Here is a 72,089-nt window from a genome sequence, read left to right on the forward strand (position 1 = left end):
TGCATTTAGATATAAAGAATGTACATAATGATTCAAATTGTAAATAAATAACATAAGTAATAAATAGATAGTGAAATATACAAAAATAACAATACAAATAGACTACTATTTACAAAACAACAGCCTTGCCAAGAAAGTCCCTGCATTTTGATATAAATAGTGTACATAATGATTTGAAATATAATGGCCCTTCTGAGACTGCGGTCTCAGCAATTCCTTCGAAGTTGTGAGTCACGATCTGCTATGGCTAAAAAGCAAAGCAAAGAAAGTATGGAGTTGGAGGAGCTGTACTCGACACCTTGTCCTGCTACATGGCCGACCCGACCGCAAGCAGGTTGCCTCCCTAACGGTGAAATGCCAGCTTGAAATCTGACCAAATTGAAGGGATCCCGTTTGAAACACTATTATATGTTTTTCAGACTTTCTCTGAAGGTACTGTAACCATAGAAAATTAAGAAAACTGTGTACACTGTTCCTTACTTCCTATGGCTGAAACCTGAAACCATTGACTAAGGAAATAAAACTTTATTTCCCTTGTCTGTGCTGAAACGAAACACACCTGTTCACTGTTCTATAATCAGCTGTGAAGAAAAAGTAGTTGTCGAAACAGAATAGCAGAAAGCAGAGAAGCAGAAGAAGAGCGTAGCTATCAGTTAGCGCAGGCAGAACAGGAACAGAATAGAAAGAAAAGAAACAGAATCATAGTTCGCAGATGTGGTGAAGTTCGCCGAATGTCAGGAAAACATTTCCCTTCGCTATTCATTTTGTTCGGTTGTCTTGTGAAATTCGATATGCATATTTAATTTGTGGCCAAATTATTTTTACTTACCAGTATGACCGATAATTCGGTGGTCGAACAGATCAAGCACTACCAAAAAGATATCATAAAATGTCCTGAAAATTCTAAAAGGGTAAGTTCCTATGTGATCAGAAATTTCTTCGCCCAGCATTTAAACATATTTCACAGAAAGCTGATTTAACTTATCTCTGTTCTCCCATCCTGTTAATTTCAGCAAATGTTAAAAATAATTATTAGTATATATCTTAGCAATCGAATTGCTTGTTAGTTCTATTTCACTTATTATTATAGTAAAAATATTCAATTTAAATCCTTTTCAATGAAGCATGTCAATGTGGCAACTTTCAAGGATAAGTAGGCCTAAGTTAGCTTAATACTAGTAGCCTACTACTTTCAAATAATTGCTTTTAAGTTAGGGTAGCCTATATAATTTGAATTTTATTTCTCGATGCTCAGCCATGCTATTTGAGCTATGAAACATCATTCATGTAGATGATTGATGTTTAACCTTATTTTACAAGTTCTTAATATTTGATTAAGAATATTATGTTTGGCTTAACTTAGTTGGTTATTAAATCTTTCTCAAGAGAATGTCAAACCCAAAATGTTTTAACCAACAATAGATTAGGGCAAGTCATTCAGATAACTTTTTTTTAAACTTTTACTAAACTTAGGTTATCCTAACTTGTAAATTTGTATAGGCTATATATTAATTGTAAATAGTTTGACTCTGTCTATCCAGCAAGAGCTGGTCATGGACGTCGAGGGAGGTAAGTTAACTCAGGTAATTTAGGCTATTCCTTGTCTCAAATTTTCTCTTCATGGTGAATAACTAATTTTCTTTGTCATAACTTAAGTCAATCGATTTTACTTCTCCTGGGTACACTTCCATATCTGTTGGCACAAACAACCAAATGAGTAATATTGATAATTCGGTTGTTTAATTCGATATATTGATCAATATTTTCATTCGGTTTTTGTGTCAACGGTATTTCTGAACTTTCTAGACTTTTCTTTTAAACGTTTTTAAATTATTCCTACAATCTTAATAAACAATAAAATACCTTTAAAACATTTTTTAAGGTGCAAAATTCACTGCGAAAATATACGGAACTACTTTCTCAATGCGCGGAGCATATCGCACGTCAAGAAACAAGGAGCAGAGTGATACGGACCGGTGACTACTTATTTATTTTATTTTATTTTTACCTTCCAACGGTCAAGAACCAATTTACAATATGTTGTATAGATGACTTAATTTAACTCAAACATATACATACAAAAATAATTTTTGACAATGACATGCAGTACAGTAATTTAAGTAAATACAATTTGAGCAGTATCAAAATAGACTTACACAAAGCAGAACTTTAAATAACAACCAATGAACAAGAACAACAAACAAGAACAGTAAGTGAAAATATAAATGAACGACAAACAATAAATATATGAGTTTCAACAATAACAATAAATATACTATGAGTTTTAACAATAACAATAATATATGAATTTCAACAATAACAGTAGGCCTAAATATAATTTCAACAATAACAAAGAAAACAAGATTTTTAAAAAGAGAGAAACATTCATTGGTTTGAAACAAATATAATAACAGTAATTTTGGGTGGTAACTATGATGAGCGGTGGAAGTCAGCCAGTACCCTCTTCCGGATTGTTTTTTGGCTGTCTGTGAAGATGTCAAAAGTGGCACAGAAGACATTCCCATTTCGAAGCATCCTTACAAGGGGTCCATGGTACAGGTATCCACGTGCATAGTGCCTCCTTCCGAATAGGTCCTGGGATCTTGTACCAGATGGAACACGAATGTCCACTTCAGACAGCAAGGCAGGACAATCAATCAACCCGGTTACGAGATTGGAGAGGAAGACCATATCAGATGCACAGCGCCTCGCCCGAAGATCCTGGAGATTTAGGTTTTCCTGCATTAGAGCCACAGGCACATCCCGATACTGTAGACTTACTCTTGCACCTATTTGTGTTGCCAGCTGATTAGAAATAAGAATTAAATAAGCGATATATCGAACCGCATCGAAATTGATATTTAATACCTCACAGGTTATATTTTGAATTACATTGACGGTAAGTTACAGTAAGTTATTAGCCTACACATTAATAAAACACAGATTGAACACTGATCTAGTTTAGGCATGTGGGGAAGGTAGGTCGGGGTTTATGAGTATTCGTGGCTCCATTAAGTGTTTTGAAGTAAGGTTAGATTAGGAAGGTAATGTGTAGGTTATAGGTAATCGAGTTGTTTATTTGTGTTGCACCATATTGTTTTTTATCTTTTAGAATCGTTTCCCCGTTTAAGCAACTACCTATTCAAAGGACTTAATGGAGCCACAAACTCTCATAAACCACGACCTGCCTTCCCCACATGCCTTTTCTGCTGTAAAACCAATTTATGTAACCATACAGCACGTTTGTTAGGTTAGGTTGCTTTAGAATAGTTTCATTTTATCAGTCAGTTGGTAACACAAACCATTCTAGGAGCCCAAGAGTAAGTAGTCACCAGTCTGTATCACTCCGATCCTCGTTCCTCGGCAAGCGATGTGCTCCGCGACTTGAGAAAATAGTTCCGTATATTTTTGTAATTTGCAGTGGTTTCCGCGCCTTATAAAAATGCTTTAAAGGTTTATCAATATCGTAGGAATAATTTTAAAAGTTTTAAAGAAAATTCCAGAAAGTTCAGATTTACCGTGGCAACAGATATGGAAGTGTACCCCTGTCCCCTTCTCCTTGCTTAAATGAATTGTTACAAAGTTGCAGTAGCCTTATAATTTCTTCCTGATGATTAACGTCAAGGATTGAATTAAAATCTAAGATTTGTGTGATGAAAGCCTGAGTAAAATTTTCGGATGGCTGTTTCTGAAAGCAAATAACGTAGGCTAACTTATTGGCCAAGGCCTTAACTTATTAATGATGTAATGCAATTTTATCCACTTTATGATAAGTTAGTCTTTAAGATGCAGTGTCTTATAGCCTATAGCCGATAACTTAACTTATTAGGCTACCTACATCAGCTTACCAACTTAAATATGTTAGTCAGGTTCAAGTGTAAGAAATTTGCCTGGATAAATAAAGATTTTTTCATTTCATGGGTACAGTTTCGTAACTGGGCTACGCCAATATGTAATGTCGATATTGTAGCACAACGGATTGAGTTATCAAATAATTAAATAACTTACGTCATCAATCCATAAATTTCTGTGGAGTACGCGTTTCAACCATCAGGTCATCCTCAGCTCCACTGTCATATTGTAGACATATTGTAGCCGTAAACCTGAGCCCGTCCAGCCGTGCGCACGGTGTTATATAATAGTATTTCGTTACCTAAATCTTTCGTACGTGTCGTGTATGTGTTGTTAATGTAAAATGTGTTTGGACTATTTATTTAAATCGACGCTGTTGCTACAAAGCAACATAGAAACAGATTCAACCTAGTGACAGTGGAGCTGAGGATGACCTGTTGGTTGAAACGCGTACTCCACAGAAATTTATGGATTGATGACGTAAGTTATTTAATTACGCCAATATGGATTGAAAATATCGATTAGTAAACCTTCATTTGATTTTTTATTCATCAGCAAGTTTGTTCAGTTAGGTTAGTTATTAACAGTTTCATTTTATAATTATATAAACTTAGTTTAAAAAATCTAATGAAGTTTTACTAGGTAATCAAATCAATATTTTCAATCGATATTAGCTTAGCCTAGTTAAGATACTGTAGACTACCCATTGTTATATCAAGGCTAACTTAAATAGGTATGCATTTTCAATTTTTAATTCAAATACGGTATTACAATTAAATTGCATATATAACTTAGGTAAGTTAGGCACTTATAGGTTTTCAAAACAACTGGCTACAGAATATACAAATGAGTACCGGTAGGCATAAATCTGTTTTAAACACTGATATCTCAATAGCTAACTTACTTCGCCTTGCTAAAAGGAAAAAGTTTTTGCAGTAAGTAGGCCTATGTTGGTATAGGCCCTAATATGCAGTATTTTTGTTATAGTCTGGTTAAGTTATATAATTGTAATACCGTTACTTTTCAGTCTGGTCTAAGTTTTGCACATGGGGATAAAAATAAAAATAAATAAAAGCGAGCTATTAGCGCTTAGAGATGTAAGTTTTTAGCATGTAAAATAAACCTTAAGAGTCCATTTCATGATTATGATTTCTCTTTACGTAGACTTCCTTACCGTAAGGAATTAAACAGGTCAGGGTAATTACTTTCTTTGTCTCAGTGACTTACTGCTGGCCGGAACTCTAATAATTTCTTCTTGAGAATATATTAAGTTACTAGCTGTAACCCGCGGGCTTTGCCCCGTTTAACTTCTTCATTTTCAAGATTATCTCGTTCGCATGGCTCAATCACGTTCTGGTTGAAGTTTGTTCGCTACGCTCACTCACCTTTAGGTTGGAGCTTGTTCGCTACGCTCACTCACCTTTAGGTTGGAGCTCGTTCGCTGCGCTCACTTGCCTTCAGGTTAGCTCGTTCGCTACGCTAACTCGCCTCCAGGTTGAAGTTCGTTCGCTACGCTCACTCACCTTTTGGTTGCAAATTAGCTGTTGTCATAAATGTAAAAGAAATAATAGTGCTGCACCCTGTTGGTAATCCTTGTAACTTTAATGCTATTGAACATCATAGAACAGAACCAAATTGTTTAATTGAAACAGCTGTTAAGATTCAATAATTCCATTTCTCATAAGGTTAACATGGGAAATTCCAGAGCCACTGGGGCGGAGCCCGAAAGGATTTTTGAAATAAGAATATGCCTATATGTTAATCGGGAATGTGAGCTATCATCATGCCAAATTTCAGCCTAATCCGACCAGTATTTTTTGCGTTCACTTGTCACAAACATACATCCATACATCCATACATCCATACATCCAAACTTTCTCATTTATAATATTAGTAGGACAACAGTTTGTATGATACACAGCAAATTTTGTTTTGAGTTTTTGAATATTAGTAATTTTATCTGATTTTATAGATTTATTTCATTCATAGAGTTTTTCCATTATTTTTAGATGATCCGTTGCATTGAGCGACTGATGGTACTACCTGTGACCATCTCTCACCTACAAGAGACAGGTGTCGGTCGTTCTGTCAATGAGTTACGCAAGTGTGGAGGAGAGGTCGGAGCTGCTGCTAATGCTCTGGTCTGTAAATGGAAAAGCATGGTGCAAGCAGAAGAAGATAGTGATGCAGAGTCAGAAGTTGAAGAAGATGTGCCCAAAGAAACTGTGCGAGTTTCCTCACCTGATGTAAGAAACAGCCCTTCAGTAAAAAATGATTCGGTTGATAAACACAAGAAACCCCAAATCAGTGAAGAGAACAAGAAGCAAAAAACAGACCATAGTAGTAAAAAAAGACAATCTTCTCATTCAGAAAGCAGAAGTTCTGAAAAAACACTTGCTGAAAAACATGATCATAAGTCACACCGAAATAAACTGTCAAGGTCAGAACATGGATCAGAATCTGACTCTAAACATAGTTCAAGTCATAGATCTAAATCTGACCATGGTTCAAGATCCAATAATAGCCGTAGATCAGAGTCCCAATACAACGGAGATTCTAAGACTGAAAGGCGAACTTCCAAGTCAATAAATAGTGATAATAAATCTAGTAAGTCCACTTCAATAGAAAGTAAAAATGATGATATTAAACAAAATAATTACAAAGAAAAAAGAAGAAAAGAAGATAGTGGAAGTCGGAGCGAAAAGGAAAACAGGAGAAAAGACGAGAGGTCTCATTCAAGTAGTAGCTCGAAGAAGTACGATGCAAGGAGGATTGAGTCTGAATCCAGTGATGATGACAGTGTTTATAAGCCTAGAAATAAAAAAAGGAAAAAGTCGGATTCTGAAGAAGACAGGAAATCAGAAACTGAAAGCAGGGGAAGGTCAGAGTCAGAAGAAGATATTAAGCCTAGTGACAAATTTAGTGGTCGTAGTAAACATAGAGAATTTATAAAACGTGAGAGTTCAGAAAAAAGTGACGCAGAAAATGATTCTGAAGAAGAAGAAAAGAGTCCTAGTAGCGTACATTCATTTCCTCAAAATATATCAGACAATGATGAGGATATGTCTAACAGAAGCAGCCCTAACAACAAAGGCTTAAGTGACAACGAGGTTGAAAGTGAAGGTAGGAAAAGCTCCTCAAGATGTGAGGACAATGAAGAAAGTAATTCTGACAAAGATAGTGATTCCGATGAAAAGTTATATTCCCCCGAGAGAGAAATTTATGTTCCAACCAAAATTAAAAGGGAAAAAGAAAGTCCACCAAGGCATTCTAAGTCTTTAAGTCCACAAAGGCATTCTAAATCTTCTAGTGATAAATATAAATCAAGTCATTCAAAATCTAGCCATAGCTTATCTCACAAATCCAGTAGCCACAGTTCATCACATAAATCGGATAGTCGGTCTACAAATGGAAAAATATCTAGTAATAAAAAAGAGGGAAATGAGCATGTTAAAATCAAGAAGGAAAAAGAAGAAAGTGATAATTTAAAGAAGCGTAAAGAAGAAAAGTCTAGTGAAAGCAAAACTCATAGGTCAAGTAATTCACATTCAGATCCGAATGAAGGAAGCAGTTCTAACAAAGCTGAGAAAAAGGCCAAGATTAAAGTAGAAAAACAAGATGATGGCAGTATTGACTGTGTGTCTGGTAAGTAAACTTCATAGGTCTTACAATTTCAATTTTTCAACATATAATTCTGGTAATTACTGGCTCTAATTTTCATTAGTCAGGGATGCACAGGTGCGTAGTTTACTGAATATAAGTTATGAGTGAGTGTGGAATGGAGTGAGATGGTAGGCCTATGTGTAACAATTGTAAGTAGGCGTAACTACATTTTTTATTACTGGGTATTATCGTGCAATCACTTAGTCTAAATAGTTTACAGAAATATTACGAATCCAAATTGGTAGACGGTGTCTGTGTCACTTTACAAATTCCAGGGCATAGTCTAAACCAATGAAATTCTCTTTTAAAATTAGGCAATTTACCTACTGAAAAGATTAAAATACAATCTTTTGAAGATATAATTTGATGTGTTTGTACTTTATCTTTGAACTTTTCCAGGTGCAAGTTTTGCTGATGCACTAATGGGATTGTCTGAACTGAAGAAAAAACAGTCACTAAAGAGAAAGTCCACACCATCCTCACCGGAAAAGCGATCTCGGCCTACTGAGAAATCAAGTGATGGGAAGTCGAAAATCTCTATCAAGTCTGAAACTCGCACTTCTACTTCATCGTTATCATCCTCAAGTAGCAAGACGAGCTTCAAAGAGGTATGATTCTTAACTTATACAGACATTTAGCAAAACTTAGTAACAATATTACTTAAGGATAAATTTAGTAAGCTTTAGGCCTACTAATACATTTTGCAAAATTGCCAAACCAGTGTTAACCGTTGGATTGTTATATTCAATCAAACCACCGTTTTTATTTGAAAAAATGTATGCCGTATTAAAACTCTCATTGGAGGCCATTATAGAGTAAAACATGACCGTTGTAGGTTAAATTATGATGTACATACTTGCAAGACCACCAAACTATTTTGTGTCTGGTCACTGACATTTTCGGCTAATTGTATTAAGTGTGCTAACTATTGTTTCATAGATTTCCTAACAACGTCCAGACAGCTTACATTTGTTTGTTCAAGCCTTATAGGATCAACCATCTGGGTGCAAAGATTCTGAGTCTTTTCACTTTTATTGTAGCAATTTAGGAGATCCTACACTCATTTTTCCAAGAAGCTGTTTCTGTTTACTTTGAATCCAAATACAAACCGTATAGCACACTTCTGAAGTCTTCCGCTGCAAGATTCAATTTGGGTCAAGTTACATTAGGATGTCAAGTCATTATTTGGGTCAGATTTTGTTAGGTTTGTTAATTTCATTTGATTATTTTTTTAAATGCATATCAATTAACCATTTTAACCTAACATAATATTACCATTTGCAGAAGCAGTAAGGGGCAGCTGACAGATTTTTACTTGAACAGTAGTTGTCTCAAAAAACTACTGATTACTTACATTTATTAATTACTTATTTAATAATCTAAAGCCTAAGTAGGTCTATTTACCTTGCTGTGTTGGCCTACTTGAACTGCAACTGTGACTAGCAGCAACAGGAAACGCAAGAGTACAAAACCCTTTAACAAGAAAACACTAACACACATCCAAGGCGTTTCTGCACGCAGACAGTCATATTTTAAATGTTCAGTCAGACCTCGGGCACGTAATACAAAATTGTATATATGAAGTGGAGGTAAATACAATACAATTAACCAACCCCAATTGACCATTTTAGCCTGATCTGCTGTCAAAGAATATAAAGTTGGAACCTCTTGATGTGGATCTCAAATCCACCTTGCCGGAGATATCTCCGCACTACAAGCCCCTCCCCCACTACTCCCCTCCCGACAGTCCGGCTGGGAAACGCAACAAACAGCTCACTCAAGAGGAGGCCCTCAGTACGATCATGTCCAACAAAAACCAGAGGTAAGATAATAGGATTTGTAGTTTTGTTAGTGTACAACACATATTAATTTTGCAAATTTTTTGCTGCTTTTAATTGTAAATTTTTAGTTGATTTAGCCTACATAATAATAGTGTTGTTTGTACCATTAATAATATTGTTTTTGGTGTAATAGTAAATCATTTGTTGCATAGAAATTACAATAAATGAATGATTATGTAATAATACTACATATAATAATAATAATTAGGAATCAACTTAAATATTGGTGATGGTTGGAAATCTTCATGGACGTTGCCATGATCGCTTGAGATATCACAAACTTTGCCGGAATTTCAGGAAATCATCACGGATTATGCTGTGATTGCATGAGATGTTCGCAACATTTCTGCTAGTACAGTTTTACCAGTTTTGAGAGTCAGTCTTTCGTAAATTTAGAAGAAATCGGTATAACAAATTATTGTAAATAACCACTGAGAAGTAAGGAACAGAAGAGAGATTCAATGGTACATTTGAGTGGTGTCTAGCACTAGAGTGCTGGTGACTAGGGCAAAGTTCTGAACCCCCCCCTCACCACCCTCACCCTCATGTACTACAACGCTCATTGTGGAGGAAGACCCCAAGCCTTGCGCGATATGAATTTCCCCACAGTGCTCGCCATTCGGGTTCTTCCTTGCTCGTCACAAGTACATTTCCGCCCCAACATATTAGAGCTGAAAGCACTGTTGTCCCATAAGCATGAATCCACTGTTCCTTACTGCTCTGTGAAATAAGGGTGCAGACATAAGTTCATAATATGTTCTTGTTGTGTATTTACATTTTAATGTATTCATGATTGAGACTAGTTTTTACTCATTAAGTTTATACTTAAATTAATTAAGTTCTCAAAAGCTACTGTTGATGCAAGGACACTCTAAGGCAAGGATAAAACCTACCTTTGGCATAGGTTGAATATTAAAATTGAATAAAAAATTACCATGCCAAGACTTTTATGAAAATATTTTTTACTATTGTAGAAAGAAATTAAATAATCACCAAATGAACAAAAATATGGTATTTAGGGTGATAGTGACTATAATACTATAACAATGAATATTAATACTTTACATACACTTATTTTTATTTTGTATTGTAGAGATAGACCTACTAATTTGTTTAGTTAATTTTTTTAAATTTCAGAACTAAGGGGCCCCCCTCTGATAGGAAGTTTATATTAAGCCCCGGGGCAGCATCTAAAGCCGGCTCTAAGTAAACATTAAAATAAGTCAAATAAATATCAAAATTGTAATTATTAAATGTATGTTTTAATTACAGGACAAAAGTGTTTTCTGGCAGTAAATCAGGATATTTGAAGGTCCCTTCGCTGTTTGACTTGTGTATACAAGTTTTAAGAGACAATATTGAAGGTAAGATAATTATTTTATAATTTGTCGACGTCATGTTAAAAAAGATATTAGACTACACTGTGAACTTATTATTAACGAATATTGTTATTTTATTGAGAAGTATTATGAGCTAGGCTACTGTATTGGTTTTTGTGATGGTTGTATTAACAGTTATCAAATTATGAGTTCAAAACTTCCAAAATCAAACTTCAATTTTAAAATATTTAACTAGTGTTATTATTTTATTTAAGGCTATAAGGGCAATAAATAATTAAATAGCTCTGAAATGAGCAAAACTATGGACTAACAATTAATTTTAACCTTTGCAAAAACAAGTAAATCTTGTAAAAGTTACACAACAGGCCAATATTAAAACACCCACATAGTATAAGAACCAGTCCATCTAAGCCCTGTTTCAAAGTCCTTTAACATTGAAATTTTTGAATAATTAAAGATTGGAAGGAGAAAATGGAAATGTGAGCAAAAGGTTTAATCATTGACTACCGGTACAGTATCTTATTAGTCAATGGTTTAATGTAAAGTGTAATTTAGAGGCAACAAATCTGGCCTTGAAGAAGTAAAAACTCAATTGGATAGGTTGAAAGCGTTATGGTAAACACATTTAAAGGATTAGTTTTGTCACATCACGTAATGCTACAAAGTGGTTCAGGGAGCGCCTGTAGCACAGTAGACACTCACTAATTTGGCACGTTAAGGACTTTTGTAGTGCTTAAACGCCTGAAACGCTGGATTGCTCAGTCTAAGAATAGACGTTGCTAAAAAAGCAGAAATGCTGCTAAAATCAAGAATCAAATATATTACTCTACTATTTTCCCATGAATTGTGATTGCTCAGTTTGCAACACCTTGTGTCTCAATATTGTTTAAGATGTGTGAACTCTGCCAAATATGTCCAGAAGGCTTACTTAGAAAAAACCTTACACTGATTCTGGCTTTTTGACTGTTGCTGGAACTGAGAAGGTTTTCTTATAGATTTTCACAAATGACAGTTTTAATTTTGCGTTTGCAGCACTGGAGTACACTGGAGGTGTTCCTTACGACCTGTTGAAGCCTGTCCTAGACAGAGCCACAGCCTCCCAGCTGTTCCAGTTAGAGCACTACAACCCCTACCTGGTGGAGGATACGGACGGCTTGTGGAAGTTCCATTGCAACAAGGACTTCCGCGGCAAGGAACCCGACGAGTTTGAGACTTGGCGAGAGTTGTATGTGGTGAGTTTACTTTCAAATTTTTTCCTTTTAATTTTGCTGCCAAGTTTTTTGTTTCACCTTAGCTTATAGACTGGTGTTCACTTCGGGAATTTTGTTTTATCGTTTGTGTACAACGCCAGTAGCTTTTTAGATTATTTTATATGTAACTGTTCACATTTTGTTTTTTTTACTTCCTGATTTTCAGGATGAAACAAAATGTTTCCCGGTGTATAAAGAGGGTTTATTTTTAGAATCTTGAGTAAAAATTCTTGCAGGTAACAATAATGACAAACAATTCAATCCCAATATTAAAGACGTTATTGTCACTCGCGACTTGGCAAAATCTATGACAAATCCATAACTTTTATTCGCCAAAGTAAAACGGGAAAATAAGACTAATAATGTAAGGGTATACTGCAGTACTTACGCCTGTCGATACTTATTTAGATTTTTTTTTTTTTTTTTATCTCGCTCGTTGCGAGTCGCATCCACGCCTTAAGCTTGCCGCTGGTCCGCTGTTTGGTCTCGGGAGAGGGTGTTTAGCGAACGTACGCTTGCCGTCAACTGTCCTAATTATCCTCTACTTCTACTGTCCACCGGTCTCAGCGCCCCCACCATCGCTATGTCAGCGCCCCGAGGTCGCAGCGGCCAAGTCACGAACTAGGACACTTGGACAAGTGGACAACTGGACATGTTTACTTCCGATTATTGTTGTCGAGCGCGCTTGAGCACTTCGCGGCCTTAAAATAATTAAAACGAACCCCCTAATAAAATTTGACCATTACATCAGAACAAATCCCATAACGAGAAAATCTCAAATCAAGTGTTATTCCGTCCCTTGGATGATGCTTGAAAATATATTGTTCCCGAAAATATCACAAAATTTCAGGACTATGTGATCCCTAATTACTACGGTATCTAATTCGTTTAGAAAAACCAACTGGTTAGAATTTTGCCTCACTTCTCAGATCTACTCGTTGATATCTCAATTTAACAATGGTTTAAAGTAGCCTATTTAAATTACTTTTTACAAAAATTTAAATTGTATTTTAATAACTTTTTTATTTGCAAATTTAAATGTTATCTCAAAGACTTATCTGCTTTTCTACAAAAATTAGAATAGTTAGGATAGTCAGAATTGCGCACATGACTAACAAATAAACAAAGTGTGAACATCTCCCCATATTATATTATTTATCTCCTGCAATCGTCTTAAAAAAAAATATTTAACAACATGTCTATATAGTAAGTTACAGTCAGCCATGTTTGAGCTGTTGTGTGTTGTTTCAGCGACTGCTTGACGAGAGGGAGAGGAAGCTAGAGGCTCTGAAGGCAAACATAACACAGTCAATGGCCAAGAGCACTCCTGTGAGGCAGACCAAGCTGGCCTACGTCGACAGTGTGGTCAAACCTCCCAGGAACATTGCTAAGAAACAGGTTTGTCTTAGTTGCATACCTATCTGACAGAAACCCAAATCACAAGAGGTACTGCTCTTGTGGTCCGTGGTTTTACACCTTTCACCGATAGTTTTACTATGTGATAATGCTGTGACTCGGTACTTCAAAGCACAACTTAGAATGAAGGTTGTTAGTCTCTTATCTATCTAGAAATTTATATGTATTTCGGGCAGAAAGATCTTTCTTTGTATTAGAAAATTGCCTTCTCTTAAAACCATGCAAAATGATGATGATGATGGTTGTTTATTCACCAAATTCTCACTACTCCTAATTTATTTATTGTTGGTAAAATATAGAATTTTGGTGTATGAGGTACGTGAGGGAGCAGTACAGTAAAACCTCGATTATCTGGGGTAGTTGGGGGAAGGGAGAATACAGATAACCGAGAACCACAGTTAATGGTATGTTATACAAAAAACGACCTTAAAAATGCCGTAGTAACATATAAATTAGACATTAATGTCATACTTTGGATTTTTACGTAAACAAAACTCAATATTATGCAATCATGATATTTTGAAGTCATTAACCATGGTTCAGTTTTATAAACGGTCAGTTGAAGAATCACAGCTTCCTTAAACTTAAACAAATTTGCTAATCACTGTAAAGTATTTCAATAATTTAACATGTAAAGAACAGTTTATAAGGCTGCTAGTGATAGGCTTTAAATGCTGTTTTAGAACTATAATTCAACCACAGCTGTTAAATATAAGCGCACTCTACTGTACTGATTATATGTACAAATTCAGCTATTATAAAATGAGGATGTATTTCAGATGAAGTTCGGCACAGGCAAGGCAGTCAAGCATGAACTCGTATCCAAGGCGATGGTGGGGGCAGCTAGTAGCAACCCCGCACCCGCTGCAGTTCCTGTCCCCGCTCCCCCCGCCTCTGCCAGATCTAGTCACTCCAACGCCTTCCCCATCCCAAATTTCTGTGAGTACCCCATGTAGTTTAGTGGTTATAGTACTCACCTTTATATCTGAAGGTTGCTGGTTAGAATTCAAGCAAGATAGATTTTTTTTAACCTGATGCCTTGTCATTTAGTCCAGGACCTGACTAGGTTTCTGTGTGCATGTCGTGTATAGAGAATTTTGCTTTTGCATTTCAATATAGGTGTATTAGGAAGCGTTTTCCACTCGGGTGTCAAGTTCGCACCTGGTACGTTTTCGAGCTATGACGTCATCAAGATGGCGGCTCGGCAATTTTTAAATGCGTATATTTCGCAAACCGTTTAATGGATCGGGATGATTCTTTTTTGTTTGAAAGATATTTTTACAAGCTATCTTTTTTGTATTTACACATTTGTTGTAAACTTAATATTTACCGCAGAATATTGATAAACTTCATTTTTATTGTTATTATATTTATTGTTTTGCTTATAACTTCTTAACCGCTGATAAAATCAAATACCACCCGTTGCAAAAGTTGCAGATAATTCTATACCCTTTCCAATGATACCAAACAATATGTGATTAGACCTAAAAATAAAGCAAAGAGATTGAATAAACCGTAAAATACACTGAAAGTGGTGTACGGTCCGGGAAAGATTTAGTCCTGGACATGACTAGGGTTCTGTGTGCATATCGTGTATAGAGAATTTTGCTTTTGCATTTCAATATAGGTGTATTAGGAAGTGTTTTCCACTCGGGTGTCAAGTCCGCGCCTGTTACGTTTTCCAGCTATGACGTCATCAAAATGGCGGCTAGGGCAATTTTTAAATGCGTATATTTCGCATACCATTTAACGGATCGGGATGATTCTTTTTTTGTTTGAAAGATAATTTTACAGGAAATGTTTTTTGTATTTACACTTTTGTTGTCAACTTAATATTTATCTCACTATATTAAAAAAACGTGGTTTTTAATATCATAGTTTTTGAATTTTTCCTCATAACTTGTTAAACGCTTGTAGAATGAAATAACTACCCATTACAAAAGTTGTAGATAATTTTATGCCCTTTCCAACGATACCAAACAATTAATGTTTGAAACTAAAATTAAAGCCAAGAGATTAAATAAACCGTTAACTAACACTTAACATGGTAGAAAGTCCGGAAAATATTGCGGCTGGAACAATTTTTCAAATGCGTATATTTCGCATACTGGTTAACGAACCGGGATGATTCTTTTTTTGTTTGAAAGATATTTTTTAAGCCTATCTTTTTTGTATTTACACCTTTGTTGTTAACCTACTATTTGTCAAAAAGTTATAAGCAAAAGTAAAATAAAAACAACAATTAAATGTACATTTATTAATATTGTCGGATAAATAGTAGGTTAACAACAAAAGTGTAAATACAAAAAAGATAGGCTTAAAAAATATCTTTCAAACAAAAAAAGAATCATCCCGATCCGTTAAATGGTATGCGAAATATACGCATTTAAAAATTGCCCTAGCCGCCATTTTGATGACGTCATAGCTGGAAAACGTAACAGGCGCGAACTTGACACCCGAGTGGAAAACACTTCCTAATGCACCTATATTGAAATGCAAAAGCAAAATTCTCTATACACGACATGCACACAGAACCCTAGTCAGGTCCAGGACTAATTGGACTATCGATGATGTTAACTAACAAAAAGTCAACGTTAGTTAATGAGGACTTGAACCGTTCGCTTGCAAAAACAAAAAGACCAACAGTGTGTAAACACAAAAACAGTTATGAATTAAGGATGTTTAGAGCTATTAAAGACTTTTAGGTTAAATAATTGTTTTTAAATTACTCACTAAGCAAGAATACCTTAAGGAAGAGGGAATGGATACACAACACAATATAGAACCTCAGGATCTCAGGAGAAACTTCCAGACAGTTGACAGTACACATAAAGTTAACAACACAATTAGCATTTCAACCCTACAATGTGAAGGAAGTACGGTATGGTACAGTAGGTCTTTCTCCCTCCAGTTGGCATACAATGCCAGACCGGCTACGTTTCAAGCAGTGCTGCTATCTGTCAGTGTTTTAGCGAATTACGTCGACTCTCGTCGTAATGCAGCACATCACCGCACGTTATTTGCTATTCGCCAGACCGAAATTTGAAAGCCGATCGCCTGGCACTTGGGTTTGTTCAACATTGCGCCGCACCAGGGCTACGCCTGCCATTGAGGGGCTGCAGCGATCGTGTTAAATAATTTTAATATTATTTTAGGTATTGATAGTGTGGAAGATCTTCTACTAAACAGACAACTTAATGGAAATTGTGAAGATGATGTAATTAAAGTACATAATATTTGGCCCAAAACAATAATATTTTGTCAAATTATTGGAGACTGAACTTTACTATTTACAAGATACTATATCTGGATTGAATGTTGACATCTAATGTAAGTGCTGGAAATTTTCCACACATAGCCTATTTCTGTATTTATTTTTCAAAACTCCCAAGTTGAGGATACACTCTTACACAAAACCGTTATCCTAAACCTAATTATATTTTTACGATACTAGCCTACTGAATTGATACAATTTTCAATTGGACATAAATTTTAATTCTGCACCTCTCCATGCACGTTTTAAATGTGAAGCTATGATTCTTATTAATTATTCATACTAAGTGTACTTAGAAGTTGAAAGATAACATACGCCATGAGATACGCTTATGAATTTTATGGTTAAGAATTGTCTTCCAATTTAAGCAAAGTAAGGGTCTGTGGCAGTTTGTCGACCTACTACTATATTATAAATGTAGCTTACTTAATGTCGAGCTTTTTAATAAAAGTGAACCCCTACATTTTTTTATTTGTAAATTCAGAAAGCCATTGGAACTCAAAAACTGTCATAAGTGTTTCAGGAAGTTATTTGTTTAGAATTTAACCAAGCCTAACTCTTAATTAAACCACAAAAACCCAAGTTTAAAAAAACAAAGTGATTTAAAGCATGTTTCATATGTTTATAAGTTGTTAATAGTGTATTGTGTATTTACCAAAATCCTTGATTATAATTCATAATTACAGAACTAAAGTGATCATCTCCAACAATCTCTGTGACGTCATAATCAGCGGTAACATAATTATTTTTACATCAGAAAGATTCATAAAAAAATGGATTAAGTTAATCTGGTGCCAATTTGCACAATATAAAAAAATTAAGGAAAACCATGTAGGCATTTTCCAAAATCGCACTATTAGAAAATTATTCCAAAAAATTCCAAAATCATTCAAATCCAAGATTGGGAATAATGATTTTTACATTCAGTCCTGAAAATACCTAGTTTAAATCTGAAAATCACACCTATGACGTTACATTGTCAATATAATAAACTGTTAATATACTAACTCCATGTGTGGAAAGTTAATAAAAATAAAATATAGTAGTATGGCAAACATATTTTTACGTAGGGTACTGCCTTGCTCCTTGCTAACTAGTCATTATTACCATAGACGTATGTTTTGCGGTATCGTATTGCTCTGGTGATTAGACGTCCATTTTTTGCGTTCTATCGACTGACTGAAACTCTTTTCTTATGTGAGTTAGGAAACAAACTCACCAAACTTCATTTATCAACATACTGAGTTTGAAGTCTTACGTTTTACTGTATCACTTCTCACTAAATGTTAGTGAACGGTGGTTGGTCTTAACCAACCGTTTCACTATTGTCTTGGTACAAAATAGAACATTATACACAAGAGAAATTAAGAATCTGAAGGTAAACTCGTTTTGATCATTGAGAGAAATTAGTGAAAGTTGTTAAGGTGTTAAGTAAGTTTTCTCGTTCCTAGCTCATTTTACTTAACCTGATTAATTATAAAATTTCTTTTTTGCAGTGAAAAAGAAAAAAGCTCCCTTAATGCAGAAAACGCTCCAGCTAATGAAGGGTAACCGGTTCAAGAGGTGATAGATTATACAAGTAATTAAAAAAGGCTGAGTATCCGCAGTTTCTGTATAGATCGGACGTAGTAGTTGACTGTGTGAGATGACTATTTTTGTAGTCTGATGTAAATATTTTTTATTTATACAACCACTAAAACGGTAGTACCTAGTAATAGTTGGAGCTGGCGGGTTGTTATGAGTATTTTACAATTTAAAATTTTAAAAATTAGCTTTGCTGATTTCCAGTTCCAGGAAATGTTGTGTAAAGATCACATCCGTTTTTAATGCGCTGTAAGTAGTTTGACAAAACATTGTGATTAAATGTGATTCATCACAACTACCGTGTCACCTTGTCAGGTGTTTTACTTTGCTTTAAGTCTTTTTTCATGTACCTTATTTATTCTTATTAGTTCACATTTTACATTTTTAGATTGTTAGGACCGAATTTAATAGGTTAAATTTTATGATTAAAATCACAGTCCTGACCAGATTGTTTTAAAAACCATTTTTACATGGTGGTACATTAGGAATGTCGTAGAAGCAATTGTAGAAGTATTGTATGTTGTAGATAATATGATTTCTTCACATCACAATTGAAGTTTGAACATTTTCAAAAGCAGTGCCTTTATTGGGTAGGTGACAGTAGCTTAATGGATTTTTTGTGACGTTTAAAATCAACACAGGTATAGGAGTGTGCAAATATATGTAAACAACTTAGAGATGAAACCTGTTTGAAGTGTAAAATTGTGGTATTGGTTATAAAGAGCAACTACGTTTTAAAATATTAATAGAAAGTAAAGTGGTTGATTCAGATTTTTTGGAGAACACGATAGAGTAGCTAGCCTACAAGAGAAAGTTAGAATCCAGGGGCTAATAGATACATGAGAAAAAGTCATTAGGTCCTATAGGACTGTTTCTGAGAGTAGGTTGAAAGTCTATGTTGAAATTTAACTTCTCTTCAATCTATTCTCTGAAGAAGTCCTATATACACACGAGATATCATTGTAATTTTGTATGACTTTTTATTGTCTAGCTTTTTATTAGCTTCTGGACTCTGACTTTCTCATGTAGGTTCTTGCTGAACTCCGATCCTTGTTATTCTTGGTTTGTTGGTTACTCATCACTAAATTAAAATTATACACAATTACTAAAAAAATTAGGTATATTTGGAGCTTTCATCAAAACTCATCTTCAGCCTCTGGTAACATCATATCAGGTAAATAAATAAACTATAATTTGTTATGTTTGTTTATAACTTAATACATGTTTGAATTCTTTTAAGATGAGTTTTGATGAAAGCTCGAAATATACCTATTTTTTGTTGTAGTTGTGTATAATTTTAATTTAGTGATGAGTAACCAACAAACCATGAATAACATTGATAATTCCATCACAAAAAAACATACCAGAATTCGTTTAGCTCTTATCCTCTTCTCCGTAACGTGAACTTTCTTTGAAATAAAAAAAAAACATATATTTACAATGAGGAAATATTTGTACACACCATTTTTAGATTTATTTATAGTTATTGCCTGTTTTCAATGATTTCTAAAAACGTTATTATATTTATTTCAATATTTATGACTTCATTTTAAACAAGTTAGAGGAGATATTTTTAGCGGAAGTGTGAGCCACATTGAGAATAGACTGATTTGTACCATTTAGTAACCATACTGCACCTTAGATTTGCTTAAGCTTTATAAAAAAGTTTGGTTGCCTGTTTATATATATATATTTTATATGTTCATTGTTGTAATTAGTATCATGAATTGCCCAAACTGCAACAGTTGTGTATAGTTCTGGCTGGAAACCAAAATATACCAAATGTTATGTAGGCTAACCAACTTGTTGGTAATATTGTTTGACTGTACACTATTCTTTTGTAGATTCTTATAGTTTCTTGTCATGAAATACAGTAGGGCCTCAATCTCGAATTACTTGATATCTTGATTTTTTTTCATAATCTTGAAACTTCGGTAAATCACAATGTTAAAAATACCTTTATTAGTCAAAAGTTTAAATATTTAACCTTATAAGTCAAATTTTGACTTATTTGATTATTTGAGTAATCTGTAATACTTAATCCTAATCTCTTAATTTACTCAATCTCAATTACTCAAAGTTTTATCCTATACTGTGCAAGTCAACTGTTTTTTTTATTTTATTTTTGTTGAGCTGTGAAAATCCATCTTCTTTGTTTATTAAGCTAGTTCTGTTGTGTTTGCCTATTATTTATTGAGATTATTAAGTGCATGTCTGACGTCATGTCGTCAATGTACAATGTTGACACACGACACAAAAGAATAGTGATGTAGTAATTGTATGACAAGGTAATGAAAAAAGTTGAAATTGTTTGGGAATGTCGAATTCCACCTGACATCTCACACCGATGATATTGTAAAACCGGGTAAAGTATGAGCTTGAAAATGGATTGTTTGCAGACGTAAGTCCAAAAAATCAATCTCAATGTTCAACATAAATTTACAATTACTATAGAATAAATTAAGTACGGTGTATGTACTAATAATTGTGGTTTTTTTTCATCATACATTTTTTAAATAAACAAAGGAGTTATTCTTTGTTATTATATCGTAGTTTTTCATGTTCTGTTCAAAATCTATATTTCGTAATTGTTAACTTGAATTGTACCATGCAAAAGGTTTGACTTAAGTTCTTCCAAAATTACAATGCATATTAAATACTTTACTTAGTATTCGCAATAAATTGTTTATCTTGCTGCTACAGTTACTCTTCAGTATGTAGAAATAGCTTGAGCTAATAAAGGCATAGTGTGTCAAATTCGCGTTATGAAAATCGAGACTAACATCTTAGTTAACACTTCAGTTTCTCGAATGTTTGGTATTACACCTTGTTAACTCAAACCTCCTTGCTTACTCAAAAAACTTGATAACTCTAAATTTTATCTTTACCCCTTCAACTTCGAGATATAGAGGTCCTACTTTTTACTTTGTATGATACTTTTCTAACACTTTTTTGATTTGATTGTTTCAATTAAAGAAGTGTTTGAAATTAAGGAATACAATACTGTGAAATGCAATTTTTTTCTCTAATTGATATAAAAATTCTATGATACTAATGCTCAATTGTAGCCAAGTGGTTTAAATAACTTTTATTAGCTCTGGTTTGGTTTAAAATTATACTTTCTCAATTTCTTATCTATATAATTACTACAGAAGAAGCTTTAAAGCTAACAATAAAGCTGTGTTAAACAAATATTGCCAACTGTTGGATGATTTTGATTTAATCTAACTCTGGATAGTTGACAGAACTGTAAATTTAAACTAGCGAAAAAGATTGTGTGCAAATTTTAGTGACTGGTTCTAACTATGATTGAGTTATTCTGTAAGCTCCTTTGTGATCTTGTGTGCTTGTTTAATTTATCACCATGTCAAGTTAGTAAATGCTATTTATTTATGAATCCTCAATAAGTTTGAAACATAACTGAGTTATGTTTATTTTTTAAAGTATTATTTCGAGTAAAGCGCTTGTCATTAAGTAGCTTCCAATTTTACACAGAATGTTTTTAAAGAAAGCTTTAAGATAAACTTTATGTCTCAAGGGCTTAAAAAGTACAGTAAGAATGTTATACAACCTATTTAAAATTTAGTTTTTAGATTCTGTGATATTCACTCAGGAATGAGAGCCTTCAAAAAGTCAATGCTGACATTCACTTCCATGTTTTGATTTAAATTAAATAAAATGTGTCGCCTGTAAATCAGTTTACCTTTTAATGACTAATTTTATTACATCAGTGAAAAAATTCTACCATTAAAAAATGGCCTACTTTACTTAAAATAGTAGGAAAGACAATTGTTAATAATGGACCTCTATAATTTGTCATAGTTATAACAATGAGATTCCTAATATCATATTAGATTGATGTATTTAATTTATACCATTATTTTAAAATGTATTGTTTTTGAATGTCTATTTTATAATAAAATAGCAATTTTACTTGAGGTTTTGGTATTTTCCGTGTCCTCTTACAAGATAACTGCACTCAAGTCTTATCATTCGTTTATCTTTGTTATTTGTTAAATTTAACCAATTAATTCATCAGTATTTTTTTATCTGATGATAATCTATTCAAAAATAGTTAATTCATCATACCAGTTATCTTAAACAAAGTTTAGTATCATCGACATGATGGAAATACCTTGACATCAGTTACATTCATTCAGTAGATTGTTTTGTAAGCACAAAACTTGGGAAAAGGTCGACAATAACAAGTGACCTTGAATTCTGCTGATTACAGTTGGACTCAGCGAAACTGTGAGACCATTAGAATGAACTTGCTCACCATACAGTTTTTTTTAATGTAGACAGATAATTTGCTGACTTTGTGAATAGCTTCTTACAGTAAAATGTGTTAAATTCAATATTAAAAGGGCTAAATTAATTCTCCACAGGGTGTTCAAAAAAGATAATTTACTTATTGATTCCTCTGGTCAAAATAAAGAGAAAACCAAGAATACATTTCTTTCCAAAACCGCTTCCTAAACCAGATATCCGCCATTACATTATTACATTATATTACATTACCATAAAAGAGCAATGATTGACTTACAAAATATTGTAACACCAATCTCAAAATTTGTATCTCTTATATTTATAAAATTTATCCTTTTACTCAAACTCTCTGAGAGAAGCCAAGTAACCCACCACAGATAGTAATAGTATGCACATGGATAACAGTTTTTGAGGGTATTTTCCCAAGTTAAAGTCACTTGTTGTTTAAGCCAAGTAAGGGTTTGGCCTGCAGTTAAAAGGTTTTATACTTCAATTTATAAAAGAATCAACTTGCTTAGACTACACTAGGAGCTACTACGGATTTAAAAACACTTTTGCAAAGTATACATTGCAATAATAAAAATATTTTAAATAGTGAATTGGGCAATGTATAATATCTAGTTTTTTACTAATTTCAGGATATTTTTCACAAATGTTGGGCCTAGTGTGGAAGGATTTTTTCTCCATTGTTGGGAATTAAATTACAATGAATTTGAACTTTTATTGCTAACATTGACTTTTTTGAATCATAGAATTATAATTGTTTTCAATAATGAAGGTTAACTTGTATATTGTTGTTTTTGTATAGTCCTATAAGGTCAAGATACGTTAAAATTTATATATTTCGATTTCTCACTCTTAATTGCGAGAATGTTTAAAATTTGAATATACTGTAGACTCCATCACATTTAGCTCAGTTTATTTTGGATGACCACCTATATACGATGTCTATTTATGATGACCACTCGTACATTCCCTCAAACTACTCTTTTGTTTTAAAGTACACAAACAAACAAACAAGGTTAACCTGTTTGTGAAGCGCCTCAGTACAGATGATGTTTCCATAACTCTATATCCGGCAGATATAGGACCGTGATACTGTCGGATTAGTGAAAATGCCGGATTACTTGAATGTTATTAATAAAAACACTTAAAATGAACTTAACACACGTCTCCGGAGATCAAAAGATCGGAAACCGCTCTTGCCACGATCAGGCATGACGGCGATGACGCCTCCGTGACCGCGGGAGGCGATGATAAGGTCCAAACGGTCGCGGGAGATGTTCATGATTTTGCCACGATCGCGCAAGACGATGATGGCGTTTCCGTGACCGCGGGAGGCAATGATATTACACCAATGGTTTGTAGGTAACTGTATTTTAAAATAGAAATGATGTTGTTAAAAAACATTGTAAAAATATTATTTATATTACACTATGGGAATCAGTTTTTCACAACAATTATTTCTCTTATTGTAAACTACTCAAACAGTTCAATATATCTATGTTTCATGTAGTTTTTATCTTTTTTCAAAGCCTCTTGAAGATCTTCTTTAGTTTTGAATATCACATCTGCTTGTCCATTTGGTTTTCCTCTAGAGGTAAAGTGGAAGTCAATCCCAATTATTTCAATGGGGCTAAAAAACTGAAAAAGATAAAAAAATTTAATTCCGACATGCGTACGATTGGTAAATAAATTTATGTGATTGTGAAATTTTCAATGTTACTAGTCTACATAAGTATGTATCTCCTGTAGTCCAGAGAAATTTATTGAGAATGGATCTAGAATTTAGTAGAAATCTAATGCCTTGCATATGTCCCTTTTATACAATGTTTTTCACCATTTTCATCATAAAAAAACATTTTACAGAGTGTAAGAGACATTGGCAATAATTCTGTAAAATATACATAATTTTTGCCAACCTTAAACAACGTAGACAACGATTTTATCCAGCCAAAGTTAACAATAAATTAACATTACCTATTTCAGGGGTCTCCAACCTTTTTTACTCAAAGGCTACATTGACAATTTTCAATTTTTGGATGAAAGGTGGGCCGGACCATCAACTTTTTAATGTAGATAGGTAGCTCACCTCCAAATAACGCACAAAGAGGTATTTTTATATTTAAGAGTTCAGCGATGAAGTTTGAATATTTCTTGGTAATGTTTTGAGTTGATATAAAACCTGTTGACTAACTAAAATTCTGAACGTTTTTGTGTGAATTATACTGTGACCAAACAAAATAATTTACCTACCTCACATAATTATTTATGGGTATATAAAATGTGTTTTGTCATATTAATTTATACTTTGTCATTACATTAGGCTTATGATTATTCAAATTCATAAGCAAGTTAATATAAATTAATTTACAGTATATTTACAATGATATTAGTATTTGTTCTATTATAGATATTTTTAAAAAATGGCTATCAATAGCAACAAAATTGAAATACTACAAAGCATTTATATTTCCACAAATAACATATGCAAGTAAAACTATATTTAAAACAACTAACACTGTAGCAATAGATAAAATACTAAAAATAGAAAGAAGAATCATCAGAACATGTATAAACCAAAAATATCAAAAAGATGGAGTTTGGAGACTGGCCTCAAATAAAACTGTATATAAGGAAATAGAGCCAGTGACAAGTATAATTAAAAAGAAAAGAATTTCATTCATTGGACATCTTTTAAGGACACCGGAAAATAGAATAAGCAAGAAAATAATTGACAAGTTGTGGAATAGCAAGAGTGACTTTAGGTGGATTACAGAGATTAAGGAGGACATGAGAAGGTTGAAAATATCATTAGAAGATTTGGAAAATAAGTCAGAGGCGCTTGCAGTACTCAAAGACAAAAATATCATCCTGCCAATAGGAGCAAACAATCAGAGACAAGGAAGAGTGGTTTCGGAAGAAGAAAGAAAACAACGGTCGGAAAGAATGAAGAAGTATTGGGCGGACACAAAGAATATACAGAATTTAAAAAGAACCTAACCATTATATTGACTTAAAAGTTCCAATGCTGGCCATAAAATAATAATAATAATAATAATAGATATTTTTAAGTAGGACTGATGAAAACACAGGATGACACAAAACCAAATATTTTTTATGTACTACTGAGCTAACTTGATTGAATATTTAATTGTTACAACGATAAGAATAATTGACAATGAATTGTATGGCTAAAATTAACAGAAATTTTTAGGGAGAATTTAGAATTTTGTAGTTGCCACTTTAAGGTCAGCCAAATCAGGGTTAATGTTTGTTGTCCTGATCCTTCAAGGATTGTTTTCAATTGAAAACAAGGGTCAATTAGGTTCAACGAGGTTCAATTAGTTTGGAAGATCTGTATTAAGATGGTGTGTCACTTGGCTCCGGCCAATCACATGCTTACAGCTGATTTTCTCTTATTGAAAAAAAATTGGAAAGTGTGAGATAGGTGTCACATATTTAAACTGGGCAACTGAGTAGCCAGCCAACCTGGGCACAAAGAATTGTACTTGAATTCGGTATGGACCAAGGACTACAATGATCACCAATAGCCAATTATCAAGTCTCAATTCCTTGATGCCGTTCCATTGGTTTTCTTTTAACATCATGAGTATAGGCATAAATCATGATCAATGGAGAGATCATCACAATATTACTGATACCGCAAGAGATTTTCAACGTGCAGTCGGGATCGCGGTATCCCCGAGACTGCACGAGACGCGAAAGACGATCAAGTATTCACCGAGACGGCAACTCATGGGTATTTTCGCGACCGTGAGTGAGGACCACGGTTTTGCCTAGCTGCCACGATCCCTAAAGACGATCATGCTATCACCGAGACCGCAACATTTAATTAAGGGTAATGCCGCCACCGTGAGTGACGTGACGACCAAGATATTGCCGAGTTGCCGCGATCAGTAATGATGATCATGAGATCACAGAGACTGAAACAGTTACGTAGTGGTGTTGCCGCAACTTTGACGATCGTCAACCTATACCAAATATATATAACAAAACTATTTCCCAGTAGACCTTCGCGGGGCCGTAGGTTGGAGATCCCTGACCTATGTCATAAAAACAAAATTTAAAATATACACCTGTTTAACAGTTCTAAGGCTAGGTTTACTCAATTATTTACAACTTTTGAAGCACTTTATAAAATTTGGTATGAACATGTAAATCTACGTTATTTTGAACAAGTTCTGAAACCAGCATGATTGAATAACCGGGGTTCGGGAAGGGTTTTATGGGTAAAAATCTGTTTTCCCATTTTTGACTCCAAAACATGAAATGTTGTAATTTCTTTCAAAACCATTTTGTAGAGCCTAAACAAAACTTAGCACACTGAAGCGTTGTTGTATGCTTACCGGTTATAGAGAGAAAAAAAAGTGTAAATAAAAAATGCTCATGTTTACTCATTAAATTGATTGTTTGTTTAAAGTAGAGGTTAAATCTGACAACTTAAAGAAAATATTGAGTAAAAATCTATAAAGGCAAATGGAAATTCGCTTAGTCTGCAGGTTTGCTGCGGCAGGTGTGTTTAGTTTTATATCTGTTTGACTACTACAGTATACTTGTTCTGTGGGTGTTTTTATTCTGTTTTTCCAGCTTTGGATGTGTTTGTATACTATCCTTGTAAAGTTTTTAATACATTCTCAGCTGAGGATGGAATCAGATCCTAAACCGTTATGAAAAACTTTGTTTTTATTTTCACTATTTGTGATGGAAAATGTGTGCAATATTCCCTTAAATAATTTAAATTCACCTTCACCAATAATGAGCTTCAAACAAACCATAGTCACAGTTGATTGGTCTTACCTCCGTAATGTCATCTCGAGTAGCATTGTAAGGAAGTCCTCGCATGTGCAAAGCATTTGATTTACGTTCTCTACCTTCGCCCTGGTGGTACCTTGGTTCTGGGTCCCGTTGTCTTCCATGGTTTTGGTCGTATTGTGGGTATCTGGCACCATTCCATTGTTGTCTAATGTATCTGTCTATGAAAAACAGGCTTTTATGACATAGATCATTGGGATGTTAGTAAAATATTTTGATAGATAAATGGTCAGCTGGTCATCAGCTGATTGCAGGATATCTACCTACACAGTATGGCATTATTATTCTCATTTAATAAACTTCGTGCACAATATTTAGGCGGTTTTAGGGAAAGAAATCTATCCCCTTCACTTAACCCTTACCTTTAATAATAGCTCAACAGCTAGCAACATACATTAAATACAAAAAAGTGGTGGGGGAACTTCCCCTTCAATTCGCCTAGAGAACGAAGTATATATATAATTACTGACAGGAATTAGAACAACACTCAACAGAACTCTTGAGTTTTGTAGTTTTATTAGCTTGATGTCACTCAAAATAATGGAAGAACTTGATGTTTCATGAAAATGTATCTAGTCTATATAGTTAATTCCATATATCGTTCCCCACAAAATATCTCGAGCTAGGAAAAAGGTAGCATGGCTGTTGAGGATTCATTTTAAAGCTTAAGATCCAAGGACGATGGGAAAAATATCAGAAGTGTCAAAAACTAAACTGCTCTGCCCCATAGGCCATCAAAGATCCGGTCATTTTCTAATGGAAGTACTGCTACAGTGTTTCTATAAGCTGTTTTAAGCATACCAGATGATGTATACATTGTGTATTTGTTGTTATGTTTGGTGTTATATGTGGACCGCAACTAAATGTGTAAAAAAGTGTGTATTTCATTTAAAGTTGTATGCATAGCAATAAAGTAGCAATTGCTGCTATGGTCCCCTAGTTTAATTTAAACAGGGTTCTACTTCTTGCCTAGAGTGTTCATACTTGCACAGGCAGAAGTTGCAAACAATCATGTTAATTCCACATATTCCTCTTTGCCCGTCTCTTTCTCTCAATGAAATGGAGATAGTTGTACACCGCGTGCTCTTAGAATAATTAATTGTCATGCATTTTTCTTCTCTTAAAAAAGAGCAAAAATCTGAAACTGTAGTGTACAAAATACAAAAAATTGAGATTAATACCTGGATAACCAGAAAATCGCAGTGGTCTCAGTATTTGATAACCCCTGTTGTTCATAACCGGCCCTCTGTATTGGGTCTGTGGAGGGGGAGGGGGAGGGAGGTACTCCTCTTGATCTGTCTGGGGCGACTGAGCGAGCCTCAACTCTCCCAAACTACTTCTAAACACCTCTATATACCTAATGAAAAACTTAGTTTATGACTCTGACATTTTACAAAGCTTTGGAGTGGATTCTATGTTACATTATAAATACATACACCTAGTCAAACTAAGATGCAAAGAACTTTCACACAAGATGACAACTAGATGAAAACTAACAAAAAATTAATAAAATACAGTCTGATTTTACTTTGATGTGCCTCTTCATGTGTAACTCTTTGACCAGACTGGGACGGGTGGCGTCGTCCTGTAATCCAGCTACTAGGAGGTCACGAATTGTGGATATTTATAGGCATGCACTGTGGATGTGATACTCTCTGGTGTGGATTAACGTCCGCACGAGTGAGTACTACAACTATCCGCAGTACTATCCTGATTAGACCAATTCGTATATACCAAGGCGAAAATGTGGTTCGGATTCCACTATAAACTGTAGGTCCCTTAGTTGCCATTGGCTGTATGGGCTATTAATTAACAGCTGTGTCTAAGGAGTATGTCGGCCTTAGTCACTAACAAGACTACAAGATCACGCCACTCATCCTACACTCATCTCCATTCATACTTGGCTTAAAATACCTACTTAGTATGGTCGCCATTTCATCGAAAAGTATTAAAAGTATTAAAGTATTAAAAGTATTAAAAGTATTAAAGTATTAAAAGTATTAAAGTATTAAAAGTATTAAAGTATTAAAAGTATTAAAGTATTAAAAGTATTAAAGTATTAAAGTATTAAAAGTATTAAAGTATTAAAAGAAAAGTATTAAAGTATTAAAAGTATTAAAGTATTAAAAGTATTAAAAGTATTAAAGTATTAAAAGTATTAAAGTATTAAAAGTATTAAAAGTATTAAAGTATTAAAAGAAAAGTATTAAAAGTATTAAAAGTATTAAAGTATTAAAAGTATTAAAGTATTAAAAGTATTAAAAGTATTAAAAGTATTAAAGTATTAAAAGTATTAAAGTATTAAAAGTATTAAAAGTATTAAAGTATTAAAAGTATTAAAAGTATTAAAGTATTAAAGTATTAAAGTATTAAAAGTATTAAAGTATTAAAGTATTAAAAGTATTAAAAGTATTAAAAGTATTAAAGTATTAAAGTATTAAAGTATTAAAGTATTAAAAGTATTAAAAGTATTAAAGTATTAAAAGTATTAAAGTATTAAAGTATTAAAAGTATTAAAAGTATTGAAAGTATTGAAAGTATTAAAAGTATTAAAGTATTAAAAGTATTAAAAGTATTAAAGTATTAAAAGTATTAAAAGTATTAAAGTATTAAAAGAAAAGTATTAAAGTATCATACCATTTTAAAAATGTCTATGGACACTCAGTCAGTTGTTTATTTAAATATCGTCCTTTGTAATAGAAAATTGTTCACGGTTAATCCACATGGATGGAATGGTATCCAAAAGTCAATGATAATATAGGCTTTGAAATAATAGGTTATTTTCTTAAAAGGATAATACGAGGGTTGTCCGTAAATTAAGGTCTCCATCTAACTCCAGTCGTAACCAAGCAAGCTGGTTCAGATCTCAAACCAACGTCGGGCTCCGGACTACTATTCTAGCTCGTTCCTATTTCAATAACCTACCAGAACAACTTAGAAATGAACAATTCACCGTTTCAAGAATCAATTAACTGCAAGAAAGAGAATTGGCTGCAAGAAAGGCCATTTACTCAGAAAAAAAATTCCTTGATAACCAGCTTTAACAACATATTAAATCCACAAACTTTATTTTTATTCTGACGCATGTACTTCTCTCAGCGAACATGTCAATAAAGATTATTGTCTATTGTCTATTGCCTATCCTTCCTTATAAAACGATTAGTCTATTCATAATATTGAAAGTTGTTGGAAATGAAAATAAACTCCCCCACTAATATGAATTGTGTTAGGTTTCTTTAGGAACTAGGAAGGGGATCGATCCCTGTTGATTACTGATACCAGTTGACAGATGTGTGTGCAGAAAAGTGGTTTAGGGTAGCAAATGTGCATTAGTGGCTTAGGCAGTGCGCAAAAGCATGTAAATATTTGCACAACGGGGCCCGAAGCTGATGTTCATCAGTTTCCATTGTGACAATGATTGATTAGGAAACTTTGCTGGTAGATCGGCGTGTTTCAGACTTCCAAAGGTGAGCATAGTCCTGATAGTCTCATAGAGACTGTATTATTTATTTTTTGTTGTTTTTGCCTCCTGGATCACAATATAAATTAATACTAGAGGTAATACCTTAATCAGTTAATGTGATCATGTCACCGATGAGCGGCGACCGGTTTCAACCCAGCAATGGGGTCATCCTCAGGCAAAGGAAGGTCATAGAATTGCTCTTAAGAGGTTGTCATAAAGTTCATGAATACAAACACTAAATACTAAAAATCCCAACACATTTTGAAAAAAAGGCTCTTTGAAAGTAATTTATTGTATAGAACAGCAGTCGGCTTTGAAAGAAAGTAACAACACGGAAAGGACCTGATAAGAACTGGAAGAGGGGGAGTGGGATGGCAGATGGACAAGACGGCAATGACTACAGTCTGGACTTATAACTCAATTTACACGTACCGTCCGCAGAGCAGTCAATTTCTGGCAAAACATTTTCATGTAAAAATGTGTTTAATTGTTACTGTTCTTCGCATCGTATTTATAGACTTTTTAACAACCTCTTCAGATAATTCTATGTCCTTTCTTAGCCTGAGGATGACCCCATTGCTGGGTTAAAACCAGTCGCCGCTCATCGGATTAAGGTATTTTAACCTCTAGCTCGACTGTATTAGTTTGATAATCTCTCTCATTGAGTCACTAGATACGTTTGTGAAATTCGCCTAACTTTGGGCAGATTAAACTGATTAAAAAAACAGTCAACCTCCACCATGGAAAGCATTGTGCTAAATTTAAAATCTTTCAAACTCCTTTAACCCCTTTTGCACATTTTTTAAATGCGAACATTTCACTTCATACGTCCGTCAACTGCTTTGGACTTCAATTAAATATTGTGTTGACAGGTGAGAACACAGAAATTTAATAACAGAACTAATTTTGTATTTGGTGGGAGCGTGAATTTTCTTCCACAACCATATTCAATAACATGACCAGAGTAATCGTCCATTAGAGGTGGGAACCATCTGAAAAGTAGTGAACGAAGTAAGAAACATGATGTTGGTTTCATATTTGAACTAGCCTGCCTCTTTGCGAAAGATGGATGGAGACCTTAATTTACGGACAACTCTCACATTTAAACACTAAATAGACAACAAACTGAGCTGAATATACCTTGAATTCTATTTTCATTCAGAGAATATTGACTTTTTCTGTATTTTTAAAGCTTTGAAAAAATTGCTCAGTTCCACCTTGTGAGTAATTAATGCTATTCCTTACTTATTTGCTTGGCAATTTGTTGCTAGTTAAGCATACTTTACTTATTAATCCAACATTTACTGTATTTCCAATTATAATGCAAATTTAAGTATAGTTACACCACTTTTTTATTGTTATGTTTATCACAGCTCAAACAAACCTGTATATCATAGATTTATCAGGAGCATCAATAGCACCGATAACCCATGCAGAATTTCACAAGGAAATACTACATCCTAACCAGGAATTTCCATGATGAATTTTACTCAGGATCCAGAAGTTATTCTTTAGATTTGAAGGTGATTCCTCTTGATTTGTCTACTGTCTGTGATTCTCATGGACCAAAATATAGCTTCAATTAATTTATTACCTGAGATCTACATTTGTTATAATGGCGACTGATGGTTTTACCTGTGATACAGTCGTCCCATGTGCCTTTTGAGTGCTCGTTCCGCTTCTTCTTGATCTCTAAACTGCACGTACGCCTCCCCTGTAGTTCTTCCTTGATCATCGTGTACCAAAAATACTCCATCAGGTAATATGTCTAAACCTGAAAGACACATTCTTTCATACTGTTTCCTATTGAAATATTTTAAAACTTTTAATTCATTGGGTATTATGATTGATTTTGTATACTGGAGTAGGGAGGGGCTAGACCAGCTGTAGCAAATTTTTCATACGAGTTGAACATAGTTGTATCGTTGTATGTGTTGCCCAAGTTGCAACTCTATCCTATTGTTACTAGGTGTGCTAATGCAGTTATCTGCTTGCAATATTGAGCGGAGCTAGCATATTAATCCAATACTTTTCTTTGCTTCATCTATTTTTATAAATTCATTTTCTACTTGCAATATCCAATATCAGTGGAATATTTGGATCACATAAATAGAATGCCTATTTGCAGTACCCAAGGTCAATGGTACACTGGTTCACTTAAATAGAATGTCTAATTGAGTATTCAAAGTCAATGGCATATTTGGTTCATGTACATGGAATGGCTTTTTGGAGTGTCATAAGTCAATGGGGCATTAGCCTAGTTCCGGGAACCCTAATTAGTTATTCATTTTGTAGTAAATTATGCTCAACGATTTTAATCCAATTGTTCTTCCCTTTTGTTCTAGAGGTAAATGTAATAAATGTGTTAAATGTATTAAAATGTACTAAATGTTAAATGTTTTAAATGTAAATGTATAAATGTATTAAACCATTTCAAAGTAAAGTTTTAAAAGTATCTGGAACACACTAGTTTAGATGAGTCGTTGACCAACATATGTTACACTCTTTTGTTTACCTCTTATTTATCTTGCAAATAATATCGTGGTGAACAATAAACCCATAAGACCCACTTTCAATTTGTAAAAATGTAAATCAACGTAGAGAAAAGCCCTTTGTCTAATTTGTAAGGTATGAATCTTAAATGAGATTTATACCTTCCGATTGTTGGTTACTATGACTGTGCTAAATTTCATGCAGATCCCTTCAGCCGTTCAGGAGGAGTATGTGGAAAACAAAAGCAGGAGTGTAGAATAAGAGCTTTGCTCGCTCTGCTCAAAAATGAAATTTCTCTGTGAGCTTTCTTTTCAGTTAAAAAGTTCCTTCCCTCACAATCTGGTTACAAAAGAAATAAGTAATTGGCATCAGCATACTCTGACAAGGACTTTAATCAACTACGAGATTTTCATTCTAAAATTGGCTTCTACTTTGATATGGGAATGGCATGCCTACATATCTCCATAATCAGGGTATATTACCTTACAGTGTTACAATGGTTAGTTTTTTTAAAATACATTAACTGAAGCAAGTAACCTGCCTGCATAATGCAGGTTAGTTGATAATGGAAAAAACCAACCTTCAAAAAAGTTGATAACATCCTGTTCACTGGTCTTGTATGGAAGGCCTCTGACTCTGACACAAGCATCAGATATTGCTCGTTGAATGCTTTGTTTGCTTCTTCTAATCGTTCTCTGCATCTCACTTACAGTTGCTTGGAACACTAGATAAGTAAATCAGTCAAAGTAACTTTCCTGGTTATCTATAACATCTTTATACAGGGTGAGACAGACAGCCGTACACAATTATTACGTCCGCACTAGTGAGTACTACGACTGTCTGCCGTACTATCTATCTATATATTAATAGGCAAGCATGTTTCTTTAAAACCTTTTTTCTCAGCTCGTGTGCATCGTAGGGAAAATCTACGCATACTGTTAGAAAGCTATTTTCCTGTAGGTGTGCAGAATCCCTTTATAAATTAAAATAGGCTCAAAAATAAGCACAAAAAATGAATTTAAAATTTTGAAAAATTTAACATGGATATTATGAGTTGCCATGCTGGTGACGAAATAACAACGAAATATAAACAGAAAATCAAAACAAATGGAAGAAACTCCAATCACATGTTCTATTCAAAGTGTGGAATGAAAATAAAGAAGTCTGTACATTAAATATTTTTGGTCGAGTTTCGACCACTGGACGACCTCTAGTCCTGATAATTAGACCAATTCGTTAATACCATAAGGCAAAAATGTGGTTCGGATTCCACTATAAACTGTAGGTCCCTTAGTTGCCATTAGCTGTATGGGCCATTATTTAACAGCTGTGTCTAAGGAATATGTCGGCCTTAGTCCCTAACAAGACTACAAGATCGCGCCACTCATCCTACACTTATCTCCATTCATACTTGGCTTAAAATACCTAATTTGTATGGTCGCCATTTCAATGAAAAGTATTCAAAGTATTAAAGTATTAAATTATAGCAGTCAAACTAATTGAAGTAGATCTTTTGTAACTAATTAGTAATTAAATCCCCCATGTTTTACATTGTAGAATTTGTAAAAATAATTTTGAAATCTCCCAAATGTACCAAAAGGGTAGTTTTTGGAAAATTTAATCCGGACAAGTGATACCTCATTTTAAAGGTAATTGTTCACTGATTATTTTGATTTAAGAAAATAACTTTAAATCTTTATGCTTACAGGGTGTTTAAAATGTCTAAAACTCAGGGTCTTACAGTTAATTTTTTTGCAACCGCCTACATTAATGCAAGGGAACACAATTTGTATCCCAGATTAATGAAAAGAAGCCCTTTCCAAAATTACCTTCAAGTGTACCGGTACAATGTACCACTGCGCCAAAGTTTACTAATTTTAAAAATAGAAGGAATTTTGGAAAATGTAATAGCGTATGGGGTACAAAGGTCTTAAAACAAAAATTTTCTACATTTAAAGTTTAGTTCTATCTCATACGGTTTTAAAACTGTGATTCCTGAATAATATATTCTAATCAAAAATGTGTACAAAACTTTTAAGCAAAAATAATGCTGAAAAAATTATTCTTTACAAAAAATAAAAACAATAGTTTACCTTCTATGTACCTCTCCCCTAAGTATTGACCATCCTTTTTGTAAGCCAATTCCACATCATCCTGGGATTCCAAGTCTACATAAGCTACCCCACTTGGCCGTCCTTCTTTTGTTATTACCAAATGGACTCCCATAGTTCCGTTCTTGATATTGCAATCGTCTAAAAACATATAACAACTATTAATTACTTAAGTTAACACCTGCTGATGCATTTATTCAAACAAAATTAAAAAAATAATTTTATGTGTTTGGTAAGTTACAATTCAACAGGAGAAAATATATTTGTTGACTTGTCAACATAAATACTGAAACATCAGTATGTGTGTAAGGAAACATGATTTTCTAATCATTGATATGAAACCTTTCCTAATGATACTGCCAGCTTGATATAGCTTAAAAGTTTCATGATCAAGGACAAGGACATTAATTATGTCCCTTATTCTCTTAGGATCCAGTTTTAGACCTCATTCCTATATGATGTGGTCAGGAAAAATAGTCTTGCTAAGAGGTTATCATAATAAACTAAACTAGAATAAACATTATAGTAGTGCTCCTGCTACCCAGAAACTTTTAATTAAACTATTAATTAACAGTTGTGTCTAAGGAAAGTGTCGTGCCTTAGTCACTAACAAGACTAAAAGATCGCCCCCACTCATCCTACACTCATCTCCATTCTTACTTGGCTTAAAATACCTATATATTGGTATGGTTGCCATTTCAAAGTTAAGTATGTACTTTGTTTGTGTTTGTAAGGAACATCTTTTTGGGGGAAGGCGTTGGAAAATACAGCGTTTGTTTGGCTAAGCAAAAACTATTTTCAGAACAATTAAAATCATATTTTTTGCTTGGTGATTGGCTGGATTTGAACCGAGGGCTCCAGAGGACAGAAGTCCCGCACCCTAATCACTACCCAAGTAATTATCTAAAAACTACTAATACAATGGTCAGTAATTTAATGCATGTTGTTTATTGTTATACATTTTATTTATTTAAGATAATTGTTTCAAGTTGTTTTAAAGCAAGCTAGTCTTATATATAGAAAGGTAGAGAATAAGTCAAAACAACAATATAATAGCAGATCTTGACAAGAAACAAGGAAAACCAGAGTGTAATATGGAGAAGGACTGACCAAGGGACAAAGTTCATTGTTATCTAGAACAAGTTTATCTCTATGAGCTGCAGACAAGCCAATTTTTCCTGGCTTTTGCAGCAAGCTTTGTTTATAAAATGTTGTAAGATTTTTTTGATTTTTCAAATAAACAAATTAATTAATTAATAATAATTATTACAAAGCATTTACAACAAGCCACTTAAGTTATCTAAGCATTAAATTGTACGTAATGTTTACAAACCAAAGAAATTAACGACATCGTCCACAGTTGCAGTCCAGGGAAGTCCTCTGAGTTTCACTACACAGCTGATACTGTTGTTGCTGCTGCAAAATTATTCACATTTTATTTACAATGGGGCCCATTTCATAATAAAGTACAAACTAATATTATTAGTAAATCAGCTGATCGCCCAATGCAAATCTAATGGAAATTACAAGTTACAAGTTGTAACTTGTAACTTGTAGTTTATTATGAAATGGGCCCCTGATTGACAGAATGCCAATGTAATACTAATAGTTTGTGTTATGAAATCAAACATAATCTCACCTTAGAAATGAACTGTTCGAAAAGTGGATGAGAAATTATATTTTAATTACCTTGAATTCGAAAAGTTAGATTGTTTTACATCTATCGTATAGGTACAATTCATTACATACGGTGTTGGATAAGTTGTGTCTTTACAATGTACTATCAGATAAAGTTCTGGCTTGAGCGACCAAAGCAACTGCAATCACTGTAATATATATTATACAGAAAAGGTTGTCTGGTTTAAAAAAGATTCCGAGAAATATTACTGTATTTTACTAAGTTTCATCGGGTGTTGAAACATAAACTGATTGGATTGCAGTAAAAAATTACAGAATGATTTTCAAAACTTACTGATTTTCGAATCCTTGACATCGACTGAGGAAATTCAACTGAATAAGATAAACATAAATGAAACTGGTCAAGATCACTTTAACAGGTAAATCCATTTATTTAAAATATCCAACCATTGTTTCACTACGCCCATTCAATGTTTGATCTGATAAGATTTTCTTCAAGATATGAAAACCTAATTTAACATTGTATGTGTAACACATTGTGTGTGGTGACTGTAGAATTATTACATCATCGAGATTCTGTCACCTATCTTAACACTGCCACAGAACAATCATTTCTTAGTAGCTTATATTACTAATGATCAGGATTACTGGTACTTTTGTACAGCAGCTTTAATTCTCTTGGGCCAACATTTGAAACTGTTTTTAATAAATTAACCTCTGGTATTTTTGCAGGCTCAAACAAATTCACGTTTTTTTGTTATTTGTCTGTAACATTTCAATTTAAGTGTTATTAAACCCTTTTTAAGGGAAAGCTGTCCAAAACCCATTTTGTAATATTGATGTTCTGAAAATTATCTACTGCTCCCTTACTAATATAGGTATATTTCATTGTTTTAACATACACACAAAATTTAGCACACTAATTAAAGAGCAATTAACCTAACAAAATATACAATATTTTGAAAGAAGATAATAATTAAAAAACCAGATATATGCCAATAAAAATTTAAACAAAACTGAACATTTAAAATGCCCATGTTACTCTTATGGAGGAAAAGAAAACTGTTGCAGCTTGTTTGTTTATCAAAACAAATCAAATCATGTTTATTAGCACATAAAAGTACAGACGTTATAGATAAATGGACAGGTGCTTCGTCATTCTTCTTATAGCCTAATATTATATAAAGTCCTTTCTTAAAATGTATTTAGTAATAATAAAAAAAATAGTTGTTTCACATTTGTGGAACTCTTTGTACCGGTATAGACTAGCCAAAAGGCTTAATAAAGAAGATAATGTCAAGGTTAAAACTAAATAACAGGATTTATAGAATTTAATTATAAATAAAACATAAAAAATGTATAAAACATTTAATGTAGTCAATAACAAAGTCTTCATTAAAATTTCACAACAAAAACAATCTACTGAATATAATATGTAATATTTAATAATCAACAAGATTAACATGGAGAAGGAACTTTTAGTGTAATTCTGTTCACTAATGATGCCAGTAAAATGGTGATTAGCCTCAAGCGAACTACAGATTTATACCTGAGACCAGCACTGGCCCTTACTTAAAAACCACACTCGTATTTAAATATTTTGAGGAGTCAGTTAAACCAAGGATGAATACAAGGGATTCTACTGAAGGGAGACAAGACCAAAACCGGTTAATAAAATAAAATTTAAAGAATTCATTGATGAAATTATGATATTTACAATTCCCCTCAATTTGTCCAGTCATTACTAAAGTGATGTAATTTTGTAATGAACTCTTGTAAATAAAAATGCATGTATCTCTAGTACATACATTTAAAACCAAACTGTCAAGTCTCTAAAAGCTGGGCTGATAAGTTATACCAGTACCACTTGTTAATATTATTGTTAAATCTTATTAATTTGGTTAAATTTTAATTTTCATAATCTGAATCTATAATGGCTATATGGTTTGTAAACTTAGGTTTAAAATTTGCTTAGATAAAAAGGATGGTAGAATAAAAGTTATCATTAATAATGTAGAATCAAGTTTCTTTTTCTTGGAAGGTTTGTATGAGTCAAATTGTAAGCATTTAGTTGATAGTAAATTGTGTACTGAAGATAAATGCATCCTGAAATGCCACAATAACTATTACAAATACTTTAGTACGGTATTTGCATTAACTACAATATATTAGGCTATATTAATGTAACCAGAATTGACAAATTGATTTAAGGTTAGTATTTGATGTTCAAGGGTTGGTATGTGTGTCAGGACAAAAAGAAACATAGATCTGGTTCTTTTTATCCATTACCCTTTCCGGTTCTATACTTGTAGTGAATAAAATCTACAGTCAATGATAAATACAACTAAACTTAACTCACATGATTAATTATCTATAAGTATAAAAGAGGATGTTTGTATATATATATATATATATTTGTTTGTTTGGCAGTGATAAACTCAGACACCGCTGAACCGATTGCCACGAAAACTTGCTACATACGTGTAGAATGTCATGGAATAGGTTTATACACCATCAATTTCGTGATCCGCCCAATCGGCTCCGCCCCAGTGGCTCTGGAGTTTCCCATGTTAACCTTATGAGAAATGGAATTAATGAATCTTAACAGCTGTTTCAATTAAACAAGTTGGTTCTGTTCTATGATGTTCAATAGCATTAAAGTTAAAAGGATTACCAACAGGGTGCAGCACTATTATTTCTTTTACATTCATGACAACAGCTAATTTGCAAACAAAAGGTGAGTGAGCGTAGCGAACGAGCTCCAACCTAAAGGTGAGTGAGCGTAGCGAACGAACTTCAACCAGGACGTGATTGAGCCATGCGAACGAGATCATCTTGAAAATTAAGAAGTTAAACGGGGCAAAGCCCGCGGGTTACAGCTAGTTTAATATATTTACTGTCATATGTTATTTGTAAATACTCAGCTTTGTTTATATCCCATTATTGTTCATAGTTCAGTTTTCAGATGAATATAACCCTTTATTCTGATTACAATTAATCTGGGGTTTACTTTCATTACAACTAGAGGACCCATGCTGCTCTGCAGCGTTAAAATAAATATAATATCCGAGAAAATATCAAATTCATGATTTTTGATTGAGCAATACAGTATCTTGAGCTTAACTGATTCAAACGATCAATATCTCAGATTAAAGCCTATAATTTACTAATTATTTTGAGTCTAAATCATATAAAAGACCTTAACAATACTGGAGCTATTGATTTTTAATCATATAAAATACCTTATGAAAAATAAATTTAATATTTGTTGTTCACCTTGCGTGTTTGCTTGAAACTCGTCCGATTTGAAAAACTAATAGCCTAAATGTAAGCAGGTATTTCACTGAAGGATCTTGGACCAAAATATATAGGATTATATAATTATATAACTGGTAAAATGTATCTTAAATTGAAGTAAGAATTCTAAAAAGAATAAAATTATGTTTTTTGGTCGAGAAATGCAGTAGGTATATATATGCCGATACCTGATGGCAAATCTGTGCGTGCATACCTTCAATTTGAGACCTCAATCATGGAAATCGGTCAGGTAGAAGAGCCAATCGAACTCGGAAAAGAGAAACCAAATTTAACTCCCATAAGAAATACATGGGGAGCAAATTTCGTTTACGTATAAGCCGAGTGGGATTGTAGATAAATATATGCCGATGCTTGATGGCAAATCTGTGCGTGCATACCTTCAATTTGAGACCTAAATCGTGAAAATTTGTCGCGTAGAAGAGCCAATCGCACTCGGAAAAGAGAAACCAAATTTAACTCCCATAAGAAATACATGGGGAGCTAATTTCGTTTACGTATATGCCGAGTGGGATTATAGATAAATAAATGCCGATACATGATGGCAAATCCGTGCGTGCATACCTTCAATTTGAGACTTCAATCAAGAAAATCGGTCGGGTAGAAGAGCCAATCGAACTCGGAAAGAGAAACCAAATTTAACTCCCACAAGAAATACATGGGGAGCAAATTTCATTTACGTACAAGCCAAGTGGGATCATAGATAAATATATGCCGATGCTTGATGGCAAATCCGTGCGTGCATACCTTCAATTTGAGACCTCAATCAAGAAAATCGGTCGGGTAGAAGAACCAATCGAACTCGGCAAAGTAAACCCAAATTTAACTCCCATAAGAAATACATGGGGAGCAAATTTTATTTACGTATAAGCCAAGTGGGATCATAGATAAATATATGCCGATATTGATGGCAAATCTGTGCGTGCATACCTTCAATTTGAAACCTCAATCGTGAAAATCGGTCGGGTAGAAGAACCAATCGAACTCGGCAAAGTAAACCCAAATTTAACTCCCCTAAGAAATACATGGGGAGCAAATTTTATTTACGTATAAGCCAAGTGGGATCATAGATAAATATATGCCGATGCTTGATGGCAAATCTGTGCGTGCATACCTTCAATTTGAGACCTCAATCGTGAAAATCGGTCGGGTAGAAGAACCAATCGAACTCGGCAAAGTAAACCCAAATTTAACTCCCATAAGAAATACATGGGGAGCAAATTTCGTTTACCTATAAACCAAGTGCGATTATATATAAATATATTCCAATGCTTGATGGCATATCTGTGCGTGCATACCTTCAATTTGAGACCTCAATCACGAAAATCGGTTGGATAGAAGAGCCATTCGAACTCGGCAAAGAAAAACCAAATTTAACTCCCATAAGAAATACATGGGGAGCAAATTTCGTTTACGTATAAGCCGAATGGGATTATAGATAAACACATGCCGATGCTTGATGGCAAATCTGTGCGTGCATACCTTCAATTTGAGACCTCAATCATGAAAATCGGTCGGGTAGAAGAGCCAAACGAACTCGGAAAAGAAAACCCAAATATTTTTAATATATAAGATACTAGCACTAGCAGCTAATCACTGATCACTGTTCAGTGTTTGTATAGTTTAGTAGAGTAACTTAAGGTTAACTGTACAGTTGTTATCTTCAACACATGATGATAAGCTTGATTTGATAAACTATTGCAAATAGGAAGGTACAGGAATACAGTTAGTATTAATGCTTTTCAAGTGCTTGGTATATTGTTGTCAAATTCTCAAACTATACTTGCTCAAGACAGTGATATTGCATGTTTAGTTGAAAAGAAAAGGATATTAAAACATGGTAAGTAAGGTTATTTAATACAGGCCAGGGTGTCCACAAAAGATTAGTACAATTTCATACATTAGCCATGAGTGAAAATTTAAAAACGTACGTTTTCAGGAAAAGCACTTTGCAAATTTTTTTCCCCTCTTTTCAAAACTTTTATTATTATTTTTATTTCATTAACATTTGAAGTTTCATAAAATGTCCATGGTAACGCAATATCTTTGGTAGTTTTTTTTTTAAAGAGCATCTTTAGTGGAAAAACACAAAATCCTGTCACGACCATAACAGACGTTTAAATGAATATTAAAAATAGTTAATATTATTTTTATAACTATGTTTTGCTATAAACTAATTTACTTTTATGGCCATTATACAATAAAAAGGTCACTGAGCTTTTGGTATATTTGGTCTTTCTAGAAAAAAATAAAAAAACTCAAAAAATTTAAAAAAAGCCAATAAAATCTTTTTAAGTTTGTATAACTCCGAAAAAACTTACCTGAGACCCGAAAAATCGTTATGTTTGTATAGAGGTGTGCTTCTTTTGTATATAAAACATTGCAATATGACGATATTTTAATTTTTGAAATTTTTATGATAGAAATCATGAACGTAATGGTCAGGGACAAGCGGTATGGTCGTGAATTTTCCGAAATAATCTAAATCTTTCTAAACAATCCTTCAATTATACTGTTAGTTATAATAAAAATATGTGTTTCAATTGAACTAAACTGTTCAAATTACAATTATATTAAAGTTATTGTCACGACCAAACACACTATAATCCATAAGGCTGGATTGGTCGTGAAAAAACCCGCGATGGTCATGAAACTTTGGTCGTGAAATTACGTGTTATTTGGCTCTGTTCTGGTGGTAGCCCTGCACCTCATGTTCGAGGATACAAAGTGGACTTCTAGGTTAATCTAGCAATTGAAATATCTTATAAACAAAAATTAACACCATGTCTACTTCATCGAATGACTACGTACGGTCATGGACACACCAAAATTACAAAAAACACAATCTTTCCTTTATTTATCTTGTAATTCCTCCTTTCAACTCGAAACGACCGGCACTACAATACTGACGTACACCCCGAACTAGTCTCTAAAACCAACTGACTGCATCGACGCCAGGCTTGCCACTGTCGTGCTCCAAAGTTGAAAATTTTTCCCAAATGGTCGTGACGCCAAATCGAGGGACAGACTTATTTTGTCATGGTAGTCAGTTTGCAATGACAATAAAATTATAATATGCTCCTTTTTTGTAAGTTTAATAACCATTGATGGCATAAAAATATGGCTTTATATATTTCGGCATGAATAATTAGTCTAAAAACAGCGTGAAAGTTGGAAAACGTACCCTAGGGACACGTCATGGTCGTGAATTTCGAGACTTTAAAAATACGAAAAAAATACCTAGAACCTATTTAAAACCAAATAAATGTGTGTAACATGTTGCCCCCGTCCCAAAAAATATTAAAACACATAATAATACACTACAAATCCAGTATCTACGAAGTAAAAGGCCAGGGACATGAAAACGTACGTTTTTAAATTTTCACTCCCATACTATAATGTTTTACCAGTCCACCTTAACCATAGAAAAAAGTAAATGATCAAACAATTAGCATTACAACTGAATCTAAATTTTCCTTTAACGTACTTTCAGTAATGATACCAAGTTAAAAAAGATTGAATAAGAAATAGTTGAAACATTACGATTCTTGTTGTAAAATGACAGTATAAGGCTAAACTAGACAGGTTTGCCCCATTTTAAAACTAAAAGTCATAACTTTTTAGCTATTTCTTATTTGATATTTTTTTGAAGTTGGTAACGTTTGATAGGGAATTAAAAATGCTAAGTCAAATATTCTTGAATTTTTTCATACAATCAGCCATTTTCTAATTTTAGTCGAATCAAGATGAGTTTTTTTTTTTAAATGGGTCTTTTCAACCTTAACATACATACCAAGACCAAGTTTCATAAATATAGGTTGAACAATTTCAAAGATAAAAATGTTCATGTAAAAAATACAAAATGGCGAATATCTGATTAACGAAGCAATAAAAAAATGTTATTCTTGAATTTCTCTTTATTTTCACCCAAGGTGGTAAAATATATGTAAAATATATGTAAATATGTGTGGTAAACTAAGTAAAATATATGTCCCCACCTTTTTTAACACCCTGTATAAGAGTCAGTGGAACCTTGACAACAAGTCTCATGAGGAAAATTAAATAAGACTTGTTATCAAGGTTGACTTCTTATCGAGGTTTGCAATGTTATTAAGGGGTAAAATAAGTTCTAGGATATTTGAAAATTACACTTGTTATCAAGGGTCCCACCTAACGACCCCCCTCCTCCGAGGGGGAGGTTAACGAGGTTCCTCTGTATGTATGTGAATTTGAACAGATAGTGTTTTTGGCCTCTGGGGAGATCAAAACAAAATAGTAAATCGGTCCCGTGTCTTACCATAAGACTTATGGTAATAGTTTAATACCTATATGGGAAATTTGCTAAAAAAATTATCAGCTGTGTGCTGTTATTTTAAACCTGTTGTTCCACCGTCAGGGTAAGGTGGAGGGGATGGATTCCACTCAAACCTCCTAAATTTTGTAGATGTAGTTTTACAATGAGCTTGTGCTACGGTCTGCACACGGGGACTATTTTTACATCTTACATTCATATAGTTATATTTATTTTGTGTTAAAATAACTTTATTAAGGTTAGCATAACCCAAACATAATAGTACAAACAGACGAGAACCCCTGAGTAAAATAAAATATCCATAGCAAATTTATGTGTAACGTAAGTTAAAGAACATAGAAAGTTCCCTTTAGTTCCCCCCCCATTAGTTCTTTTATTTTTTAAAGATTTCTACCTTAAATGGCAATTTTTCAATGAATAGTTTTCTGCAAGGTTTCTTATCAAGACAAATATTTTCAAGTTTTCTTTTATTCTGTCCAAGTAATCCTAAAGTTGTCAGTAGGGCAACCAGTTTTGACGTCTATGGTTGGTCTAAGGAGGTTGCGATTTAAAGTCCAGCTTGACAATGACGCTATAGACGTTGAAACTGGCTACAGACGACTTTAGGATTACTCGGACAGAATAAAGGTAACTTAACCTCTTATATATCGTTTGTGAAGTAATCCATAAGGCAATACACAAAATAAAGTTATGTTGAAGGTCGTTAACTTGTGTTTTCTGAAACAATTCTATTTCCAGGAGGATGAAGATGTAAAACAGTATCTGGATCGGGTAGAGAGGATCGCTCAATGCCCAGTGTGCCTGGAGTTGGTCAGAGCACCAATCGTCTTGTGTGTCAACGGACACGTAACTTGCGGCCAGTGTAGGAACAATGCTGCCAACTGCCATGTGTGTCGTCAACCGTTCAGTAATGTCTCTCCCAGGGTCGTGGAGGAGCTGCTGTCAGTGTTGCCACAGCTCTGTCCTAATGAAATGTGCGGGGTTGTTACTATATTGGATAATCACTCCAAGTATTGTGTTTACAGACAGATAAAGTGTAGAGTTGGCAATTGTCAATGGTCTGGAGCCATCATCGAGTGGTTTGAACACATCAACATCCATACCTCTAACATAGCTGAATACCAACTAAACGGGGTCAGTACATGCTTGAGAATCTTCAGTTTCCCAGGCGATTGGAAATGTAGGTATTACAATCATGTAGTTGAAGACCAATATTTTATTATGAAATGTTGGAAGAAAGGAAACGAACTGTATCACAGCTTCAGACATGTTAAGTGTGAGAGATCGAGTGTTGAGTACAGGGTGATAGTCGAGTACAAGTGTGGTCAGCAAAATATGTATAGAAGTTTGATCGAAGTCTTGCCATATGAGGATGATGAGTCCATGGAGAACAATGCAGCGGTTTTTCCTATTGACGAATTAGAGGAACTGGTTGATGAGGATGGCCATTTGCCAGTCTTTGTCACAGTAAAATCTAAAACGTTTTTTTTATTTGGGAAAGTGAAATAACTATGTAAAACTTTTTGTTGCATATTTGTATAAGAAATGAAATAACACAATTGTCAGGCATTTTTTTCTACATGAGCATATATGCATTATAATTATATTAATCAGAGGTATGGTATAGCATATTATATTTCTTGTTTTGTATTCAATTAAAAATCCTTGGAGAATGTTTAGCTTTAGGGTAAAAAAGAATGTACAATAAAAAGTTTTTTCTTGAGATTTTGTAATCTGTGTAGTATTTTTTCCCTTTAAAACAGTAAAACCTCCTGAAATCCTGTCAGTCTTAGGGGTTTTTTTGCAGATTTTGTGAAAAACTACAAAAGCTTACTTTACTCACCAAAAGAATAATAAAAAAAAATTAATTTACAATTAAGTTTACAACCCTTTATAGGTACCAAATTATTTGATTTTTAAGCTCAACATGACTTTAGAGGAACTATGCTTAACTATTTGTTTTGTAAAAAATGGGAACATCCTTTTTTACCCCATTTAATCCTGTTTCCTTAGTCTGATCATGTTGGTCTGTGAAGATCGAATAAACGTTGTTTACTGTTTGCAGTTTATAGCAGCTAGCTTACCTTGAAAAAGTAAAGATAGGCCATAGAACATACAGCAGACACACAATAATGCGTCCCCTGGGAATTTGTCAAGTGTAGAGAAAGTGATAAAGTTAACAAAATAGCTGCTGTCATGGCTATTGCCAACTATCTAGTGTTACTACAAATCACTAGGTATATCTTAGGTTAAGGTTGGGGGGAGTTCTGGTGTTGGTTACACACTGGATTGCCTATGTCAAACTATGTAAATCTGGTTGAATAAATGACTTTGACTTTACTTTATAACTTCTTAAATTGAAAAGCTTTTTTTAGATGGATGGTGATCAATAATTTGGGGTACGTCCAGAGTGCACGCTGATTCAGATTTTTGGCCCGTCGTTAATCTGAGTCAGATATATTTGGTGGCTACAGTGGAAGCAGGAAATACGTCGCTGGTACTGACTCGGTAGCAAAGAAGCAAGTCAGTTGTTAGGAATTGTCGGATTGTAAAATTATAGTGTCTGAAAATGTTGTGAAGTTACAGCCAGTGAAAAATGGTGTTAATGATATTATATAAATCTTTTCCTATAGCTAGAACAGAAATGTTAGAGCTTCTTTCTAGGTATATTGCGATGAATGGAGCTCGAAACCACCGAAACTTTTTATTAAAATTGGACATTGTATTGTAAGAAACTGGTGTAACCTACATAAACAAAAATCCTGAAGACCGTTTAGTGGTAACCCTAAAAGTAAGAATGAAAAAAATTAAATATTTTTCTATAAAAACATAATTTATTGACCTAAATAGTATGCGTACCGGTACGAGCAAAATCTGAATTGGAATCTGAAACCAGAATGAAGAATTCCGGTAAGCAGGTGCCTGCGCACGGGCTCGGAAACCGGCAGCCACTATGGCCACTTCAATTTGAATGCAAGTGCCATTCCTGTCGCCAAAAATCTGAATCGGAATCTGAATCTGAATCCGCGTGCACTCTAGACGTACCGTAGACACTATCAGACACCTTATTATCAAATGTTTGTGATTTTATCTTTAGAATAAAGTCTAATTTTTTAGAATAAAACCAGGGATGGCTAAAGATAGCATGGCAATTGCAGAAATATGCTAGGGAGTTTTAAAATGGCTGTGAAAATGCTCATTTTGGAAGGAATTGTGTTTTTGGTGAGTATCCAGACTTCTCAAAGAAGACCAATAAGAAAAAGATTTCACACTCCATAACGCATTTCCGCACTTTACCCTTACTCATAGTACAGTATTAAAAACATCACCTTAATTCATTTGGGGATGAGGCGATGAATGTCAGCATCGGAAATGTTTCTTGTATTCAAAAAACATATTACTGACCTTACCTTGGACGTGGCAGGAGATTAGATTGTTTAAAATTTTTTTTAAACATGCAGCAAAGCATACATGACAACTACAGAGCTGATATTTGTGTCATTCTGTTCACTAATAATGCCAGTAAAATGGTGATTAGCCTCGGTGTGGCATACAAGCGAACTACAGATTTATACAAGAAACCGGCACAGGCCCTTACTTAAAAACCACACTCGTGTTTAATTATTTTGAGGAGTCAGTTAAACCAAGGATGAATACAAGAGATTCTACTGAAGGGAGACAAGACCAAAACCGGTTAATAAAATAAAATTTAAAGAAATCCTTATAATTAATACGCTACATAAAACTTTGTCGGTTGAACTCCTCCGCCATTTCTTGACCGATTTTATCCATTGACGTCTCATTGGAAAGATCGTGTCGAGCAGATTTGCAAACTGGCCTTACATTTATGAAAAAGTCCCTTAAGCTCTGCCCCAGTGGCTTTAAAGGTTCCCATGTTTTCCTTATGAAGAACATAATTGTTTACATTTTGATCAGCTGTATAATTTAATTGCTGTTATTTATCTTTCAATTCAACGAAACGCATTGGTTTCATTTACTGATTTTGGTTGAATAGAAATTAAATAAATGTACTACTTTAATTTACAATTTAAATAATCGAGAAAGCCTTGGCAATTTGATATATTTTACCTCCTATATAATGAAGAACACCTACAGTATGAATATTCCCACAAAAAATGAACAAGGATGTTAGTCGAAGTGTTACTATTTTGTAGGAAACACGGACTTAACTTTATGATTATTGGCAAAGGAAAACACTCTAAGGCTGAATTAAACTGTTACGGCAAGGACATTAAATATATGTTTTATTAAAAGTCAAAAGAGATTTTAAAATAATATGACTACATCCAAAAAACGTTAATAAAACTTTCATTGAAGGATTTGCATTATTCACATTTAAGGGAAACAAAAAACCATCTGAACAATATTAGGCCTTTCAATCCTGAATTTTTTCAGGTAAATTTATCCATTGAGTATACACATATATAATTGAATATACGTGTACTCAATTATATAACATACGTTATAACAGTAACTAGCCAAATTATTGACAATTGAAGCAAATACAATTGTGATAGAGAGGTTATGCAGAAAATCAGGCAGTTCTTAAGTAATGTAAACAAAATGTTATCGTTGTAAAAAAATTACAGAAATTTGTAAACGTACTGGCAACAATGGGTAGTACCATGCAGACTACATTATCATTGACGAAGATCAACATGGACAACCTAATGCGGCTATAAGTGGGAAATATTTGTAGAATACACTAAAAAACTAGATCAGCTTTAGAAAAATGATAAAATATTTACAAGAAATGTTGATTATATGGAACTGTTAGGTACGTGATCTATGAGTTGAGTCTTTTAAACTCATCGGAAATTATGACTTTTATTAGGTTTTAAATAAGTTATTTGTTTTTAAACAACTACCGTACTTTACTTCTTCGCAATTGCTCGATTTCGAGCAACATGTACACTTGTCATTAATAAAATTATGATATTTAAAATTCTCCTCAATTTATCCAGGCATTACTAAAGCAGATTTAATTTTGTAATGCACTCTTATAAATAAAAAATCCAGGCATTTCTAGTACATACATTTAAAACTAAACTGTCAAGTCTCTAAAAGCTGGGCTGATAAGTTATACCAGTACCACTTGTTTTGTTAATATTATTGTTAAATCTTAATTTTGTTAAATTTTAATTTTCATGATCTATAATGACTATATAGTTTGTAAACATAGGTTTAAAATTTACTTGGGTAAGGATGGTAGAAGTGATCTTTAATATAATGTAGAATCAAGTTTCTTTTTATTTTAAGGTTTGTATGAGTAACTACAAATTGTAAGCATTTAGTTTATAATAAATTGTGTACTGAAGATAATACACCCTCTTATGTTACAATAACTATAGCTATTCCAAACTTCTTTTAGTACATTATTTACATTAACTATAATATTATGTTAATGTAACTAGAATTGACAAATTGATTCAAGTTTAGTATTTGATGTTAAAGGGTTGGTATAAGTCAGGACAAAAAGAAACATGATCTTGTTATCTGTTGTCCTTCTCTTGACTAGAAAACAACTAGCAACTAGCTAATCAGTGTTTAGTTGAGTAGAGCTTAACTTCAGGGAGGTTAAACTGCACAGTTATCATCTTAAACACATGATGATAAACTTGATTTGATCAACTCTTGCAAATAGGAAGAAACAGGAATTTTGCTTTTCAAATGCTTGATGGTAGATAAAAATTACTGTAGACTTGCTCAAGAGAGTGATGTTGAATGTTTAGTTGAACAGAAAAGGATATTAAAACATGGTAAGTAAGGTTACTTAATATTTTAGTTTACATCTGTTATCTAAGTAAAGTGTATATTTAAAACTGCATTTTCTGAAATAATTTATGTATAACACTATTGTTATTATTCATTGTTAACATGAAATAGTTATTTACCGGTAACTAGTATGTGCGGTAAGTTTCTCGAGTGCAGTAAAGGCACTTTGCTCTTGAGTTACATTTTTCCTACAGTTACTATCAAGCATATAAATAATTAGTCTTTCAAACACTTAACAACATGTTTTAGATTAGGTTAAATGCAAGTGTTGGACGGAAATAGCCTGCTTTGTCAGGTAACTGTAGGAAAATATGTAGGTATTTATTCGTGTTTGAAATTCTTTCTGATTCATAGCCTACATGAAATTCTATAGTAGATTATATGGTCCCGGTAACCTCTATACAGGGTGAATATGTTTAATGGGACAACATACAATTGTACCCATTAATTTATTTAATTTTAAATTTTAAGAAAATTGGTTCATGAAAGGGAGGTAACTCATTTTAAAGATAGGTTACTGTTGATCAAACAATATGAGTGGTCAATGGTCATTATGGTTAAGATCAACACCATACGTTCAAATTCATATAAATGTTACAGGCAAAGTATTATAATGCAGGAATTTCAGCTTGTTTAAAGCTTTTAGGCAAATTATAAAGTACAAGCAGAATACCCGTCCTTGGTACGGGGTTAGCATATAAGTATAAAATGCTTATTACAGTTATGGGAGAGGACATGGTTTAAGAAAATTTGGTAGGTTGGAGCTCGTTCGCTGCTCTCACTTGCCTTCGGGTTTAGCTCGTTCGCTACGCTAACTCGCCTCCAGGTTGAAGTTCGTTCACTACGCACACTCACCTTTTGGTTGCAAATTAGCTGTTTTCATAAATAAAAAAATAACAGTGCTGCACCCTGCTGGTAAACCTATTAACTTTTTGATGCTATTGAACATCACATAATAAAATTGTTTAGTTGAACCAGCTGTTAAGATTCTTTAATTCCATTTAAATATTAGTACTCAGAAGGTTAACATGGGGAACTACAGAGCCACTGGGGCAGAGCCCGAGAGGATTTTTGAGATAAGAATATGCCTAAATGTTAATCGGGAATGTGAGCTATCATCATGCCAAATTTCAGCCCAATCCGTCCCGTAGTTTATGCATGATTGAGCAACACACATACACACAAACTTTCAGATTTATAATATTTAGTAATATGAAATATTATAATAACAATTTGATTTTATTCACTTTGACTAGGCAAGGAATTGTGTACATCCACATGTGTGCCAGGCAAAGTACTAGGAAGTATTTATAGCATATTAATATAAATTATTGTGTATTAGATTAGGTTTGTTAATTTTAGTCAACTCTAAATTATACTCAACAGAGTACCTGCCCTTCGTGGGGTTGGTGTATAAGAGTGTAACATGCTATTGCAGTTATACTTGTGCTTTGTGTGTGCAATGGGGGTAAGAGCGGTTTTGGAAAATTTGGTTATTATAAAACTACGGAATGAAATGGTAAACAAATGTACCATAACCATAATGTTTTACCAGTGCACCTAAACTATAGAAAAAAATAAATGATCAAACAATTAGCATAACAACTGAATCTAATTACCCTCGTACTTACAGTTATGATACCAAGTTAAACAAGATCGAATAAGAAATAGCTGAAATATTACGACTCTTAGTTGTAAAATGGGGTAGTATAAGACTAAACTAGTCAGGTTTGCCCCATTTTACGACTAAAAGTCATAATGTTCCAGCTATTTCTTATTTGATTTTTTGAACTTGGTAACGTTTGATTGGGAATTGAAAATGATAAATAAAATATTCTTGAAATTTTTCATAAAATCTGCCATTTCTTTGTAATTTAAGTAAAAAAAATTAAATGGCTGCCATTTTTAAATTTTAGCCGAATCAAGGTGTTTTTTTTCTAAGATGGATCTTTTTAACCTTAACATACATATCAAGTTTCATAAAGATCGGTTGAAAAAATTCAAAGATAAAAATGCTCATGTAAAAATACAAAATGGCGGATATCTGGTTAACGAAGCGATAAACAAAATTTTATTCTTGAATTTCTCTTTATTTTCACCCAAGGAATCACTATGTAAAATATGTCCCCACCTTTGTTGAACACCCTGTATAAAAGTATAGGATATGTATCAGTGGAACCTAGACTACAAGAGTCTCATGGGGACAATTAAATAAGACTTGTTATCAAGGTTGCCTTCATATCGAGGTTTGCAATGTGGGGTAAAATAAAATAAAATGTGATTAGGGGTAAGTTCTTGGCGATTTGAAAATTACACTTACTTATGTTATCAAGGGTGCAGATAGTGTTTTTGGCCTCTGGGGAGATTAAAACAAAATAGTAAATAGGTCCTGTATCTTACCATGAGACTTATGGTAATAGCTTATATGGGAAATTTGCTAAAAAGATTATCGGCTGTCTGATGTTATTTCAAACTGTTGTTGTTCCACCGTCAGGGTAAGGCTTGGGTGGAGGGGATATGGATTCCACTCAAACCTCCTAAATTTTGTGGGTGTAGTTTTACAATGAGCTTTTTGTGCTGTGGTCTACTGACGGGGACTATTTTTAACATCTTACATTCATATAGTGATATTTATTCTGTGTTAAAATAACTTTATTAAGGTTAGCTTAAATAAACCAAACATAATAATAGAACAAACAGATGAAAACCCTTTGGTAAAATAAAATATCTATAGCAAATTTATCCGTAACGTAAGTAAAAGAACATAGAAAGTTCCCTTTAGTCCCCCCTCCTTTAGTTCTTTTAGTTTTTAAATAGTTCTACCTTAAATGGCAATTTTACAATGAATAGTTTTCTGCAAGGTTTCTTATCAAGACAAATATTTCTAAGTAGAGGTTTCATAGGGTGTGTTCCAGACTGCCTCGTGTATAATCCAATTTTTTATATTGAAGTTATATGCAAGAGGTTAAGTTTTCTTTTATTCTGTCCAAGTAATCCTAAAGTTGTCTGTAGGGCAACCAGTTTCGACGTCTATGGTTGGTCTAAGGAGGTTGCGATTTTAAGACAGCTTGACAATGACGCCATAGACATTGAAACCGGTCGCCCTCCAGACGACTTTAGGATTACTCGGACAGAATAAAGGTAACTTAACCTCTTATATATCGTTTGTGAAGTAATCTGAAGTAAACCAGAAGGCAATACACAAAATAAAGTTATGTTGAAGGTCGTTAACTTGTGTTTTCTGAAACAATTCTATTTCCAGGAGGATGAAGATGTAAAACAGTATCTGGATCGGGTAGAGAGGATCGCTCAATGCCCAGTGTGCCTGGAGTTGGTCAGAGCACCAATCGTCTTGTGTGTCAACGGACACGTAACTTGCGGCCAGTGTAGGAACAATGCTGCCAACTGCCATGTGTGTCGTCAACCGTTCAGTAATGTCTCTCCCAGGGTCGTGGAGGAGCTGCTGTCAGTGTTGCCACAGCTCTGTCCTAATGAAATGTGTGGGGTTGTTACTATATTGGATAATCACTCCAAGTATTGTGTTTACAGACAGATAAAGTGTAGAATTGCCAATTGTCAATGGTCTGGAGCCATCATCGAGTGGTTTGAACACATCAACATCCATACCTCTAACATAGCTGAATACCGACTAAATGTGGTCATTACACACTTGAGAATCTTCAGTTTCCCAGGCATTTGGAAATGTGTGTATTACAATCATGTAGTTGAAGACCAATATTTGATTATGAAATGTTGGAAGAAAGGAAATTATCTGTATCACAGCTTCAGACATGTTATGTGTGAGAGATCTAGTGTCGAGTACAGAGTTATAGTTGAGTACAAGCGAGGTCAGCAAACTATGTATAGAACTTTGATCGAAGTCTTGCCATATGAGGATGATGAGTCCATGGAGAACAACGCAGCGGTTTTTCCTATTGACGAATTAGAGGAACTGGTTGATGGGGATGGCGATTTGCCAATCTTTATCACAGTAAAAGCTCTTTCTTCTAAGGGAGGGTAAAATAACTGTGTGAAATTTGTTGTGGAATATTTGTATAAGAAATAAAATAACACAAGCGAGGATTTTTTCATCATTTTATGAGCATATATGCATTATAATTATATTAATCAGAGGTATAGCATATCAACAGATTTTCTTGTTTAGTATTCAATTAAATAACCTTGGGAAATGTTTAGCTATAAGGTAAAAAAGAATATACAGTAAATAAAATTTTTTCTTGAGATTTTGTTATCAGTTTAGCATTTTTCCTCCAGTTTAGTTCCAGTTTAGCCTTTAAAAAACCTCTTGAAAAAACCTCCTGAAATCCTGTCAGTCTTAGGGATGTTTTGCAGATTTTGTGAGGAACTACAAAAGCTTACTTTACTCACCAAAAGAATAATAAAAAAATTTAAATCTACAATTAAGTTTACAACCCTTCATGTACTAAATTATTTGATTTTCAAGCTCTGGAGACATGACTTAGACAAACATTGCTAAACTATTTGTTTTGTAAAAAAATGGGAACATCCTTTTTTACCCCATATAATCCTGTTCACTTAGTCTGATCATGTTGGTCTGTGATGTTCGAATAAACATTGTTTACTATGCAGTTTGTACCTTTAAAGAGGATAGCAGCTAGCTTACCTTGAAAAAGTAAAGGTATACTATAGAACATACAGCAGGCACACAATAATTCGTCACCTGGGACTTTGTCAAGTGTAGAGAAAGTGATAAAGTTAACAAAATGGCTGCTGTCATGGCTATAGCCAACTATCTAGTGTTGCTACATCACTAGGTGGTTCTGGAGTTGGTTACACACTGGATTGCCAGTTCCCACCTTCTCAAATTGAAAAGCTTTCTTTAGGTGGATGGTGATCAATAATTTAAATTGTTCTGTAACGATACGTCCAGAGTGCACGCCGATTCAGATTCAGATTTTCGGCACGTGATTAATCTGAGTCAGATATTTTGTTGGTGGCCACAGTGGAAGCAGGAAATACGTCGCCGGTACTGACTCGGTAGCAAAGAAGCAAGTCAGTCGTTGTTAGGAATTGTCGGATGAGGAATTTACGTGTAAAATTATATCGTCTGAAATTGTTGTGAAGTTACAGCCAGTGAAAACTGGTGTTCATGATATTATATAAATCTTTTCCTATAGCTAGAATAAAAATGATAGAGCTTCTTTCTAGGTTTATTGCGATGAATGGAGTCCGAAACCACCGAAACTTGTTATTAAAATTGGACATCGTATTGTAAGAAACTGGTGTAACCTAGATAAACAAAAATCCTGAAGACCGTTTAGTGGTAACCTTAAATGTAAGAATGAAAAAAATTCAATATTTTAACATAAAAACATAATTTATTTAACTAAATAGTATGCGTACGAGCAAAATCTGAATCGGAATCTGAAACCAGAATGAAGAATTCTTTCCGGTAAGCAGGTGCCTGCGCGCGGGGTCGGAAACCGGCAGCCACTACAACCACTTCCATTTGAATGCAAGTGCTATTTCTGTCGCCGAAAATCTGAATCTGAATCAGTGGCGGTTCCAAGGGGGGGGCTACAGGGGCTAAAGCCCCCCCCTTGGACCCTGGAAAAATAAATTTTAACGTACATTTCGTCCTTTAAATACTGTCATAAAACAGACATCAACGTAGGTTTATTAAACTTAATGAGCGATGGCAGGAGTAGTATTAAGTTTCACATAGATAAACTTTGTGGACAATAATAGCACAACGAATAAAACAATATTACGCTATGGAAAGTTGTACGCATCATCCAATTTTTACAGCAGTCAGCTGACATGCTAGGGCAAAGGCGAGCGCCGAGCGCACGAGCGAGGACGGGGAAACAGCTGATTTCGTGAGTTAGTTGTCAAATGGTCTGCTAGCCACTAACTTTACACAGGCATCAATCAGCAATCAGCGGTAGCACCACTAGCCTATTACCATTGACTATATAAACACTAAGTGTTAAAGTTTATATATTCAATGCTATTACCTACTGAATTCAATACTATAAATATTGTGACAGATCTATGAAATGGAGAAAAACGTAAGGTTAATAAACGTGTCTACTTGCTTGCGTGACATAAAACAGGAGAAATGGAAGGTTATAGGACAATTAGACACAGTTCTAGCCGTTATGTTTTGAGTCACCAAACGGCTTTTAGGAGATTTGGCTTCGTAGTCTACAGTAGGCCTATGTTTTGGAATTCATGAATGCAAGTTCGTCATAGCTTGATTATTTTAATGTCTACTTGCTCATGACAAAACAAATGACAGGTGAAATGAGAAATTTTTGAATAGTTGGCCACAGATATAGACATTAATAATGGCTTTAGAAAGTCAGTAAACAGCTTTTAGGAAGATATGGCCGTAGCCTACAATATGTTTTGAGATTTATGAATTAATGCAATCGTCATAGTTACTGTAGATTTAATTAAAAATGTCTACTTATTCATGACAAATAAATGGGGAAATGGGAGGTTTTGTACACAGTTCTAGACGTTAAAACTGGCTGTAGAAAGTCGCCCAACGGCTTTTAGGAGGATATGGCCGTAGTCTACAGTGTGTTTTGAAATTCATGAAAGCAATCGTCATAGTTTAATTTTTAAAATGTCTATTTGCTCATGACAAACAACAGGTGAAATGGGAGTTTATGGACAATTGGGCACGGTTTTGGGTGTTAAAAATGGCCTTAGAAAGTCACCAAACTGCTTTGAAAATTCGAAATTTTCCCGGGGGAGGACCCCCTGGACCCCCCTTCTTTGTTCGGGGGGTACTCCACACCCCCCAAGCCCCCCGGTAGCCCCCCCTTGACATGGTCCTAGAACCGCCACTGATCTGAATTGGCGTGCACTCTGGACGTACCGTAATTCGACAATGCTGACTACCTTATTAGACATTATCAGACACTTTATTATCAAAGGTTTGTGATTTTATCTTTAGAATAGAGTTTAATCTTTAGAATAAAACCAGGGATGGCTAAAGATAGCGTGAAATTGCAGAAATATGCTAGGGAGTTTTTAAATGGCTGTGAAAATGGTCATTTTGGAAGGAATTGTTATAGTGTGGATAATCTGTATGAATTAAATTCACTACTATATAAATGAGTATTTGATAATGATTTATTTACAAATGAATTAAGTTGTGTGTTGAATCATAACATAATCAAAACTGAACATTTTTACAAAAACAAGCAACAGCTGTTACACAACAAATATGAAAACAAAGCATAGACCAAAGGCAACACAGCTGTGGCTAAGTTGACGCCACATCAGCCCCCCCCCCCCCCCCGCAGAGACTGGAAGTCCAGGAAGCTTGAGCTTAACATTTCGTCCATACCGAGTCGTATAGCTTCTGAATGATGCCGGGTTAGGAGGGTTGAGGGATGTGTTTGGAGGTTGTATATTTTGAGGCTCCTTGATTGTTGGGTGATTACACTTTTCGGGTAACATATATGCAGGCTTCACCCTGTCTAAGCTCACTCGCACTTGTTTGCCATTCTGTGTTATTACTACGGATTTTTCATCACGAGAAATTACAGGATATGGTCCGTTGTAGGGAGGCTGTAGAGCAAGTTTCACAGAGTCGTCTCTTAGGAAAATATCGGTGCACTTTCTAAGATCCTGAAATATAAAAGTTTTGGGTTTGACGTGGCGTGAAGCTTGGACAGGTTTGATTGAAGACATGTGTTGGCGGAGTCGTACAACATAATCAGTAGGATCTTCATGCCTGGGTCCGTCAACAGGGAGATCAAACAATTCTCCTGGAAGTCTCAACTGTTGTCCGAAAACAATTTCTGCCGTTGACGCTTGAATATCCTCGCGGTACGCACTTCTTACCTAGGAGGACAATCGGAAGAGCTTCCAGCCAGGATGAATCATGATGACACATCAGTGAAGCTTTGAGATGACGATGGAATCTCTCCGGATGGTGGCCACCAATCCATTTGCACAGGGATGGTAACTGCAAGTCCTGATTCTTTCAGAGCCGAAAGTTCTTCCAAGGGACTTGAAGAGGGATGATTCGAATAAGCGGCCTTGATCAGTAGTTATTCTTGAAGGAGCACCATAACGAGAAAACCAGCACGAGACTAGACCTTCAGCGACTTCTTCTGCAGTAATCCCCTTTAAAGGATGAACCTCAGGCCACCTAGTGTAACGGTCTATGACTGTAAGACAGTATTTGTATGGTCCTGCTGGTGGTAAAGGTCCAATTATGTCAACATGGATGTGCTCAAAACGTGATGATGGCAAAGAAAATGTTCCTAGAGGAGTATGAACGTGTCGTGTTACCTTGCAACGTTGGCATCGCTCACAAGTACGAGCCCAGTTACAACATTCTTTTTGAATACTTGGCCAGACAAATCGATCTGCTACAAGTTTTGCAGTAGCTTTAATGCCTGGGTGGCTGAGGTCATGTAGCGAATGAAATACCCTCTTCCGTAGTTCAACTGGAATATAAGGTCTTTGGGTCCCTGTGGAAGTGTCACAAAAGATGAATGAGTTTGTTCCAGGGATTTGGATCTTCTGTATTTTGAGAGACAAATTGTTGTTGTTTATGAGGTTGATGAGTTCGTCATCTGAGCTTTGTGCTTTGGCAATTGACTCAGGATCCAATGAACATGAAATAGCCTCTACACGTGATAACGCATCGGCAACAATGTTTTCTGAACCTCCGATGTGTTTTATGTCAGTAGAAAACTCGGATATGAATGAAAGCTGGCGTAGTTGAACAGGTGGAAGTTTCTCATGATGTTGATGAAAAGCAAAGATGAGTGGCTTATGATCCGTAAAAATGGTAAATGCCGTGGTTTCCAAAAAATGACGAAAATGCTGTACTGCTTCATACACAGCAAGAAGTTCACGGTAGTACGCCGGCCAAGAGCTTTGCTTTGGTGAAAGTTTCTTAGAGAAGAATCCAAGTGGCTGCCAGGAGTTTTCAACAAATTGTTGAAGGCAAGCTCCTATGCTAATGTCAGAGGCGTCTGTAAACAGTCCAAGAGGGGCGTCGTGTTTCGGATGAAATAGGAGTGTCACCGACGACAAACCAGACTTGCAAGCTTGAAACGCTTCCTCAGTTTCCGGGGTCCAAGGCACAGGAAGTGATCCCTTGCTATTTGCACCACCAAGCAGAGAGTGTAAAGGTGCTTGGAGTTCTGCGGCTTTAGGTAAGAATCTATGATAGAAATTGATCATACCTAGGAACCGTCGAAGACCACGCATTGTCTTAGGTAGTTGGTACTCCTGAAGAGCAGATATTCGGTCATGTGGAGGGTAGACACCTGATGCTGAAACTGTGTACCCTAAAAACGTCACTTCAGGCATTGCAAAAACACACTTGGACGAGTTTACAATAACGCCATAGGAATGGAGTCTAATGAACAAAGTCCTAAGATGTTGCTCATGTTCTTCAATTGATCGGAAAAACACTAAAATATCATCAATGTAGCTGAACGTAAAATCTAGGTTTTGTGTTACTTCATCTATGAAACGCTGGAATGTTTGGCCAGCATTACGTAACCCAAAAGTCATGAATGGAAACTCGAAAAGGCCGAATGGAGTTGTGATAGCGGTTTTGCATATGTCATCCGGGTGTACAGGAATTTGTTGGTATGCTTTTACTAGATCTATGACAGAAAATACGTTACAGCCTGAAAGATTATTTGAAAAATCATGAATGTGTCGAACAGGATACCTGTCAGGAGTGGTGCGTGCATTCAATGCACGGTAGTCTCCACACGGTCTCCATCCATTTTCTCCTTTCGGCGCCAGATGCAGGGGTGAAGCCCACAGACTGTCTGATGGACGTGCTGTACCACATTTTACCATGTCGGCAAATTCACTCTTTGCAATGCTGAGCTTTTCAGGGGCCAGTCGTCGTGGTCGGCAGAATACAGGGGGTCCTGGAGTCGTGTGTATGTGAGTGAAAATTTAAAAACGTACGTTTTCATGTCCCTGGCCTTTTACTTCGTAGATACTGGATTTGTAGTTTATTATTATGTGTTTTAATATTTTTTGGGACGGGGGCAACATGTTACACACATTTATTTGGTTTTAAATAGGTTCTAGGTATTTTTTTCGTATTTTTAAAGTCTCAAAACTCACGACCATGACGTGTCCCTAGGGTACATTTTCCAACTTTCACGCTGTTTTTAGACTAATTATTCATGCTGAAATATATAAAGCCATATTTTTATGTCATCAATGGTTATTAAACTTACAAAAAAGGAGCATATTATAATTTTATTGTCATTGCAAACTGACTACAATGACAAAATAAGTCTGTCCCTCGATTTGGCATCACGACCATTTGGGAAAAATTTTCAACTTTGGAGCCCGACAGTGGCAAGCCTGGCGTCGATGGAGTCAGTTGGTTTGAGAGTACTAGTTCGGGGTGTATGTCAGGATTGTAGTGCCGGTCGTTTCGAGTTGAAAGGAGGAATTACAAGATTAATAAAGGAAAGATTGTGTTTTTTGTAATTTTGGTGTGTCCATGACCGTACGTAGTCATTCGACGAAGTAGACATGGTGTTAATTTTTGTTTATAAGATATTTCAATTGCTAGATTAACCTAGAAGTCCACTTTGTATCCTCGAACATGAGGTGCAGGGCTACCGCCAGAACAGAGCCAAATAACACGTAATTTCACGACCAAAGTTTCACGACCATCGCGGGTTTTTTCATGACCAATCCGGCCTTATGGATTATAGTGTGTTTGGTCGTGACAATAACTTTAATATAATTGTGAATTGAACAGTTTAGTTCAATTGAAACACATATTTTTATTATAACTAACAGTATAATTGAAGGATTGCCTAGAAAGATTTAAATTATTCCAGACAATTCACGACCGTACCGCTTGTCCCTGACCATCAAGTTTATGATTTCTATCATAACAATTTCAAAAATTAAAATATCGTCATATTTCAATGTTTTATACACAAAAGAAGCACACCTCTAAACAAACATAACGATTTTTCGGGTCTCAGGTAAGTTTTTTCGTAGTTATACAAACTTAAAAAGATTTTATTGGCTTTTTTTTCAATTTTTTGAGTTTTTTTATTATTTTCTGGAAAGACCAAATATACTAAAAGCTTAGTGACCTTTTTATTGTATAATGGTCATAAAAGTAAATTAGTTTATAGCAAAACATAGTTATAAAAATAATATTAACCATTTTTAATATTCATTTAAACGTCCGTTATGGTCGTGACAGGATTTTGTGTTTTTCCACTAAAGATGCTCTTTTAAAAAATAACTACCAAAGATATTGCGTTGCCATGGACATTTTATGAAACTTCAAATGTTAATGAAATAAAAAAAATAATAAAAGTTTTGAAAAAAGGGGAAAAAAATTTGCAAAGTGCTTTTCCTGAAAACGTACGTTTTTAAATTTTCACTCATGTGATGCACTGTCTGGTGCTTCACTTCTCGAGGCAATCCTGGAGGGCGAGTAATTTCAGGGAATTCATGTAAGATTTTAGAGAGGGGAGAAGTAGTGACTACGGATTTTACGCTACTTTGAGTCGTAACGGAAAGTTGTCCTCCTGTAATAAGTCCAGTTTTGGCATCGTGAAGTCGCAACAAACGACAGTCAGGAAGCAAATGGTAGTAACTGAGGAAGTCCGAGCCAATGATTGGAACACTGACATCTGCAACTGTGAACTGCCATGCAAAACTACGGCGAAGGCCTAGGTCCAATTTCATAGAACAGGTTCCGTAAGTCTTGATTGTACTACCATTGGCGGCACTAAGTTCAAAGTCTGTAGATGTGCGACGGTCTCGTAGAAGACGTTTTGGATAACATGATACGTCAGAGCCGGTGTCGATCAAGAACCGGAGTCCTGACTTATGATCCGAAACAAAAATTCTGCGGCTGGATGCTTGACAGTCAGCCGCCGCTGTTACTGGCCGTCTTTGGAGTTTCCCGCGTAAGAGCAAGGAGAAGTACATTTTGAAGCTTGTTCGCCAAATTTGGCATGATACCAGCAAATTTGGCTTGTAGATTTGTTCTGATCTTGATTCGGGTTCTTTGATGTTTTCTTGTCATGATTGGTCGAACGATTATGTGCCGGAGGGATACTTCGAGTGTGTCAATCCTTTGTGTCAGTCTTGCAACAACAGCAGTGAGATCGTCATTAGACTGTGTGTGTTCACGAGATGTAGTAGCATTTACCGATACTTGTGGTGTTCTTGTAGAAACTTCAATGACTTTATCGGCTATATCTGCAAGTTTATCGAGTGGAAGTTCATTTTGAGCAGTGAGAATCGCTTGAATGTTAACAGGGAGACGGCGTAGCCAGAGTGCTCGAAGGATGTTGTCCTGTAGTTGGGCTGGACCGAGCAGAGAACGTAGGTGGCGTAAGAACTGCGATGGCTTGCGATCTCCAATATCTTCGTCACTTATCAACTGGCGAACACATTCTTCTTCACTATTAGAGAGCCTTTCAATTAGCTTCGAACGAAGTACCGCGTAACGATTTGTTGCAGGCGGATTTGTGATTATGTCCTCTACTTCCACTGCGTAACGTGTTTCAAGCTGAGAAACGACGTAGTGGAACCGAGTGTCCTCGCTTGTGATGCCTGAGATTGTGAACTGGGAATCTACATGAGCAAACCATAGACTAGGTCGATCGGCCCAGAATGGTGGAAGCTTTACTGCAACTCGATTTACTGATACATTACCAGAGTCGTTACGTTGCTGAACGTTGGTGGAAAGTTCATTTTGTTGCTCCCGTAGATTTGCCAATTGAGCTTCGATTTCTTCTAGCGACATTGGTAATACTGATGTAGGAATGTCGTGCTTCTTGTTGTCTTTGTTCAGGGTCACCAATATATAAATCAAATCAAATCAAATCAAAAAATCCTTTATTCAAACAGTACATTTCTATACATGAATTGTGTCAAGTCAAGAATAAACATAACTATACATTTGGCAAATTTACAGCACTAATTAATTAAGAGCTATAATCTATATACACTTTCTCCCCTACAACTACTTACTGTTCAACCATTACAACTAACTATTGATTTGACATACTAATAGCTAATTGAAAAAGTCCCCAATCTTGTAGCAGCATTTATCTGACAACAATTTGAATAAACTGGTTTTAAATCTTTTAAAATTTGTCAAACCCTATAGTGTGGATAATCTCTATGAATTAAATTCACCACTATATGAATGAGTATTTGATAATGATTTATTTACAAATGAATTAAGTTGTGTGTTGAATCATAACATAATCAAATACCCCCGCCGCAGCAAACCTGCAGACTAAGCGAATTTCCATTTGACTGATTGGATTTACACTGAAATGTCTACTTAAAAATATAACATTTATTCCCGATTTAAATAGAATTAGTTTAAAAAGTACTTAGGTTTGCTGCATCAGGGAGGGTAAAACAGTTTTTTTTTTTTTTTTTTTTGTAAAATGCTAATAGTTAGTAAGAAATAAAAAATTTTCTAAATTCGATCAAAATATGTTCATAAACAAGCAAACTACAACAGTTTACTTATTCTCCATAAGAATAACATGGGAATTTTAAATTTACAATTTTTTGAAACCATTAGGCGCATAATAACGCTTCAATATACTAAATTATTTGTTTTTTTAAGCTCTACAAAATGGTTTAGAAAGAAATTGCAAAATTTTATGTTTTTTGAGTCAAAAATGGGAAAAACCTATTTTTACCCCATAAAACCCCCCATAAACCCCCGTTCCCATGGTCCGATCATGCTGGATCGCGAACTCGTTCGAATAAACGTAGGTTTACACGTTTGTACCAAATTTCATCAAAATCGGATCATTTTTGCTCGAGTTATCGTGCTAACGGACACATATATATATATATAAATATATAAATATATAAATATATAAATATATATATATATGAATTTGAACGAATGGTGTTTTTGGCCTCTAGGGACCTCAAAACGAAAAAAAAAATCGGTCCCGCGTCCAGGTCTTACCATGAGTACTACGGTAATAGCTTATTCCCTATATGGGAAATTCGCTAAAATGAACATTTTTACAAAAACAAGCAACAGCTGTTACACAACAAATATGAAAACAAAGCATAGACCAAAGGCAAAACAGCTGTGGCTAAGTTGACGCCACATTGTGTTTTTGGTGAGTATCCAGTCAAAGAAGACCACTAAGAAAAAAGAGTTCACACTCTATAACGCATTTCCGCACTTTACCCTCACTCATAGTATTAAAGACATCACCTTCAGTCATTTGGGGATGAGGCGATGAATGTCAGCATCAGATATGTTTCTTGTACCTAATCAAAAAACATATCACTGACCTTACCTCGGAGGCGGCAGGAGATTAGATGTTGAAATACCCCCACCGCAGCAAACCTGCAGACTAAGCGAATTTCAACTTGTCTGATTACATTTTTACTAAAATATTTCCATAAATAAGACATATTATTCCCTATTTAAATAACATTCGATTTAACGAGTGCTTAGGTTTGCTGCTACAGGGAAGGTAAAAAGTGTTTTTTGACCATACGTCAATAGTATAGGATGAAATAAATAAATTTGCCAAATTTGATCAATATACATATTAGTAAAAAGTCTCTTATCTATACACAAAGACTAAATCTAAACAAAGACAAGACTCAACAGCTCATCTGCTCCCTCGCGGGAGTTGTTGTAGAAAATCAGCCAGTGAAACTGCTTGGATTCTATCTAGACAGCAAGCTCTCTTGGAATGATCATGTCAGCGTTGTGTGCAAGAAACTGTCAAGAGTGATCTCCCTGATCAGAAAACTGAAAAATTTGGTCACTTTGCAGTATCTTGTCGTCATCTATCACTCCCTGTTCCATACACACATCTCCTATGGACTGCTTTTGTGGGGGCACTCTGCAGCATGTGAGAGAGTCCTCCTGTACCAGAAGATGGTTTTGAGGATTATGACAGGAGCTGAGTATAGGCAACACTGCAAACCTTTAGGCCCACCGCACATTGGAGCGAGGCTAGGTGCAGGCGAGATGCAGGCTAGGTGCAGGCGGGAGCGAAGACTTTTTCTTGTCACCGCACATTGAAGCGAGGCGGGACAGAGGTTTCCTAGCTTTGGTCGTACTTCGGAAGTAGAGGCAGATTTGTTTGATGTTTACTGATTCTAATTGTTAGTTGAATAATTTAGTTTTACTCTATTCGCTATCCGAAAAACGACTTTTTTGGAAATGTGATTACGGTAGATGAAAAAAGATTAAGTCGTGGAGATTATGTTTTAACTAATGAACTGCAAGACCGGTCTTTTTATGAGCATTTTTTCGTGTGAACAAACAACAGTTTGATGATATCCATAATTTTATTAAAAGTGCCACTAGCGAAAAAGAATGCAATGCTCAACAACTGTAGCCATCTGAATTAAATGCTCCATTACTATATCTTTCACTCACAAAACAGTAGAAAACCAACGCAGGCGTGAGCGAGGTGCAGGAAAACTGTATTCTAACCACAACGCCGCGGAGGCCTGACAGAGGCTGCAGCTGTGCTGGGCGGAGGCTGCGTGCAGCCTCTGCTCAATGTGCGGTGCTCCATTTAAACACGTGTATTACAGAATCAGCCGCGCCCGCCTGCACCTCGCCTGCACCTAGCCTGCACCTCGCCTCGCTCCAATGTGCGGCGGGCCTTATTTCAAGAGCTTGGCATCCTGACAGTCTATGGGAACTACGTGTTGAGCTCCCTCCTCTACGTAAAAGAGAATTTAGCTGATTTTCAAATAAGAGGGCAGCTTCACGGTCACAATCTGAGAAACAACAACCTGATCTCTATTCCCAGATGCCGCACTTCTAAAGTGAAGGACAGTTTCCCACTACTGGCTTGTAAGATGTTTAATAGACTGCCTGAGAACATTAAGAACCTGGAGCCGAAACTGTTCAAAAAGAAGTTAAAGTCGTGGTGTTGCCAACAGAGTTTTTATTCCTTGGAGGATTACTTCAAAGCCCAGTTAGTTTTTTAATATTTTTTATGCCGCCTGACACTCAAGTTAATTTATTTATTTATATGTTGAAGTATTTTTTATTTGTAAGTTTTATGATATTTGTATCATTACTGACGCGACCTATCCAGAAATGGTCATCGGTCAAGAGGATGGTAATTATGGTAATTATATATACCCATAAACAAGTAAACTACACCAATTTTCATTTTCTCCATAAGAATAACATGGGAATTTTAAATTACACTATTTTTGAATTTTCTCCGTGACCGTTAGGCATACAAAAGCCCTTCAATATACTTAATTATTTCTTTTTTTAAGCTCTACAAAACGTTTTAGAAAGAAATCGCAATTTTTTTTGTTTTTTTTTGTCAAAAATGGGAAAACCCCATTTTTACCCCATAAAACCCCCCATAAACCCCCGTTCCCATGGTCCGATTATGCTGGATCGCGAACTCGTTAGAATAAACTATGGTTTACACGCTTTTACCAAATTTCATCAAAATCGGATCATTTTTGCTCGAGTTATCGCGCTAACAGACACACATATATATCAATTTGAACGGATGGTGTTTTTGGCCACTAGGGACCTCAAAACTAAAAATTAAATCGGTCCCGGGTCCAGGTCTTACCATGAGTACTACGGTAATAGCTTATTCCCTATATGGGAAATTCGCTAAAAACACACAGCAAAGATTACATGACAGCTACAGAGCTGAAATTTGTGTAATTCTGTTCACCAATGATGCCAGTAAAATGGTGATTATCCTCGGTGTGGCGTACAAGCGAACTACAGATTTATACCTGAGACCAGCACTGGCCCTTACTTAAAAACCACACTCGTATTTAAATATTTTGAGGAGTCAGTTAAACCAAGGATGAATACAAGGGATTCTACTGAAGGGAGACAAGACCAAAACCGGTTATTAAAATAAAATTTAAAGAATTCATTGATGAAATTATGATATTTACAATTCCCCTCAATTTGTCCAGTCATTACTAAAGTGATGTAATTTTGTAATGAACTCTTGTAAATAAAAATGCATGTATCTCTAGTACATACATTTAAAACCAAACTGTCTTCAAGTCTCTAAAAGCTGGGCTGATAAGTTATACCAGTACCACTTGTTAACATCTATCTATCTAATATATAAAATTCTCGTGTCACAGTGTATGTCTGCAAACTCCTCCGGAACGACTTCACCGATCGTTATGAAATTTGGTGTGTAAATTCTGTAGGTATGCGAATCGAACGTAAACTATTTCCCGTTTCGAAATTCTTAAAAGGGCTCCGCCCCAGTGGCTTTGGAGTTTCCCATGTTAACCTTATGAGAAATGGAATTAATGAATCTTAACAGCTGTTTCAATTAAACAAGTTGGTTCTGTTCTATGATGTTCAATAGCATTAAAGTTACAAGGATTACCAACAGGGTGCAGCACTATTATTTCTTTTACATTTATGACAACAGCTAATTTGCAACCAAAAGGTGAGTGAGCGTAGCGAACGAACTTCAACCTGGAGGCGAGTGAGCGTAGCGAACGAGCTAACCTGAAGGCAAGTGAGCGCAGCGAACGAGCTCCAACCCAAAGGTGAGTGAGCGTAGCGAACGAACTTCAACCAGGACGTGATTGAGCGATGCGAACGAGATCATCTTGAAAATTAAACGTAACGGTACTTTCTTTCCATCGGTCTGTCTTAGGGGAAACCTATAACTTAGGCGATACGAAGTTCGCCGGGTCAGCTAGTCTATCTATAATATTAAAACGAAACAGTGTTTTTTTATTTCACGATTCTGAATCAACCACTCACTCGAAGGATTTTCATGATATTTGTGTTGAAAGAAAGATCATTTTGAAAACTAGGGAATGTCGAAGCCATAATTTTAGTTTAGGGTTCCAGTTTTTTAGAAATTAAGTTTTAATTTTTAAAAAGTCTAGCAGCCGACGCTAAGATTCTAAACTAGCTTTTGGCATAAAATAATTTGCTAAACATAACAGCTGTAAACATTCAGCTTTTGTGTGACAAATTCAGCATTTGGATAAAAATTTAAAGACATACTTAGGGTTGACTTATTTATACTATGTGTAATGCTAATTATTGATACGTCCAATTCTTCTGTAAAAGGATGACAGATTAATTAAATATACATAGTAAAATACTAGGATGTTCAAATTACTTTTTAAAGCAATCTTTGTAATCTTCGATTTGTTTTAGAGGGATATAATTTGTTTTAACTAACAGCTGGTTAAATACTAACTATGGAACTATGAGGTTATTTTATTACTTTCTCCCCCTATACCATAGTATATGGAGAAAGTATTGTTTTCGTCAAAATTTTCGAGTTTGAGTTTTGAGTGGATATATTCGTTTTGGGTCCCCCTGGACCCAAAAAAGTGGTTTTCGAAGTGATGTCTGTGTGTGTGTGTGTGTGTCTGTGTGTGTGTCTGTGTGTGTGTCTGTGTGTCTGGATGTGTACAGAGCTAGAGACTACACCTGTGGTCCGATTTCGATGAAATTTGGTATGTAGGTTCTAATCCATGGTATCTCCAGGCTTTTTTTTTCATTTTTTTGAAATTTTGATTTTTAATGGGAATTTTCCCATAAAAACCCATAAAAAACCAGAAAAATCAAATTGTCTCAAAAATGGCCCGAACGATTTTAATAAAAATTTAGTATGTTGTAGCCCTTTAAATTCTGAATAAAATGGTACAAATCCCATATCTTTAAAAATTACCGTTCAAAAGTTATGGTCAATTATGTTATTTTCCCATTAAAAATCCCATAAAATAACAAAAAATAGGATTTTAGAAAAAAATCCGGCTTTGATTTAACATAGTATGTTATAGTCCTTACAGTTTTAATAGTTTTTTAAAATTTTTAGAATTTATTATTTTTAATGGGGATTTTCCCATAAAACCCCATAAAATAACGGAAAATACGATTTTCCCAAAAATGGCCAGAACGATTTTGATAAAAATTTAGTATGTTGTAGCCCTTTATATTCTGAACAAAATGGTACCAATCCCATTTCTGTAAAAATTACGGTTCAAAAGTTATTTGAAATTATGTCATTTTCCCATAAAACCCCCATAAAATAACAGAAAAATCGGATTTTCCCTAAAATGGCCCGAACGATTTTGATAAAAATTTAGCATGTTATAGTCCTTTAAATTCTTAACAAAATTGTACAAATCCCATTTGCGTATATTTACTCTCACCACTACACATAATAAAGGTTGTTGACAAACTTATGGGAGAAAGTATGTGTCAGAATGCTGATACCGTTTATTTACTCTTATTTTGTCATTGATTATAGGAAATAAGTAAGATTAGTAGAGATAATTAGACCACAGTTTAAAATAGTTTAGACCAAAATTAATTAAACCACAGTACAAATCGAGGCTCTGTACATGAGTCTTATAATGAAAAAGGATAAATGAAAATTATTTTACTGCTCCAATTTCAAGGAAAGAATAGAAAAATAACAATGTTTACATGTTTTAATTCTTTATGGTAGCTTTTTGTTTACAATTAATGTTTGGCTGCTTTAACTTTGTTTGGATATGGCCCGGAAATATTGATGTCATAAAAAGAAGATCAAGAATAATCAGGAATCACGATTTTAAATTACCACCACAACCTCAGCCGGGTTTTATACAAAGATAAACAGATGGATGACATAGATGAACACAACGTCAACTTGACCTAGGATACTGCAATTAGACAAACCATCCTTTTATGAAATCGTGTTCAGTTGTGGTTACGTTTGGGGGTGCCTATATCAGCGCCCCCAAACGTGAAAATATCACTTTTATTTCAACTATGAATATATTGTAGTTTAAATTAACTAATGTGGGAAATTACGATGTACATTTATTCAATGAGGGTGGGTAATTATCAAGGATAGAACTGATAACGGTATGGATAATAAACATTGACAATTACGTCATTAGCTTTACTAGCGTGTTTACTTTTTATATTCCTGCTACATGAGACCAGTTCTTTTAGTAATCGTTTTTTTTTAACAAGTATCTATTTACAATCTATTCTATACTAGAATAATAAGTAAATTTAATAACCATTTTAACATGGGTTAGTTACACTCCATCAAGTGCACTAACATACATAACAAAAACTTTTAAAAAGTTTAACTAAAAACGATTTGGAAGGTCTAATGGATTAACTCTTTTGAGCCTATATGTAGCTTCACTATTGTCGAGAAGGTTAACTGCCAGGAAATTTTGATGGGTTTCTAATTTTCTTTGGTATTTTTCACTTCGTGTTTTTATTTCTTCTTTAACATAGGGTAATTTTGTATCTTGATGAATTACTTTATTTGTGACAAACCAAGGTGCTTGTAAAATTTTTCTCAGTGTTTTCGATTGAAACCTTTGAACCATTTCTATGTTTGAGTTGGAAGTGGTTCCCCAGGGTTGGATACCGTAGGTCCAAATAGGTTTCAATCTAATTTTGTATAAAAGTAATTTATTTTCAACAGATAATTTTGAATTTCGACCAATGAGCCAATTTAGTTTGTTTGTTTTTAAATTTAAATGAAGTCGTTTGTTCCAAATGTGTGAATGCCATGTAAGCCGTCTGTCGAGATGCATACCAAGGTACTTAACTTCGTTGGATTGTGGAAGCATGACATTATTCAATGTTACTGGGGGACAAGTTCTTGCAGACATAGTAAATGTAACTTGAACGGATTTTGTTTCATTTACTTTAATTTTCCAATTCTGTAGCCACTGAGACAAATCGTCTAATGCAGCCTGAAGGTTTGATGATGCTAGAATAGGATCCTGATTTGATGATAAAAAAGCAGTGTCGTCTGCAAATGTTGAAACCGTAATACCCTGAGTACTTGGAAGGTCATAAGTGAACAAAATATACAAAATAGGTCCAAGAACACTGCCTTGTGGTACACCTGATTCAATTTCATGCACATCTGTAACTATATCTTGATATTTAATTTGAAAAAAAACGTTTGGACAAATACGATTTCAACACTCCATAGTATGTATGGGGCAGCAAAGTTTTAATTTTGAACAATAATCCTGTGTGCCAGACTTTATCAAACGCCTGGGCTACGTCCAAAAAAGCAGATGAACAAAAACGTTTATTTTCAAGATCTTCCTTGATTACATTCACTATTCTATGCACTTGCTCAATGGTGGAATGCCTTCGGCGGAATCCAAACTGATGGGAAGGCAACAATTCTTTTTCATCAATTATAATTTGGAGTCTTTTTAAGAAAATTTTTTCAAAAACTTTAGAAACCACAGGAAGAAGAGATATAGGCCGATACGAGGATGCTTGATTTAAAGGTTTACCAGGTTTCGGAATAACAACAATTTGTGAAACTTTCCACTGTATTGGGAAGTATTCAAGGCGTAAAACTGCATTGAAAAGTACTGTAAGGAAAACTATTCCTTTTCTAGGAAGCTCTTTCAACACTTTACCTGTTATCAGATCATAACCGGGGGCTTTTTTGCCGTTTAAATCGTCTTTTATTACTTTGGCTACTTCAGATGGTGTGAACAATTTTATTGGTAAATCAAGTTGATTTGGAGAATCGAGGAATTCCAAAATTTCTTGCTCAACATTTGAATTATATGGCTGAACTGACTGAATATTATATTATATGGCTTGAACACTTCCTTGAAGTATGAAGC

At 34.6% G+C, this 72,089-nt stretch overlaps 5 protein-coding genes across 5 annotated transcripts; 3 read left to right on the plus strand and 2 right to left on the minus strand.

Moving 5' to 3' along the window:
- Positions 1 to 679: 679 nt before the first annotated feature.
- On the plus strand, positions 680 to 22,073 carry LOC128989823 (transcription elongation factor B polypeptide 3-like). The gene is made up of 9 exons (XM_054411889.1): positions 680 to 911; positions 5,862 to 7,497; positions 7,915 to 8,123; positions 9,147 to 9,337; positions 10,629 to 10,720; positions 11,729 to 11,928; positions 13,198 to 13,344; positions 14,142 to 14,301; positions 18,133 to 22,073. Exons 1-9 carry the CDS (start codon positions 834 to 836, stop codon positions 18,201 to 18,203), a joined length of 2,784 nt encoding a protein of 927 aa, XP_054267864.1. The 5' UTR covers positions 680 to 833; the 3' UTR covers positions 18,204 to 22,073.
- Positions 22,074 to 23,968: 1,895 nt separating this feature from the next.
- On the minus strand, positions 23,969 to 37,496 carry LOC128989331 (heterogeneous nuclear ribonucleoprotein H2-like). Its single transcript, XM_054411212.1, has 8 exons — positions 37,365 to 37,496; positions 36,726 to 36,808; positions 35,375 to 35,533; positions 33,862 to 34,005; positions 32,424 to 32,562; positions 28,507 to 28,682; positions 27,311 to 27,486; positions 23,969 to 24,133 (listed from the first exon to the last, which is right to left on the minus strand). Exons 1-8 carry the CDS (start codon positions 37,457 to 37,459, stop codon positions 23,969 to 23,971), a joined length of 1,137 nt encoding a protein of 378 aa, XP_054267187.1. The 5' UTR covers positions 37,460 to 37,496.
- A 4,532-nt stretch (positions 37,497 to 42,028) lies between these two features.
- Positions 42,029 to 46,390, plus strand: LOC128990206 (E3 ubiquitin-protein ligase Siah2-like). Its single transcript, XM_054412496.1, has 2 exons — positions 42,029 to 42,185; positions 45,396 to 46,390. Exons 1-2 carry the CDS (start codon positions 42,183 to 42,185, stop codon positions 46,164 to 46,166), a joined length of 774 nt encoding a protein of 257 aa, XP_054268471.1. The 5' UTR covers positions 42,029 to 42,182; the 3' UTR covers positions 46,167 to 46,390.
- Positions 46,391 to 50,202: 3,812 nt separating this feature from the next.
- LOC128990482 (E3 ubiquitin-protein ligase sina-like) lies at positions 50,203 to 54,695 on the plus strand. The gene is made up of 2 exons (XM_054412855.1): positions 50,203 to 50,437; positions 53,716 to 54,695. Exons 1-2 carry the CDS (start codon positions 50,435 to 50,437, stop codon positions 54,472 to 54,474), a joined length of 762 nt encoding a protein of 253 aa, XP_054268830.1. The 5' UTR covers positions 50,203 to 50,434; the 3' UTR covers positions 54,475 to 54,695.
- Positions 54,696 to 62,349: 7,654 nt separating this feature from the next.
- Positions 62,350 to 63,234, minus strand: LOC128989332 (uncharacterized). The gene has a single exon (XM_054411214.1). It carries the CDS (start codon positions 63,232 to 63,234, stop codon positions 62,350 to 62,352), a length of 885 nt encoding a protein of 294 aa, XP_054267189.1.
- Positions 63,235 to 72,089: the final 8,855 nt, after the last annotated feature.

The sequence above is a fragment of the Macrosteles quadrilineatus genome, unplaced genomic scaffold (assembly GCF_028750875.1).
Source record: "Macrosteles quadrilineatus isolate MER2022 unplaced genomic scaffold, UCM_ALF_1.0 Scaffold_3__2_contigs__length_128488019, whole genome shotgun sequence".
NCBI classification, from domain to species: domain Eukaryota; kingdom Metazoa; phylum Arthropoda; class Insecta; order Hemiptera; family Cicadellidae; genus Macrosteles; species Macrosteles quadrilineatus.

Bases quoted from the DNA above. Each gene is read 5' to 3' on its own strand.
- LOC128989823 (XM_054411889.1), top strand. From the start codon at position 834: ATGACCGATAATTCGGTGGTCGAACAGATCAAGCACTACCAAAAAGAT. The intron at 11,929-13,197 runs GTGAGTTTACTT...GTGTTGTTTCAG, and splicing joins CTTGGCGAGAGTTGTATGTG to CGACTGCTTGACGAGAGGGA. The intron at 13,345-14,141 runs GTTTGTCTTAGT...GATGTATTTCAG, and splicing joins GGAACATTGCTAAGAAACAG to ATGAAGTTCGGCACAGGCAA.
- LOC128989331 (XM_054411212.1), bottom strand. From the start codon at position 37,459: ATGGATTTACCTGTTAAAGTGATCTTGACCAGTTTCATTTATGTTTAT. The intron at 36,809-37,364 runs GTAAGTTTTGAA...ATAATTTTGCAG, and splicing joins TGTCAAGGATTCGAAAATCA to CAGCAACAACAGTATCAGCT. The intron at 28,683-32,423 runs GTAAAACCATCA...GTTTTTCATTAG, and splicing joins ATGGGACGACTGTATCACAG to GTATATAGAGGTGTTTAGAA.
- LOC128989332 (XM_054411214.1), bottom strand. From the start codon at position 63,234: ATGTCGCTAGAAGAAATCGAAGCTCAATTGGCAAATCTACGGGAGCAA.